Here is a 72,089-nt window from a genome sequence, read left to right as displayed (position 1 = left end):
CTAAATATGACGTCACAGCCATCGCTCGCATGTTGAAACCGAAACCGAAATAGGGGAGAAAAGAAATTAGATTATGATACAACTAGCACAACAAAAAGTCCTTGAATACCAAAAAATTAGTGTCCACAATACTCAAGGGATGTCCGCTTGGTCAGAAATCGGGCTTCGAGAGGGTGGTGGTGGTGCCCGCCTTTGATTTCTGCCTCCATCCCGATCTTGAGCTCCGACCAGCCACCGCTTAATGACTTCGCCGACGAGCGTCACCGATGTTTCGATGAAGGAGCTCTTCACGGAGGCTCTAAAGGAAAAAAAAAAACGATATTGTATTACCCCTTCTTTAATATAGTATTGTTGCAAATAATTTTTCTTCTACAAAGTCGCGCTGTATACTTTAGAAGATTCAAGTCATTACTGAAAGCTTATTTCGAAGACTATCCTGCCGCGGTGGAGCAATGGTTAGGATGCTGGCTACTGTACCGGATTACTCGGATTCGAACTCGACCACCGGCGGCTGCATGCGTTTCAATGGAGGCGAAATGGAGAGGCGTCCGTGTGCTGTGCGATGTCAGTGCTCGTTAAAGATTCCCAGCTGGTCAAAATTACTCCGCAGCCCTCCACTACGTACGGCGCACCTCTTTCCGCTTTCACCCCCTCTTTCTTGCCTAATTCCCTTACGGTGCGGTTCAGGAGCGCACGCAAACACGGTCCTGAGAGTTCGTGCTTAGGCCGAAAGTGGCTTGTCGTGGCCGCCGACGAGGTACATTGAAAATTTTGACATATACTGATCATGTACAGTCGTTAGAAAAAAATGGTATCAACACTCAGCCGGTGACATAGCTCGGGAAAACTGTATTGAAATGCCATCTAGCGACAGCGTAAGGGACAGTGACAGATGCATGTGGATAAAATGCGGCACTGCCACTATTGTCTATAGACGTTAGATATATATGTTGTTAGATAAAGTTGGCATGCAGTTTTCCCGAGCTCCACCACCGGCTGAGCGTTGTACACCACTTTTGTTCCCGACTGTACATCTCACTTGAATGTGCAGTTGAAGTGATGGAAGCGGAGCCGCCATTTTACACAAAGATATTTGCATAGTACGCAAAGAATCTCACCCCAAACAAGAGCCACAATGGAATCTTGCTCCTTAAAGGCATGTTTTCTGCCTTGAGAGCCTCTCCAACTGAACTGCATCGCAGCTTGTTTGGTTAGGAGCTGCATTAGTACAGTCCTCACAGCGGTCTTGGCATCCGTGCCGCCAAATCTGGAGAAGTATTTCACCTGCAAAAATGGACACGAATGCCAAATGATTTAGCTTCACTTGTTGTAAAGTTGAAGACCAATCACAAAATATTTATGCATCAGTATGACATATGCCAAGATATTCATCACCGAATAATAATAGTTGCAGCATTGCATCGTGCAACTGGAGAAATAAAATATAAGCGACAAACATAAGAACGGAATGCATGTTTCAAGCCATAAATGCCACTTACCAAATTGTCCATGTTGGAAGGTGCGGCCAGATACTCTTCCAGTTCAAACACTTGGCTTGCACATGTGGCTGGCAAGGGAGGGCAGTCTTCCGGCAAAGTCGCTATTCCAGCCGCATTCGCTGAATTCAACATTTGTCGGACGGCTCCAATGTCGCTAAGCAGCCTCATTTGGTTTTCAAAAACTTTCCGCTCGAAAGCTGCAAAAAGACAAGACCGGTAGAAAAAGATATATTCACTGTCAGTCTCTTGTTTTGAGCTGTGATCACAGCGGATAAATTATTTTTCCTAAAACTAAAGGGGCTGTTTATAAAATGGAAATTAATGGCACTGGAAGTAAAACCATACCGGAAAATCGAGCAGACAGGTCGTTCAGCTGCTGCTGCAGTGACACCGAAGCTGGTCCTGCAAAAATCATTAAAGAACAATTCCGCATAGATCGTTTTATTATCCTCCTAGTTCTCGTAACTCCTGATCATGTACTTGCATAATTACATTTGGCAATCATATAGCTGGAGCAGTACAACCAGTACAACTGCCTTTTAATAAACATATTATTATTATTATTATTATTATTATTATTATTATTATTATTATTATTATTATTATTATTATTATTATTATTATTATTATTATTATTATTATTTATAGTTAAAGTAAAAACTCCATAATTCGAACTCCGAAATTCGAAACCCTCCACAATTCTATAGCTTTCTACGGTCCCATACAGTTTCAGTGCCGTCTGATTGTACAACCCAATTAATTCAAGAACTGCTATATGAGAGTATGTCAGCTTCAAATTTCGCGGCGACCTTCGAATCCGCGAAGTGACGCCACGTAGCGGGGCTAATCTTTAATATGCGAAGAGCCCCAACCCCAGAATGCTCAACTGGCTCAACTCCTAGCACAAACACCGACACGCAGCCCGGCCGCCTCGAGGCGACCAAAGCACCAAAACGCGCGCCTGCAGAGGAGGACACGTACTTCGCTGCACAGCACAGGATACCGGTTTTTTGTGTCACGTGCTCTCGGCGACTCGCCGCGGTGCCTGCGGCTTATGTCTCTGCCCGGATTGTAAAGGCGGCGTGACGGACCGCTGCAGGGGGGCATGCAACCTGCAACGATTGAGAAACGTTCAGCAAAAAAAATATTATTATTAATAATAATAACAACAATAATAAAACACTTGTTTTCACACGCCTGCCGCTGTGGCTCAGCACGCTATATGTAAGGAGATCGACTGGTAATCCCGAAGACGCGGGACCAAATCCCGGCCGCGGCTGCCCATTTTCGATGCCGGCGAAAAGTAAGGTAGCTGTGTACTGTGTGAAGAGCCTCAGGTGGTTGAAATTTTCGGAGGCACGCTCCACTATGGCATTTTGCATATCCAGAGCAACTTTGAGACCTTAAACTCCATAAACCATAAATCACTTGTTTCCGAGTGTTAAAGCAGCGAACTGAATATTTCGGGACGAATCTAGGGCGCGAAGGCCGACGAAGCGCGGAGAACCACCTTATCGGTGTGTGTGTGTGTGTGTGTGTGTGTGTGTGTGTGTGTGTGTGTGTGTGTGTGTGTGTGTGTGTGTGTGTGTGTGTGTGTGTGTGTGTGTGTGTGTGTGTGTGTGTGTGTGTGTGTGTGTGTGTGTGTGTGTGTGTGTGTGTGTGTGTGTGTGTGTGTGTGTGTGTGTGTGTGTGTGTGTGTGTGTGTGTGTGTGTGTGTGTGTGTGTGTGTGTGTGTGTGTGTGTGTGTGTTTAAGAGGAATCGTTATAGCTAGGTTGTGAAGTTAAGAAGCAATTACTTATCATGCCACATACACATGCAAATAATAAAATACGCTCTCAGAATATCTTCAGAAACTGATTGTGGTGTTACACGATCAAGCCATTTTGACAACTGATTTTTATGTAAAAATATTAGACTTCATATTTTAAATATTGAATGTATCCGTAACTCACTTTTTTGAAAGTATCAAAAGTTGAATCAGAAACGAACATTAACAGAGGCTAAAAAGATGAACACTTCTTAAAATCGATGTTTCCTGCCAAAATGGTCCTAGTCTAACTGCATGTGCCTGCGCTTGCAAGAACGTATAATAAAGCTATAGCAGGCCTAGGCCAACTACATAGTTGTTTTTTAGAAGGTGCGAATTTGTTTTACAAAAGGTAACTGACCTGTGATTTAATTAAGAGCTACATTGGGGGCTATGACGGACACTATGTGAGCGGAGGAATGGTTGAATTAGGCAATTAACCGAATACGTTGCCTAACTGCCCAATTATTTATTTTGGGGGAAGCGGGTCTTATATTTGCAGAGTTGGAGCAAATGGCATACGAGGAAAAAATTTAATGAAAAAATTGCGGCGCGCATTACAAGGTCTACAGATGTCAGGCTGCTTCAGATCGCAACCTCGCAACACTGCGCCAGCGGGCGCTTCCGGCATAGATCGCTTAAAGCCCCTACATAGATTGCTCGTCCAATGCGCGCTTTGAGGCCGGACTTCAAGCGCGACGACTATGCGCATTAGGTAACGGCTATCAGCAAGGCCCCGGTCGAGATGAACGAACCGCCACCGCGCGCACGTCTGGTGATTCCAGCAGAGCGACGAAATCTCTGGGTGGAGCTATCTACCTTATATGTGCGCTGTGCTATTGGGTGAAACTGCCTATCAGGGTAAAATTTGTGGGCATTGTAGCGCTCGCTACAATTTTTTAAGGATTTTTTTCCTACCTGTACAATTAGGAGCCCGAGCTCCAATTCTGAAAATGTAACATGATGAAGATAAAACGTTAACTAACGTGTTTAGTAAATTAGCTATCTATATACTTGAAGTAGCCTACCTCTCATCTGGTGTGTGCTGTAGCCCCCAATATAGCCCTGGGGCTAAAATAAATCTAAAGCTAGTTAAATGTCTTAAAATTTTGGACCTAAAAAAAAGAAAAAAAAAAGAACACGCGATATCAGTTAAATGTTAAATATACTTTGGTACACAGGCGTTCCGCTGACGTGTTCCGGTACTTGAAGATAGCGAAAAGCTGTGTCCTATGTAAAGGGCACGAAAAAAAAAAAAAAATTCCCCATGTCGGCGGTTCGGGCCCGGGAAATAGCAGGGGCAGTCGCCCGACCAACTGAGCTGCGCGGAGCGGCTGCTCCTGGACAGACGAAGCTGAATAGCTCGGCAACGCCAAGTGAAAAAAGGGCTAGTTCAATCTATACAAGAGAATTCCTTAATGAGCGCACCTCTGGTGACTGATTTTTAAGGCAAAAAAAAAAAAAAATGCACATTACACTGCTGTCAAATGTGCGTAAAGGCTCGGCCAAAATAATTTAAACAGCGCTGCGGAGTTTGAACGTTTATAATTCCGTTCCGAAAAAGAAAAAGTATTATTCGCAAGCCCACCAGCGACATTGCCTGTTCTAGTATCAAGTACAATTATTCGCGAGGTAAGACGTAAGAGTCTGATCATCAAAGCATGCGTGCATTATTAGGAATCTGTAGCTGTGCATATTTAAAATTTACAGCTGCTGTCACTCACTGGTTGGTCGAGGCTGCACCGATGGCTGGCTGGATTGAAGTGTCTGACATGTTCTTCGAAGCCCCGAATCTCCGTTTCGCACGGCTGTAAGCATAAAACCAATTGCTATTAACCACCAAAAGAAAAAAAAAAAATGAGAATGTAGATTCGCGCTTCTAAAGCCTCTAGTTTTCTGCGATTCCACAAGAAAAGTGGATATATGGACTATTTTCGCGAATTAGTGTCAGTAAATATATTGTCTATTTTTATGAGGCTATTCATGGAATTCAGCAAGTTGACGCATCAAAGTCTGGAGCTCTGCATCTCGACACGTTCATACCTAGAGAAGAGTCACGATGCTTCCACTTTTGTCGGCGCTCGGCAATGTGCCTATATTCACATCTGGGATTCATAGCCGTGTTTAAAATCTTAATTAGTTGATACCGACTAATTAGTGAAGTAGACAGGATGAGAAAATACCCGCCGATAACTTAATTGAAGTAGGATGGACAGTTGGGCGAGTTGGTACAATTGCATAGTGGGTGGGACAGCGCTAAAAGACGAAACACAAGAAGAGACGCACAACAGCGTCTTTTCGCGCTGTCCCACCCACGATAATTTCAACAAATATTAACACCGATCACTTGATTTCATTTCGAAAGCAAGCGTGAGTTTTTTTTTTTTTTTTTTTTTTTTTTTTTGCCATGGCCTATCTTAGGTGGGGCACGTGATATTGATATTTTTCCTATCAAATAGTAACATTTTTTTTTTTTTTTTTTTTTTTTTGCTGTGAATCGGCTAAAGTTGAAAATTTTTAACGCAGAAAATTACATGTTTAACCATGCGTTGTCCACCCGCTATTCTGCTTAATACAAATGCATAATCATGGAGGAGAGGGGTCTAGAGGAGGCGGTCCGCCCCTCCTTAACGAGCCTTTTCTGAGGCAAACAATAGGAAACACCACTTCTGTGGGAATGACAGCTCGGAAAATTAATTTTGCAAATCACGCGTCCATCACCCCACAGCTCCCTCAGAGAGTCGCCCATAATTTAACTCTGTTTAAGTAAAACATGCAATTATATAATGAGCGCACAGGCTTCATGGGCAATTGATCGCATTTAATTCAGAAAACGAAGCTCACCTTCAGTAGAAAGCACTTCTTCTGATTCGCTGTCGCTCAACACAACCCTTTTTCTTTTTCGTCTTGATTCTTTCTCCACCTCGGAGTCCTCCGTGTCTAGGTGAGAAGTCATCTCCGCGTTTTTCAGGACCTCTTGAGCCCTTTTGATTGACTCTGCAGAAGATATTCCCCCACACCGTTTTATACACTTCCTTCTAAGCAGCCGCTTTCGTTAGAATGTATTAATTCCAAAGCTCGTGTGCGTGATAATAAATTCATGGGCAACAATTTTTGTTGCGACAAGGCATCAAGACGTGAAACATCAAACTCAGAAAAACAAATTAAAGTAAATCCAGCATCAGTGTATAGCTGTGCATAAATCCCCTGAACCTAGTACTGATTTGGGGAATTTTCAAAGTGCATTGCAATATAAATCAGCGTACTTACTTTTAGTACAAAGAATGCGGGCTTCAAATTTTTCCCATCCATCGTCCACCGAAACAGCTCTTTGGATCATTTTTGTAACTTCATATTTAGTGGCAGTGGGTGGCCAGCAGCACCACAAGGCATTGTCATCAACGTGTACCCAGTTGCTGGGTACAACGTATGTACTCCCTTCTTGAATGAATTCTACAACGTGGTACCTGAAGAAAAAGAAATTCCCTGTTGTCAGAATGCCACGGGACTTCAGCATCATATATTTCGACAACAATATTCTAGTTACGCATAGTCACGCACAGTCAGGGTGGGTATATTACTGTATACTTGCACATAAGGATTCCACTATAAAGCACTGACGCCACATTATTTCGACCTTCATGCAGCGGAGATATGCTTTATATATAATCACGTGTTATATGTGTTATATGTCATGAAATATACTTCATTCCTTTAGACCACAAACTAGTTATAACGAATACTGCAAGTAACGCAGATTTAAAAAGCAAGAATAATGTTATGTTCAATAAGAGCTCACAAAACAAAACCACCTCTAGAATGGAAAAAATACAATACCTTTCATGGTATTTCCAGCAGGCGGTAAATGAGGGCGCAGTCCTCCAGAGCTATTGCACTATTTCATATAATATGAGTTCTTGAGTGTTATCCCATAGTTACTTTTCATCTTTCTGTTCAGTGTACTGCTACAGTGAACTTTCAATATGAAATACTAATTCTGACTTAATTCACCAGTACCTCACAGCTATGCTACCCGATCCTCTTCAGTTACCTCAAAATTAAAAGCTCATGTCTGCTTGCACATATTGAGGTTGAACAATTCATGTAGAAAGTCCATATTTGAAGGAATCTAGAGGCTAAGCTCAGCTTAAGGACTATGACAGGTCAAAGTTATCCAACAAGTAGGCTTCCATGCTACTTTCCAGCTAAGAGAAAGAATGTACATGGATATATATACCCTCTAAAAAAGGTGAAATCATGGAATTATTTTATCGCAGGCGCATGGCTGTTAAAAAACCTCAGTAGGTCATTTAACTTGCTAATTTCAGCCTGATAATATGAATTAACCAGTGGCAATTGTATTAGCTCTAATGTTTGCTGTATAAATGGACTGAAAATATTATTTTTATTTTGGATGAATTTATAGGTTGTCAGTGCTTAATATTTCACTGACGTTTTCTTGCTATGGAGAGATGATTTGTTGCTGAGACAGATGTTTATATTTCGGTTGAAAAAATATTTGATTCGCGTCTGAGTTAATTTGTGTCACTGCATAACTTTTTCAAGATTTTACATGCTTTGAAGGATAGATATAATTTGAACTTATGCTTTCCAATATTTATACAAAATCATTGCGGCAACGAGGAAGGCACGGGTTCAAAGTGATTAAACACCATGTTGGTAACTAAAGGGGAAGAAAACAGTATGTTACAAACAGTGAAAACACTGTTGGCGCACGCCTCTAAGGGTAGATCCGAGAGAATTTACGGCTCCCGTCCGCGGCTCCACTTGCAGATCCTCATTCGCGCCCTCGCGCTTTGTTATTCGCCTAATGACCCCTTAATTTGCCCCTCTGTTATCTCGAACATACCAATTAGCATACAGACGTGAGCAACAATACCAAGCGAATTTCCATCTGAGATAGATATAAAGTCCCTCTTCAACCAAGACTTACGAACATATGCCTGCCTGGCAAATGTTCGTATCGCATATGGCAGTTCCGCTCTGATTCGGGACCCAAAGGGTCCTGGTTTCGATTCGCGTCTTCTGCCAATTCGACCATATTTTCTCGTGACTACCCACCAAAAGTCAATCAATGCCCGGTCATATCACTTGCGTACACCTTCCTCTAGAGCCATGCATAACGTGATATTTAGCTATGACGTCAACTTCTACAACGCCGACGCAGTTTCCCGCTGGACAGGAACATTGAAGGAGTGTAGTTCATGTATCGTCCTTTTTAATGATACTTAAGACACTGCAGTACACGGATCATCACGTCACATTATTCGCCTAAGACTGCTGAATAATTTATGATCGAATTTCTTTTTGCACCTGCTTCGGTTTCAACAGCCTAGCGGTGGCTGTGAAGTCAGTCAAGCCTAGGTCACGCGAGGGACGCATTTGTCGTTGGAATTCGCTACAGTGATAAAGGCAGCCTGCCTCAATAGCAGTAATCACAAGAATCAACAATTTTTTCATGCGACACGTCAAGATTTGACTGTGACATCACAGCCACCTCTCAGCTGCTGAAATCGAAACTGGTGAGAAAAAATTTCAATTATAAATTGTTTAGCGGTCCCAGGCGAAAAGTGCGTGCGGATGGATATGCAGGAGTGACTTACGCATCATTAACCAGAAAAAAAAAATGCCATCAAAATTGCCAGCAAAAAAAATAAAATAATAATAATAGTAATCTACCCAACAATTTGAGAGCTGGAAGCCTACCTCTGGACTTTTATCACAGGAGGTGAAAAAGTGGAAAGAAGACCAAATTTGTTTTGTATGGGAAAAGCTGTCCTTTGCAGAGGATGTCACAGAAGTCAAACACATCGAGGCTCGCACTGCGAATTGAAACTTGAAGTATAGAGAGCAGCGATGAACGGCACGGTCTGACGTACAGATCACCAAGAACTTTGCACTGTTTCCCAACAATCAATATTCTTGACTCACTAGCTAGGAAGTTGCTTATCATCACAACTCTATCTCCAGTTAGCAGAACGCAGTTATCTGGCCGCTTTGTGCTCAAAGAGCTGTCGTTCCATGCGGCCCTCAGAAACTGCTTGTGCTGTACATATGAAAGTGCAGGGCCCTTGCTGTGACAGGACTCAGGAACGATGCCAAAGCTCTGACATGATTTTCTTGAGTACAGAGAAGAGGGGGGGCATGCTGCTTCTTCAAAAATCCTATTGTAGAGTTGCTCAAGGGGTTTGTTTCCAGATTTAACTAATGATTTTAGGGTTTTTAAATAGTTTTCAAATGGAAAGCAGCTGAAGCTGTCCAGGCAACCAAACCTTCGGCAATCGCTAGCAATGTGTATCAGACTGTGCACATTATACACTAATGATTCCTTTCCGTAGAAAACCTGGCATTTTTGCACAAAAGTCCTAAGCAGCTGCTCTGCACGATCAATGTGTCCTTCCATCGCTGGACAACAAAGAATAGCAATACCGACATGCAGGTAGAGAAAATGCTCATACATGTCTGAGGAAAGTACTTTCTTCATTGCTACTGGGCCTATGTAAAGCAAAAACAGACGAAATTCTGTTGCTTTCCACCGCTCATAAAGCTCAAGTGGACGAGATTTCCGCGGGAAATCTTTTGGCAAAAATTTCTTGAATAGAACAAGGAGGTCTGAAACTTGCTTAACAGCATTATACGAAAGTCTCACTGAACGCGGGCCTTTAACCCAGTAGGTTATCAGTTTCCGAACAACTCCTAGGCAAACCACATGCATGTAGTCGAGAGGAAAGCAGGACACCATAGGCAAGTCAATTGCCGTAAATGGAGAAGTGCCCTTATGGTGCTCACTATTGTCTTGGAATCTGAACGACTCGTCTGTTCGTAGAGGGCTGTCCATATCTTGAAATGTCATTCGCCCAAGGTATTTTCCTCTAGCACAACATTTGTCACAGCCGTAGTAACCAGAAAAAGACTTTGTAGCTTTGACAAAAGCCTTGGCTGGCGCGTCACACAGCACAGCTTTAATCGTTACGCTGTAGTGCCTGTTATGGTAAGTGAATCCATCCTTGAGCAAGGACATGGTTTCTCGAAGGAATGGCTCAAGATACTCATCTAAAGAATGTGGCTTAGATGTGCCGCGGTATATTCCTACAGAGAATACCCTGTCTAACTTTTTGTCGCCGGGATGATGAGCTTGGGCAAGAACTGGCCAAACTTGTTGGAGGCTACTCTTGAACAGAGGGAGGCCATCGATATTCAAGGATATGGACAGCGTTCCAGCTTCACCATCGATATTCTGCCATGCATCTAGTGCCCGAAGCAAACCACTCTGTAATCCAAAATGCACATATTCCCCGCCGTTCATTGAAACTATTGGAGCTTTATCTGGAGTTTGAAGCAACGTTTGATGGCTTCTTGGGAGCTCTGGGAAATAAGGCTTTAGGATCTCAAGCAGACTATCAAGAGCAGATTTGTTTATGTTGTTCCGAACTGCCCAAGCCTGCAAGAAGTGCCTGATAGAATGCTCATTGGTAAATACTGAAGATTGGGAATGCTCATAACTGATGTTTTCCTGGTTGGGGCGGATGGCTGTATGCATAGGGTTCGTGCTTTCTTGACAAGCAATAGAAACTTCAGCATCCTCGCTGACCACTGGTGAACTAGTACCCGCAGATGGCACGTAAACAGTCCTAGCAAGATACGTTTGTGTCTCTCTCCTGGAATTTTCTGCAACCTCCAAAGAGCACTGGCGTGTAGCACTTTTCAGAAGCCTAAGCTCACGACGGCGTTTGAACTTCAGGAATTTCTCCATGGCACTTTACCTGGGTGTGTCTGGGGATGGGGACACTGCCATTCTGCAAACAAAGTGATTGTGGGTCAGTTTATGCAAGCATGCTACAGAAATCAACTTAGATACTTTGTTTTAATAAATTTTATGTAATATTAATCTGGAATAAGAAGTGGTTCAATCTGCACCGTTGTGCCCAGTTTGGATCAAATATACCAATTTTAATGAGGCGTCTACGAAATCGCATTCGTGATTGACTATAGTATGAGAGTTTAAGGAAGCTATAGAGAAGGCATCAACATTCATTATGGGCAAAAGGTTTACAGAGTGTCCAAGCTATAGCTTTAGGCAATGATTCAAAAAACTGAACATGTGAATTGAGCTAAGAAAACCGCTTGCATACAACTGCCAGCCATCTTACGCACTAAATATATTTTCTTGTTTTGCGATTAATGAATCAGTAATTAAGATAATTTTTTTTCTACATTACGAAGTATCGATATATATATATATATATATATATATATATATATATATATATATATATATATATATATATATATATATATATATATAATCACGTGACTTGCGCATTGGCGTGCGATGATTGTGCTACTCGTAATCGTGTTTTGAGCTAACGAAATCAGCTGCAGCCGTGACTCGACGGCACAGTTCCAGCGGTACGCAGATATGTTGGTGATGGTTGCAGCGAGCTGGCCGCGCTCGCTGCAGCTTGCACCGCCACGTGCGCCGACTGCCTGAAGCAAACGAATTAAGAAGCCACCGCAGACATATCGGCCTGCCGCTGCAACGGGGTCGTGGAGCCAAGGCCGCAGCTGATTTCGTTCACTGAAACCCAGGCTGAGAGCAGCACAATGGTGGCGTGGTATTTTATTTTTGTATTTCGCGGGCTTTCTTTAGAGCTTGCCGAAACAATACACGTAAGGCTGTCTTTATTGAAAATAAACGGAATGGCGGTTTTGGAAGGTGCTCTCCAACTCTGCAAACCACATTCATTATGTAAAGTGAACGTTGAGTAATTTAGAAAAAAACATATCTTGATTATATTCATTAACTGTACAACAAAAACTTGACTGAGGCGGTCAAAACTTCTAGGAACTCTTGCAAGTGCATAGTTTATCTGGTCTACCAGAAATGTTTTATTTTTTAACCGTGGCTAAAATTACCTAGGACACCTTGTATATACCTGCTTTGCATACCTAACTTGAGAGTGAAAACCATGCGACATTTAGTGCAAAGCGCAGCCTATAGAAATGCTCCACCTAATCTCCATGGAATCTGCTTATATTTCGCGGTCTAGATCTGAAAGTATAATTGCAGTTGGGTTATAAAAAAAGTTCAACCTCAGAAAAAGAATTGCTCTGCTGGTTGTACAACCGGCGGCAAAACAAGTCGATGCACGCGACAGCTAGGCGGCAAAGATCTAATAAAACTGCCCCGACGTGCCGTCTGACGTTGTACTTCTGGTGTCAAGACATAACAGTGCGCATGCGTCTCCTTTCGTTTTCTCAGCCTTCTCTTTTTCCTGACCTGCAGCATACGAGCTTATTACTAGCAGTGCTTTGTGCCAAGGGTCGATCGCGTTCTTTTTTCACTACATGCCGCGCGCGAAGTTTGGCGGGGCACAGAGAGGGTGAAGCCAGTGAGGCCTTCGCTGCTCGCTTGGTCCTGATAAGACAGCTAACATATTGTCTCGGTGACAAGCAAGCGCTGCGCGCAGAATTTCTTCCCTTCTTTGCATTTAGTTATCCCCATTTACGAATTGCTACATTTTGTTGAGTTCTGTTTTCTTTTTTTTTTTCTTTTTTTACAGGCAATAACAACGGCACGTTGGTTACAGAAAATAACAATGCCCCGTGCCAGAGGCGAGCAAGAATAGCATATTCAAAAAACAAGCAGCGAAACATCGCAGAAATGTGCACTCTCTCTTATCAGGGCCAGCGAGCAGGGCACGCTTCGCCCTCCTAGTGCCTGCGCCGAAATGCCTGCATGGCATAGTGAACAAAACAAAGCGACCCTGGCGTCAACGCTGTACGTAATCAGCTCGCGAAAACACTCGGCTGCGAGCACGAAAAGGTGCGCATGAGCACTGCTGTATGTCTTGACACCAGAAGTGCAACGTCAGACGACGCGGCGATACAGATATATTTGCCTCCTGTTGCGTGCCCCGACTTATTTTATCGCCGGTTGTACATGCAAAGTATTCGAGCTAATGTGAGCAGAGAGCTTAAATTTGGAAAGGATGCGGAAGTGAGACCACATTATTAGAACGAATTTTATACCCAGTATAAGTATTTTTATATACGCTGGCGTAACTAATAACCAGAAATATTTATATTTCAACAAGTTAAATGATACCAGAGAATTCTTAGCAGACAAGCAGCAACGAAAAATATCTTTCGAGGTCTTGCTGCTCACTGCCAGCAGGAAAGCGTTAGTGCTGCCTCCCAGCAGGGCTGAAAATGAACTGTGCCGGTAGAATCGGACCCGTGAAAAAGACAGAAAAACTGTGCACACGTACGGCACCCTAAATGTCATCAGAGACCAAGGCCGGGAGAATTTCAGCCAATAATCAAGTTCCCGGCTTACGGTAGAATATACACGCTCCGAACTTTTTAATGAATTCCACATGTTCGAGTTAGATGCGAGTTAATTAATATGCAGCTTGGATGCTTGAGAAAACACGGTAGGGAAATGACGCTTAGGTCTTCAAACACCTATGGTAGCATCCTCGCGCTGTAAGCACTGCGCTACAAAATAACTGGCGCACCTTTTGCTCTGTGTCGCATGCCTGTATTTTTTTTTTAGGCGCGAACATTTCGCGCCAAAAAAAAAGGGGGGGGGGGGAGGAGTCTAAGCTTCCCAGCTTCTCCAGTACTCGTGGCACGTGCCGTTAAAACTGCCATAGACATTAAATGGGCTGCTTTTTTTTCTTTTTTTGAGTTCCTTTAGGGCAAGTCTGGAATTGTAATAATATACTTCATATGAACATATTGACATATCTAAGCTTCCGATGCGCTCCTCAATTTTGCTTCTGAAGTCTATCGACCTTGCGCTAGGAACAAATGTCCTATTTCCATAGAAAACGAATGTGGCAAGTTTTTTTGAAAATTAATAGCGAAATCATGCCGATGGAAGATTTGCAGATGTATTGAGTGCTATCATGGTGCTAACAATACGCGAAAAAAAAAAAACCTGCGTTCAAATTTTTTTCGCAGAAAATGTCTAAAACATCTGCGCAATGACGCATTCAAAGCGATTTCGATCTAAGCAACCAAAGAACACGGAGGGATGAAACGCGGTCACTTCTTTTCAACACGCCTCAAACAGTTACATTCAAAAACATCCTAATCGTGAAAAGACGTTTAGGGAGACTTACCTACTCGTTGCCGCTTCCTGTATGGGAGGCCTCGAGACCGTCGACAAAGGAGTATGGTCTCAAGAGAGTACGAGGATCGAACTGATCACAAGTGACGGGCAAAAAGAGCGCGAAAACGGCGACACACACTCTCTCACTAGTGTTTTATTTCGGTCGCCGCTAAACATATGAGAAGAAAAAGAAAGAAAGAAAGAAAGAAAGAAAGAAAGAAAGAAAGAAAGAAAGAAAGAAAGAAAGAAAGACCTCATTCAAGGTCGAATAAGGAAGCCATGGCTCAGCAATGCGACGCAAGGGGAAAGGCGGGAGAAGCGGTGGGGAAGATGGGTGGAAGATGAGCATGAACAAAAAAAAAAAAGGAAAACAGATACGCACATCTCATTTCCCTCCCGTGCCTTGTGCCGAGCGCCATAGATCAAGGCGCTTGTTAGTGTGTGCGTTTCTTCTGCTCTGGCGAAGAACGGGAGGGGTGGGATAGCCTACTGAACGCCACATCTCGTGTTTCAGCGCTCAGCCAAAACCTCCTTCTCTCCCCCAGCACCACCACCTCAGCCTCCGCAACCCGCGGATGCCGTCCACTGCGGCCAATAGTTTTCCCAGCAACGCTGCAGCCCTAGTTTTCGGGACACGCTGCGCCATGCTTCGTACTGGCTTTCCTGGAAACAGTTACCCCGCTTCTCCCGCCATCGGGCGCCAGGCAGTCGTCGAAGGGGCGGCTTGAATGCTTGCAAGACACAAGCCACGGTCAGCATAGAAAGCAAGTTCCACGACGGGCGACAGTAACTGCCTCGCCCCTCGGTGACGGCGTTCGGCTGGTGATCCCGAGGAAACGGGTTCAATCACGACCGCAAACGCAAATGCGTCCTTGTGCTGTTACAAATCAATGCAGTCGGAGTGAACCTCGTGCTGTGGTTCTGTCTTTTGCGCTCTGTGCCTTTGGAATTGTAGGTTACGAATAACCAAGAACACGCTTAGCTTCGTTGCTTGAGTTCTTAACATGGGTGGTTCAAGATTCCAAGGTGGGAGTAGGATGTGCTTTCGACAATAAAAGTTTTTATTAGCGTTGAAATACATTCGCCACCCAATTTTCCACAAGATCTAAGGCACACTGAAAATGTTTCGAGTCCGCATTATTGTGATACTGAAGCAGATGACGCAGTCGTCACAGAGTAAAATAACGGTAAAAATATGATATACAGGTGATCGTTAAATCAGATTAAACAGCGTCCCTAAAATAATATCTTGCACAACGCCTGAAGTCATTCGTACATACAAAATGCTTGTGGTTAGACAAATTTGCGTTCAATCAAATAGAAAGTGATTTCAGATTTGGGCGCGAATTAAAGTTTCAGAAAGTTATCGTTTCAGATAAGCGCAAATTTGACTACATCGTTTTCAAAGTACGCAGAATAGCGTTTACAAGTGCGTTGTAGCTATACTTATACCTATCCATATTGTGTATTGTTAGCATTAGAACGAGAAAAAAAAGATGCGAAAGAAAAGACTGGGCACACAAATAAAATACGAAAAAATACAATGGGTATATTAACAATTAACAACTGGATTACAAATACACTTTTTCGATTCGCACACGCACGTTCGCACACAGTTTTCAAACGTCCGCTCACGGTGCTGACGCACCGCTCACTCCTTCGCAAATTCTTCACGCGTTACCTTTGTTTTTGTCTTAATACAATAAAGTTTATTCACTCACTCACGCGCCCTCTCTCATTGTCGACGCACCGCGCACTGCTGGTCGGTGTCGGGAATTCCCGGCGCAATAAGTCAGCCGCTAATATATGTGCTGTAGATATCGTACATCCATTATCTAGTGCATGCATACACAGACACGGGTGTCTGAATTAGGATAAACCAAGGTTTATAAAAACTTAGCGTTCTTCCGAATTGAGATCAAGTGATTGTGGTTAAGAGTCATGCAAAATACTTGTTGGTATAAATTCTGCTTGAATAAATAGTCTGCATTAAATAAACTTTTCAATTATTGCTCTAAATGATCAGGCGCGATAACGAAAGTTGCAGGCCTTAACCTAAAAAGAGCGGCACAAAAATAGCAGAAGTATCCAGGAAACCAGTTAAGTATTACCACCAAGGTTTAAAAGTAGTCGAAAATAGCCAAACCAGCACAAACATATCCCCTGAAGCAGAAATTTAGCTTAGGAATTCATGACCCTTCGACATAGGGTAAAAATTGCTTTATAACAGTCTGAGAGCATCGCTATTGAAAGGAAAAGTCAGACCACAGGATATTTTGGGCACATGGAAAAGCCTGTGCTTTGCGAAAGCCCACTGATATGTTTCCATGGAAAGGGAAATGAGCAACTTCAAATGTCTTGAACATCTCATTTAAGTGCTTGTGGTACACTGGATGACGCTTTTACGAAGATGTGGCCTATAACCTCATGATGCGTAGCAAAATCTTTTAATTTTTTTTTTTTTTTTCATTTATGTACCCGCACCGTCCAGGAGGCCACAAAACCAACGTGGAACGTTTTTGAAAACAAATTGCGTACGAGCGTACTAAAGGAGGATCTGCATATACGGGTGTTACGATAAACGCTTGAAAAAAAAAAAAATTAAAAATGAGGCAGTCTCGTGGAAGCTCACGGAACCTACGGAAGCAGCCCCCGGACTGCAGAACCCAGTTTGAAAACCCCTGGCCTAGAAGTAACTTTTCTGACTTGTGTCACATGTTCAGTTCCCATCTTTCTCAAGCTTTCTTTTCAGCGTTATCAATTTACTCTCTTACATGTTATAATGACGTGTAAGTCGTGTTGCTACCTTGTAATCACACTTTATTTAGTGTTTTAATCGATGTTCTATTAGCGTCACATGACGTGGCGCTCACGAACCTCTCGACAAATAACTTTTCCGACAACGCCGATTGTCACAACAATACTGTTTTTTTTTTTTTGTTCTTTGTTGTTTTTTTTTTTTTCGCGGAGCGAAACCCTTAAGACCATCGCATTAATACCCTATAGATTACGGACATGCAGAAAACTGAAATACAGTCAAACCCACTTACTACAGTATCAGTTAGAATAATATATCAGAGATAGCAATAGACTTCCGCGGCATCGTCAGCTTTGTATTGTTTTCTATACCGCTTGTAACAATGCTGTCATAGAGCATTATCGGTTATAACAATTAAATCTGGTAACTGCAGCAATCTTACTCCCCCTGTCCTTTCTTGCCATCGTTCATCTCTACTTCTACTCGCTATCCCCTTCCTGTCCCTTCCCGACGGCCGGAGCTCGCGTGCTTAATATATTATATAGCAATTGCTGCGGCCGGCAGCATTTTTTTTTTTGCTTCATTTGTTATCATTTTTAATAAGCCGTTATCACCAATGAAAACACGGACACATTACGACCACACCTGGCAAACTTGGTTCGCAATTTGCAAACTGGCGTATGAGGAGAGCCCACCGACAAATCAACCCGATGAGAAGTGAAAAGCGCACGCCACCACGCATGCACACGCCTTGTGCACCACGGGCGCCTACATGCCGTGGCGGCGTAGGGGTGGGTAAAAGACACTTTTCTAGTCGCCTTAGGTTGAGCAGTTCATTGTTTAATGTTTCTGAGGGTGTGTCTCGCGTCGAAACTGCGCCGTAGTGTCGGAAGCGGTGCATACGCCACGTGCACCATCCGTAGCCGCCAGTCTCTGAAGTGTAAAAGTGCCTTGCTAGCAGAGTTGTATTTTCTTTTGCCGTCACATTTCCTCCAGCTCATTAAATTTTTTTTCTGCTCGAAAGCGGCCTTTGTTAAGAATGCCGGTGACATGAAGGCTCGCGAAGCTCCCGCCGATAATGATAACGATAGTTGGTTCACAGGAAAGGAAAGGCACGCTGTTTGTCACACTTGTTCTATGGACGCCTGACCTGCGCCAAAAGGGGATGGGAGGAAAGTGGGAGTGAAGGTGAGAAGAGAGAAAAAGCCGCGAGTTCAGAAGCACCCAACCTGATTCGCCGATGTCGTTTGCATCACCACACACCGCTGTAATAGAGGGGCACGGTCCTGCTCATTCGCATCTACAATGGCCCGCCCCAAAATTAGCACAAATGGATATCGCTGACATAATATGTAGCATTACCGCGCTAAAAATTGCATGGTCTCTCAAAATTAGCTCAAGTTGACGATCTATTTCTGCTGCTTATTTCTAGGTGCTTGGTTATGTTTTCCATTATTACATTTCTGGCCTGTTTAAGCGCATGCCTAACGTTTAATTGAAAGCTCCAATGGCCACAGTTAACCTGCCGTTTCATTTTTACCGTCTATCCAAGCTAGCCAAGGTATCGGTTTCAAATTTGACGGCCGAAAATATCCTTTATTACCTCTCGCCTTTATACTGAAATATATATATATATATATATATATATATATATATATATATATATATATATATATATATACTATTACCGCATACATTGGCCGACAGAACTCGGTGGAAAAGGATGGCGGGTTAGCAGATGGTACCGAAGGCCGAAATGCTTGCTGGAGCTCTTCTCGGACAATACTAGCGACAAAGCCGACCGTCGGCTGGGGAGCACCGAAAAACGTCTGAAGCTATTCTCGCAAAATGGAACGGATGATGTCGCGGAGAAGATCCGGAGTAGCCCCGAAGGCCGAAAGCGGCTCTGTGAACGAAGCGGCGAGTACCGCCTGATGTGGTCGTATAGACCGCTTCTGGAGCACCCTTTCCATTGTGATTGCCTCCGTAAGAAACGCGGCAACCGTGGTCGGCGGATTGTGCACGAGGCCAGCGAACAGTTGCTCCCTAACGCCGCGCATGAGATGGTGCACTTTTTTCTCTTCGGGCATGGCCGGGTCAGATCGTCGGAACAGTCTGGCCATGTTCTCCACGTACATAGTTATAGTCTCGTTGGGTATCTGCATGCGAGAGTGCAAAGCCTTTTCCGCTCGTTCTCGGCGATCCGGGCTGGCGTAGGTGTGCAGGATGCAGCGGCAGAACTCGAGCCACGATGTTAGGGCGCGCCTTCGTGATTCTCGTACCAAGTACGAGCGCCATCTTCCAAGCTGAAGAAGGCGTTCCTGAGCTTCGCGACGTCGTCCCACTGATTAAACGAGGCGACCCAGCCAGTCTTCCTATTACCAGGCCGCGTGCATCGTTTACAGAGACCGTTGATGCGCATCGCGAGCTATTTTGCCGTCCCAGTTTACACCCGCATCTAGACCGTCCTCTCCACTGTGGATCCTGCATCAACCACACGTGCTTCTTTCAATACCCGGCATCAGGAAGAAGGTCGAGCTATCGCCGACAGAACTAAAACAAGTAACTCTCGAATACTTCCATGAGCACCATGCAAACCGTTTGCACGTCTACACCGATGATTCAGTGAATGCCGTGAGTTCTTCAAGCTCCATGGTCATACCATCAATTAATGCAGAAATAAAAGGACAATTCACCAGTCTTCTTCAACAGCTGCAGAGCTAACCGCTCTTCGTGTCGCAATTAGGCATATCAGTCAGCAGAGCCCCCAGCGGTGGTCTATTTTCGCAGATTCAAAAGCAGCCCTCTGCAAGCCTTAAAAGCGGCTCTTCGCCGTGGAGACCATGAACAACTTGTTGCAGAAATACGACAAATTCATCACTGTGCAATTAATGGAGGACATAACATTATCTTCCAATGGCTTTCAGGACACAGCGGCATAACGGGCAATCTTCGGACGGACGAGGTTACACGAACAGCCCACCACGACAGCGATTGTGTGTTGATTCCCTTTTCCAGGGCAGACGCAGCAGGCAGGCTTTGCGCACTTGCACGGGAACACACGCTCTCCTTGTGGAATTCTGGCCAGTTTGCGAACTGCGGCTTAAAATAGATTTTATGTCCCGGGCCACGGCGATCTTTTGCGGTGAAGGCCTCCCATGGCACTACTTCGCTTCATGAAAAGCACAGACCTAATCAAAAGACTGAATTTGATGTTATGTTCCGTGATATGACTGTGAAGTGTGACTGCACTAACTTCACCCATCCCTCTCTTACAACTTTTATATCCACTAACCCCTTTCGCGCAGTGCAGGGTAGCAAACCGGTTTGTTTTACCGGTTAACCTCTCTGCCTTTCCTCCTCATCTTCCTCCTCCTCCGTTCAAACTTAACGAGCCAGTCTTCGAAGTCTTCATTCTGACTGCCGTGGAAATGCTTAGGCAGTCGTGGGTTCTGTAGCGTGTAATAAATTGGAGCTTGCAAGACAGGTCGAGGGGCGTATGCGTTGGTGAATTCCAACGGCCGTGCTCCGGTGGTAGGCCTAGGTTCCTCCGGCTAGCGCGATGCACAGGAGTGTCGACTAGCACAGGACCTGAATCCTGGGCGTGCGGAGGAGTACGGGACATATACTGGGATCGAGACCCAGCACCCCCACCAAAATATGTCGCGGACAAAGGGCAAGACGTGAACAACAGGGCTAAGCTGTAGGAGCTGGCAGCATTCCGAACACTTCAGTGTCCTCTTCTTCCAGGCACAGCAAGACCACAGGGGCACCAGGTGGCAATATATATATATATACTATTACCATTACTATCGCTATCAGATGAAACGCAAAGAGCATAACTTCAACGAAGTGAAAATAAAATGTATTTGCCTCAATTTCGCATTCCTTGCTCCAGTTCATTTTATTTATAGTATAATAAAAGATGGCTTGCTCGCAATTGTCCCTACTGCAGGTTTTCTAAGCGTATGCATCTTAATATCAAAAAGAGTGAGGCTACCAGCTCCAATAGGTACTGCGAGCTAGGAAACAGCTAGGCGCATTTCACCATTTTACCGAACACGCTGCATTGAAGGCGAATTTACCGGTGGCAGCCCGCATCAACTCTTCAGTGCTTCCTCTACAAGAATTCAAGGTTTACAGATGTTCGTTGTTGGTCGTTATAAACTGCGATAGTGCGCGGAAAATTTTGGCAGGTACCGTCTTTTCAAAAAGGTACGTCTAAGTGTCTCGTGTTGTAGTCCTCTTTTGACCATGTAGTAGAAGAGGAATAGGTCGGTTGCTGCGAAAAATGTGCAGCCCTTAGCATACGCCTGGCAAGCGGTGTCAGCCGATTCATCCGTGATGGCGGCCTGACACAGCCGTGGTACTGTGGATGGGATCAGCTGGGAGCGCGCACTCTCGTCTTCGTAACGATCGCGTATATCCAGGAGCCAACCATTGCTTTTATCACGCGCAAAAGAATTTAAAAGTGGCGCATAAGTTGCCGTGAACATGCATGTGGATCCATGGATCCGCATGCAGCTGAGGACGGTGGGAAATGAAGCCTCCAGAAAACGCACTGTGGTTGGATCCTAACAACGGAAGAATAAAGACATGCGTCGGCTTTGCACGTTATCTTATTGGCAACGCTCTTTCATACAGGTATTATCTACTGTGGTCCCTCTCCATCTTTCACGCACACTCTTTGCTCCACATTCCGGGAATACACGCGTGATTGCAATATAGCTGCTCCTTCGCTCCCCAAGTTCTACCTAGCATCACCATTCTTCAGACTCTTGTGCAACACGTCTGTAACGTGCTGTACTAATTCCGGTAGACGATCACAGGACTGAAAGGTCCGTACATGGAATAGATCTACTCAATAAACTTTATTTTCAATTCAACGTTACGTTGTTCAATTGTAAATTAGCGTACTTAAATTCTATATTTTGCAGTTACAATCTCCTGCGTAATCAGAAGGAAAAGAGAGCCAGAAGTTCCAAATAATGATCTCATGTGCCTGCGATATCAAATAAAAACGTTAAATAGAATTGTGGGCTCAGGTATTGTCGTGTTTGCGCGTCGTCGATGTAGAAAAGACGTACGCGCGACTGTTTAACTGTTAACTTCGTTTATTCACCAGATAAGAGGGTGCGACCAGCGTCGGCCGAGGCGTAGGCCGAACTGCCGGGCGGAGAACGGAGGGAACGGAGGCCCGGGATGGGGCTTGCTTCCCAGAACCAGAGGAGGGCGAGGGAGCCCGCCGTGGGGGGCCTCCCGCTGAGCGCAGGCAGGCGGCGAGTCCTCCCGGCGAAGCGCGAAGAGGGCTGCGGGCCTGTTCATTAGCGCGCACTGCTCCAGTCACAACAGAACGGACGAGCACAGCACTTCGAACACAACAGGTATAAAAAGCATATACCAGAGCACACAAAAAATTAAAGGAACGCGAAGAAGAAAGCTTCTAGCTGCACAGTATTTCTCTTCTCTCTGAGAATTAACTGGGTGTTTCTTTTCATACTAGAGCTCACGTAACAATATTTATTGCCCCAGGACATCAGAGCTAGGGGTATGCCATGAAGGATGAACAAATGAATAATGAATAAGGCTCGCTGATACGTGCTAGCACTCGAGGTAAATGCGCATCAGTATCCGGCGGGTTTCTCTCCCTCTTGACATTTTTCAGCGTTTTTCCAGGGGTTATGAACATCACTGCGCAGTGTAATGCAACAGGAACAAGGCAAAATTAACATGAAATACGTCGCCTTTAAAATAGTTATACCAGCCGTTGTCACAAAACTTTGCGATATTCGCTTCCCCGGGCCCGCGTCTGCTCTGCGGTAAACGGGCTAGCTGGCGCCTCCGGCAAAAGATTTGTTTTATTTATTTATTTTTTTTTTTTCAAATAGCTCGACTTCCTTTTCCTATGCACAAACACGACCGGACCACCGCCGCCGTTGCCAGAGTTCGGCCATTGTACAAACCTGCCTTTCTCCCTCAGTGAGTCAGTGCACAGAAAGCGGCGGCAGCTGAGAAATTGCGCCTTTTTCAACTCAGCACCCCCCCCCCCCCCCCCCTCAACTGCCAGACTCAGCGCGTGCGTGCGTGTACTGCCAACACCCCCTAGTAGTCTAGGCGGTGTTGGTACTGCGCGGAAGGCTCAGCAAGCCTGCATGAAAGAAAGCGATCGAGAGGGAAGAAGCGACCGGAGTGCGGGAGGAATGCGGGGGAAAAATAAAATAAGAAAGCAAGAACCAGCAGTACGTGGCACATGCGTAAATACACGTGTCTTGTGGAGCTTCTTTCTTCTTTTTTTTTTTTCTTTTTTTCCTTAGAGAGGCGCGCTGCTCATCCAAAGGTGCGATGCGCGGGAATGTAGAGTAAGCGCCGATTCTGCGTTCGCAAATTTTTGCTTCCGGTCTTTTTCTTCCAGTGTGCTTCTTCGCAGCGTACAGGCACTGTAGCGCAGGGTTTGTGCGTTTGCTTTCTTCATTGTAATGAAAACGTACGTGGAGGCGTACTGACCGCGTGAGTTATTTGCACACACGCGCGTCCACATACGTATGCAGTTTCGTAATGGCGGAAAAAAAAATAATTAACTGTCAAAGACTGACAGCATCTTTTAAACGGCGCGTGAACGTTGACACTTGGAATTAAGCAGCGTACGTGCTGCTTTGCTCGAAAGAACGGCAAGAACCTTCCACAATTACACGAGTGCCGAGGGCAGCTCCAAGCTAGCCTTCACTCGTTTGAACCAGGAACCGCGCCATCTGCGTTGGCTAGCCAGCCCACCTCTCGGACTTGAGAGAGGACTTGTGTTGCATCCCCCCTCTCACCCCCTCCAACGGTGGAGAAAAAAAAAAAAAAGTACCGGCAGAATCAGGCAGTATGCGTAGAAGTGACGTAGACGCGTAACTCAACGTCCACCCTCTCTTGCTTGACAACGCACCCGCCGGCTTCCTTTCTGCGACCCGTCCTCCCGCCCTGCCTTTCTCCACGGTCACTCACGCACTGCGATGCTCTCCGTGTTTTTCTTTTAACCCTCCTTTCCCCCTCCACCATTGCGCAGTAGACTGTTACATGAGGCAAATGTTCGTTTCTTCCAGAACCCCTTTCTCTTTTCCTTCCATCACTGCTTCCCTCGCCACGATAGCCGCGCCCGGGCTTGGGATCCTCCTTTTCCTTCCTCGTGACCCGAGAAAGCAGGAAAAAAAAACAACAAAAAACTAAACAGTGCGTCGGCACCACTGCATTCCGAGAGCATTGCTTCGCTCATGCTAGTGCACTAACGTACGTTATGGTTTTCTGTTTTCCACAGTGTTTTGCCCAGATCAGAATATCTCTGTCATGTGCTTATATCACCCATTTCGAAAGTGGAGTATCCCGGATGGGCGGGAACAAAAAAGCACGGCCTATCAAAGCATACTAATATATGTGCGTGTGTGTTCAGGAAGGCAGCCTCTGAAAAAAGAAAGCTATTGAACAGGTGAAGTGCAAGGGACTTTCATTGACTGCTCGCAGCTTTCTTGTACTCTGCAGCCGCGGCACGCTGTTCTTCCCGTTTGACTGCGACGCTCCACCCCCCCCCCCCCCCAAAAAAAAAAAATAAATAAATAAATAATAAAAACCCTGAAAATGCGGATTCAACGAAGGACGCATGATACAACCTGTATTCTGAGTCACTTGCTGTTTGAGGTCAGTCACGTTAAAGAACCCTAGGTAGTCTAAATTTGACCGGCATCTCTGAGATCCTGAGCGAGTCGCATGTCCATAACCCATTATTAAAATTGATGCATTTTGTTATAAAACGGCTACTGTCGTTGCCACTTTCATCCACAGCAGAAAGCAGCTCAGTAAAGTATATTTGGCTACAAACTATGGCTTAATGTAATAATAATATTGCCACTTCGCGAAAGGTATCTGTTTCAATAAACCTAGCTCATGCGCAACTAAGCGCAGTAGAAAAATGAGAAAACAGTAGTAGCTAGTAAAAACATTTATTGGAACAAAGTAGTTTGGGTCAAGCATGCCCCTGGGCCCCCGCACGGCTCCACTGCACACAAACTTTCATGTTCCTACGGTTCATCACGTTGGCAGCCCGGTTTGTGGCGATCATCTGCCAGACCGGGTCCTCATCAGAGTGTACTAAGGTCTCCCAGTCCTCCCGGCTATGTAGTGATGGAGGTGTTCTAGACAGCGCTGGGAAGGACGCTCCAGACATTGGAACTGGTTTAAAAAGCTGCAGGAGGGATCGGTGAGGGTTTGATGGTAGCGGAGGGTGCGCTTCTGAGGCGTCACCACAGCGTCTGGTAATAGTTATAATTGAGATGCGTAGGGATGAGGGGTAGAGCAGTCGCGCGGCCCCAAAGATCTCATTCGCTGAGGGGTGCTGGTACAGGATTTCTTCAAGAGCCGAATGGTATACATCACCCAATACCCGAGATTTCAACGTGTGAAAAGGATAATTAAGATGGAAGGTCTCCTGCAAAAAACCTACAAAAGAGGGCTATAGACTTTCGTACGACAAATAAACTGCTCGTGCCTACAGTACGCATCACACTAGAAGATACCCCAGAGGCGCACTCGATAGCGCAATACAAAAGAAAAAAAAAAAAAAAACACGGGCAGCCCCACCGAAAGATACACACTAAAACCTAAAACAACTTCTACGAAAGTGTAGTGAACTAGCAAAAATTCTACTGCTACGGCGCTGCTTGCCATTATGGCGAGATGGACTCGTTGAACATATGGTTCGATACGAGCAAAGAGGCATGCGCACCGCGCCAATAAGTGCCGCGAAATACGCTTGTCCGCTCGACGGCACCTACGGTACTCGAGGGCAGAGCAAATGCAGCCGTACCTTTATCCTTACTATCCAGGCATCGTGATCACATTTCTACCGCCGGAAACGACAAAGATGGAGACGGAAAGAGACTCGAAGGCTTCCTTACGACCGGTCTCAAGATAAGAGTGCACAGAAGCGCGCTCATAGGCGCGCTCTCCCTCGAGACCGGCCGCGGCTCAGTAGAGGAGTCGCCATCTGGTAGCGAAGTGGCGAACCCTGCGTCTGTTGACCTCGTCGCGTCGTCGTACTCGTACACGCGGCCGTTTCGGTACTTCTAGGGACTCTAGTTTCGGCAACACAGCCGCGGGCGTACGTACGCAGGAAACATATTGCATCGGCTCGGGAAACTTTTTTTTTTTTATCTCAGAAAGCATGTGTGAATATACAAAAACATCTATTAGCCCACAGACTATAAATGAAGAAACCTTTTAATTATATTGTGTATATAATACATTGAACTATAATTTATTTTTTATATAATATGAGCACCGCATCAGAGCAAAATAGAGAACGTAATTCAGAATCACTGTTTAGGGCATACTGGTATACCGAGCGGCCGCAGTGGTAGGGCCGACTCATTGCCGTGCTTTCATGCCGGTCCGTCCGGCACTTGGTCAGACTGCAGATTCGGGCCGGAGCCCACTCCCGCCCACTTGCCGACAAGGTAAACAGCCGACGCCGGGCCTACCATTTGCCTCGCTTTGCTTGCCGACTTAGTCAGCTGCCGACCATTTTCCGGACGTCGGCCACTCGTAACACGTCGGCCAAGGATGCGTGGGCATCCGTTTGAGGACATTCTCATTCCGGTTACATGGATGCGGATACCTTCCGTGGATGACAGCCTAGCTTATGCTTAAGACCCAATAACTTTGAAAAGATGAAGGTTGACCTTGCATTCCAACTTTTTGGAGATGAGGTTATTAAAGGACTTTTTTTTGCACCGGCGGCATGTGGAGACTATATACACTCGGGTGCAACCAATAGAAGACTTCGTCAAGCTAATCAATCGCCTGATACGAGTAATGACCTCCAGGATAACCAAGCGTGCACTTAAGCCGGGTAGCCCAGACATGCGTTTCTTGGATGACATTTTAGGATATCTGGAAAAGTGGGAAGAACATGCCAGCATTGCCTTCCACTCGCATTGTCACCTTTGATTAAACATGCTGCCTTCGTTCTATTAAACCGAATCTGTGTTTCGTGACTTGTATTCTTTGAGTTTGAATTCCTCCAAACGCGAAAGCTTTCATGTGCGTTCACCGGGTTAGCGTGTGGCTCACGTACAGATTGAGCTTTCAACTTCGAGCAATCTGCACAAAGCAATTCGATATTAACATTAGCATGTTAAAACGTTATATCAATCCTAAGCTCCTGAAAGAGCTGTAAAACAAAGTATTAAACGTGAGCCAAAGGAACGCGCAGCTCCCTTTCCAACTCTCAGCAGCGCGGCGCAATGTGCGCGAGAAACCGGCTCGCACCCTCTCGCACCATAGCGCCGCTATGCGGCCGCCGGCGGCTTTCATTGCTATGCGAGCCATCCCAGCCGGCGCGCTCGACACACTAGTCAGTATATTCTAGGCACTATAGTCGTGGTCGAAACACATGGGAGACCTGCCGGTCGCCACCGCGCGATCTTAGTATGCTGCGCATGCGTGAGCAAAAATTTGGCGGATGTGACGTAATAAACTGTTCATTTTTGCGTTTTGCTTGCGCATACTCTCGGACCCAGGAGCTTTGCTTTCACCGACTCCGAAACTATAGTGCCTAGAATATACTGACTAGTGTGTTGAGCGCGCCGGCTGGGATGGCTCGCATAGCAGTGAAAGCCGCCGGCGTCCGCATAGCGGCGCTGTAGTGCGAGCCGGTTTCTCGCGCATATTGCGCCGCGCTGCTGAGAGTTGGAAAGGGAGCTGCGCGTTCCTTTGGCTCACGTTTAATACTTTGTTTTACAGCTCTTTCAGGAGCTTAAGATTGATATAACGTTTGACATGCTAATGTTAATATCGAATTGCTTTGTGCAGATTGCTCGAACTTGAAAGCACGCTAACGGTAAACGCACATGAGAGCTTTCGCGTTTGGAGGAATTCAAACTCAAAGAATACAACTCACGAAACACAGATTCGGTTTAATAGAACGAAGGCAGCATGTTTAATCAAAGGTGACAATGCAAGTTGAAGGCAATGCTGGCATGTTCGAATTCCCACTTGTCCAGATATCCTAAAAAGTCTTCCAAGAAACGCATGTCTGGGCTACCCGGCTTAAGTGCACGCTTGGTTATCCTGGAGGTCATTACTCGTATCAGGCGATTGATTAGCTTGACGAAGTCTTCTATTGGTTGCACCCGAGTGTATATAGTCTCCACATGCCGCCGGTGCAAAAAAAGTCCTTTAATAACCTCATCTCCAAAAAGTTGGAATGCTAGGTCAACCTTATTCGTCTTTTCAAAGTTATTGGGCCTTAAGCATAAGCTAGGCTGTCATCCACGGAAGGTATCCGCATCCATGTAACCGGAATGAGAATGTCCTCAAACGGATGACGGCCTCCGTGGTGGTTAGGTGTGTGCAGTGTAGCCTGGCTGCCACTCTGTTCACCCACAATGCCCGCTTCACTGGAGCCGGAGGAGTCGTTGCAGTCTTGAAAGCCAGCTTCGAGAAAACAGGAGCCCTCGTTGATTTCCGAGCCCGAATCGCCGGGTCCAGTCCCTGCGTCCCGCTTATGGCGTTTACGAGCTGGTTGCTGCTCGCATATGTTTCTTTCCTTCCTTTTTGGTGCCGTCGTAGGCACAAGGTGTGGAGGGTAAATGTTAACGTTTTGAAAATAACGATGTTAAAATAACCATCTTCTACATGCTTCTGTTTCGCACCCCAGTTATGTAACCCCCCTCACATAATACTCCAATCGGAGCCCGTGAGGTATTTGAATTAAAAAAAAAATAAACAAAAAATCAGCAGAGCACAAACGAGGAACCTTTACTTACAGCGGCTAAGGTACATCGCTGCCTGTTGCACAAGGTTTTGCCGAAGTCACCATCTTTTGGAATAAAGAAGCTGACGAAGTTTTTTTTTTTTTTTTTTTTTTTCTCAGATACACAATATGCACGAGACGCGGCCGGTTCATCGCGATGAAGCTCGTTGGTATTGCCGCGCTTACGGTGAAACATGCGCCTAATATATAACTGCATCCATATGACATATGTGTAGCGCAAAAGGACAATCGAGGGACACAGAAAAGGTACACAACACAGGTGCTGTCTGTAGCGCCTGATTGTATAAACTCTGTGCTACACACTGTCATGGAGCACCGTTACCGACTCGCCCAAGTTTCCATCCTTGTGAATATAACTGCATGCTCTAAAAATGTTTCTCGCCAATTGAAAGCAGCTGCCGTTTACCTTCCGTCATTTCTATCGATGCTTAGTTCCCATTGTACAGAATGCGTACTTACGTAGCATCAGATAGCGCAGTAATAAGTACGCTCCTTGTTCTAGCGGTAGCCCCGTTTGCCAAAAAATCAAGTCTTCTCTGTGCACCACCGCTTTCTCTTTAGCATTTTTCTCTGCAGTCTAGTGAGAGGCACTGGGGAAACAACAATCGGGAACCGCGCTTCACCACTGGCGACACAGTAAAAAAAGAAGGGAGACAGGCGAGCACAGAACGCGCGCACAAAACGAGAAAAAAATAAACGATGCAATCGTCGCCGAGCAGGTAGAAGTGCGGAACGACTCGCATGAGCAAACACCTACACCGTAAATAAACTACTGCAGCTTCGTGAAAGCAAAAGAGGCGCAGAAGCAGGTTTAACACGCACGCACAACACCAACAGATTGCCGTATTCTGAAGAGAGATAACTGCGTCGTCTGCTCAAGTGGCACCCTCTCGACAAGCAGCGCCCTCTGCCGCTAACGATTGGCTTTCATTGCAAATAGCGCCATCCTCGCCCATAGGGAAGCGCGGGCGCTCGTCACACTAGCCAGTATATTCTAGGCACTATACCGAAACCGCAGGTGCTTTTTTTTTTTTTTTTTTTTTTTTTTTTTTTTTTTTCTTCAACTTTGGCGCGCAGAGGCGATGGCGGAAGGTTCGTTTGCATCGCATTGTTTCAGATCGACCGGACTAAAATGGATTCGCAAAATAGATTGGGTGGCACGCATCCCTGCAGCTTTCTCCAAACTTTCGTGAGTACTGCGAAATACAGCGCAAAGCACGTGTTGCATTCCGTACTTGCCTCGCCTACTCATTGCACCGCTGCCCCCTCGTTACAGATTGTTTGGAATTTTTTTTCTGCATCGACGCGCTATTGCTCAGCGATCTCAATTATTTTTTCGTAATCTTGCTGTGAGTCTATTTGTCAGTGACTGCAAGTGAAGTGTAGAGGAACTAGGGAGCCCTTTTTCGCGCGCTTAAAAGCAGTCCCGGCGGCTCGCACGAAAGGGCTTTCCTTTTGTAGTTCATTTTCGAATACGCCTCCGTTTGGCCCCGGTTAGCCCTGTCCCAGCAAGAGCAACCATTTCTGTTTCCTTTCAGTGTGTACCGAAATAATCTTGATGCACGGCGATTGTGAGATCTTGGCTTCGTCGCAGCTTCTGCTCATGGCCTCTCCCGATGGTATGCCTTGTGCCTCATGGAAAGGTGAGGAGCACTTACTTGAGTGCACCCGCTTGTAAAAATATGTGCTGGTAAAAACCGGTTGCTCCACAAGGGTGCTGATATATGGAATCAAACTGACTTTATTTATGAAGATAGTCCACAGCATGACTTTGATGTGGCCAGGGCATGAATTTCGATCAGCACCGCCACAGCCAAAGCAATTAAAAGCGGGGGAGAATCGAAATTAATGGTGGCCCAACAGCGCGAAACATACACAGACCAAGAAAGAAACGAAACGAGACACACGAACAGCGGTGAACTTACAGCTGATTTTTTTATTGGGAAGAATCACATCATATATATGCACACGAAGAAACAGCGCACATGCGCAATGTCAACGACCTCAAGTTTTGATAAAAAGGAAAAAAAGCATTTAAAAGCACGAGTGCATCGGCAGAACTGCTGCCCACTGTGCAGCATATTCATTTCCCGAGGAGATATTGTGACAAAAGGCGTACTCACGCACCCTTTACTTTTTCTGATGTGAAAAGCTTTGGCTACTTCTCTAGTGCACTGGTAAGAATGAACGACCAAAACATCACTGTCATCAAAAAATGACGTGCACTCGCACGTGGATCAATGCTTCGCTAGGTTAGTTTTTTTTTCAGCGAATTTGCGTGCTCCATGAGCCGCACTATTATGCATTGCACAGTCTGGCCTATGTAGGTAAGGCCACAGGACAGAGTGATTTGATATACTATGCCAGTCTTACAAGGAACATATCTATTTTCATGATTTATGTTGCACATATTTCTTCTGCGCCCCTCGTGCATTCTTTGAACCGCGGCTCCCACTCTTTCTAGTTTGTTAAGAGAAGGAAACAGAACTTTTACCCTATGCTTGCTTCCTACTCTTTTAATTCGGTGCAACAGCGTGTGTACATATGGCATGACTACTACCTTTCTTCTTCCTTCCTCCGAACCCCTTTCCCGCCCTCACATGCTTGAAGACGATTTTAGCGCGTGGAGGACTTTGTCTGCACTCGAGACGAGAACTGAGTTCAGGAAACCAGCTTCCCTGCATTTGTCCGCCTGAGTTAAGAGACTGGACATCATTTTATGATGACAAGATTTCTTCACTGCCATGCCTAAGCATCCCGTAACAATACTACTTTTTACGAGCTTTGAATGAAAGGACCTGTAATTCAGAAGGGGCTTTTCACTCCTAGGTGAATACTGCCAACAGACGTGGGGGGGTTGGAAAGACAACTTTAAATCGAGAAATTGTAAGGCTGTTTCTTGGGGGACTTCATGCGTGAGCCTTAGTCCCGACCCATTACGTGCAAAAACATCAAGAACATTTGACACAAATTCAGGATTCACAGAGCTAGCTAGCACCAGAAAATCTTCCACGGAACGGAAAATGTGCATGCAACAACTGGCTAAATCATTCTCAACTTTCATATCAACCCTGCTTAGATAAATGTCGCTGAGGATGGGAGCTACCTTGGCACCTATGCACACACCAGATTTTTGCGTATAAATTCAACCATCTCACTCAACAAACGTGTCACTCAGGTATTAAGATAACATTTCCAAAAAGGATCCGGTTAAGGTTCCACACTCATTTTGGAACCAGCATTCATCATAGTCCTCCGTAATACATTGCTGAACATACTGAATGAGTTGAGAGTGTGGAAGAGATTATACAAATCAACCACATCTACGCTAAAACCAGCACTGTATACCAAGCTCTCATTTTGGAGCAAATCAGCAACTGCCTCAGAATTAGGAATGAGAAATGGATCCTTTATGCGAAGTGACGACAAATGTTTGCAAAGATAGTAGACACAACCAACTGCCATGAATTGCGGAATTCATATTTTTATTCATTATACTTTGTGTTGTAACAAAATCCTTCACGTCTTACCTTTCCCAGGAGTGGACATTTATTGCATTGTTCTGATTTCCAGGTCCTTCCCTGTCTTTGGTGCGTGTGCTGAAACAGGGATCCTTTGGAGGCAACCTGCAGCTTTCTTCTGTGCTTTTGATTCTGCCTTAGTTTCCATCGGATAGCTGTGACTGGTACGTGTGGGCAAAGGCGTTTCCTATTTGCAGACCAGCATATATATGGTCCAGTGCTTGTCAAGCCAACAATATTTTTCAGTACAAAGTATGATGCTGCTGCAGTTCCACAAAAAAAAATGTTTTTACAATTTTTAGACAGCTTATCTTCAAGTTCTTCGATTTTGTGATCGTGTATATATGTTATGCTACCACTGTTTGTTTTTTTTCCTGTCATGCTGATGCATCAAGGATAATGCTAGGCTGTTATGGCTAGCATGATCTGCTAAGGTAAAGGTACCAGTTTCATTCTACACCAACTGATACAGGTTGTGGGCTCGACCATCCTCAATTTCTTTTTTAAAAAATCATAGCAAATTATATTGCTATGAAGAATATTATCCCAGCTTGTTTTTGGTGAAAAAGTATTTTCCGCCCGTGACCACCATCTTAAAGGAGTATAGACACCAAATTTTGGTGGCATTTTTGTAAGACATTCCTGTATACGGATCGCCACGTGGTTTTCGCCTACGACCGCTAAATAATTCTCAGTTCAATTTTTTTTTTTTTGCCATTTTCGGTTTCAGCAGCTGAGAGATGGCTGTGACATCACAATCAAGTCCAAGCCATGCACGGCATGAAAAAGCCGCAGTATAATCGCCAGCTCTTCACTTGTGATTCCGGTTAATGAGGCAGGCTGGCTTCAGCGTTGTAGTGAATTTAAACATCACAGGATATCACAATTTTTTTGCACCCGACGTGACCTAGACTTAACTTTGGCGTCACAGCCATCACACGGCTTTTAAAATTGAAACGGGTGAGGAAAGAAATTCAATGATAAATTGTTTAGCGGTCATAGGTGGATATCACCTGGTGCTTTCTGTACAGTAATACCTTGCGCATCATTACAGCTAATAAAACACGAACCCAAAAATTAGGTGTCTATAGGTCTCCGCCATGTTTAAAACAAACAGCAATCAAGGTGGCGCGGCAGTCGTCTATGGCCCCAGAGCAGGCGGGAAGCACGGGAGCGGCACTGTGGTGCCACCCCACTGCTGTGGCCATGCTTGCCAAGAGCGTGTTATTGTGATATGCAGGCACCTTTTTGGCAGATAAAATACCCACGCGCTGTGTGAGTACTCCGTGAACCTCAGTAGTGAGTACAAAAGCAATACTTGGAAAAACTTCACGTACACAGCATGCATCGCCTTGTCCTGCACACCGTACCAGACCAAGAGCGGGTTCAAAGCGCACGAGCGAAGTTGTTGCTGCCTTGAAAATGAGCAGGGTTGATTGATATCTATTTGCTATTTGCCCAGCACATTAGCCGCGGAATGCGTTGAGGATTGCAAAGCTTTGGGTGGGTGCAACAACTTTCAGTCGGGTAAGTGAAATGTGATTTTTCTCGCTCGTAAACAGCGCACGCAAACCAGGTAGGAAGTACTCCGCTCAAAGCATCATTGCATTCTCGGACGATTCTTCATACCGAGCACCAAATGAGCGTTGTTGGTAAGCATGGCAACAGTAGCAAGGGCATTGTGCCTTGGCACCGTACAGGTTTGCTTATCCTTGCATTATTTCTTTAAATCACCACGCTGCACGCCTATCTGTTGTGTTCGTGGGAGGTTATTGGTGTCAGCATTTATAATTTCGTCATGGGTATTCAAGCTTTTAGCTTGCATTACAAGCTGCAGCGTCCACATGCTGGTTCCGTAGTTAGGGCTACCAAGTTCAGTCCCGGCCGCCGTGACCACGTTTCTATGTAGGATAAACTCTGAATGCGACAGTGTGCCATGCAGTACATAGTTGATGTAAAGATCCTCAAAATCTGAAACAGCTAGGGGCCCATATGTCGCTCGGGACGCTGAACCCCACAACTCACATTCAAAATTAGCTGCAGTGAATACCACTCAAACCCCTCGGCATAATAAAATTCAGCTCCAATTGAGCAAATCAGTGGCTGTCAGCGCACGCACATTTCATCACAAAATTTAAAATAATTTTAGGTGAACAAAGCTAATGTTAGCCATACAACTTAACCACGGAGGAGTGCAACGCAGATCGCTTGCGCAGCAGCTCACTATGCACATAATACGTACAATTAGAAAGTGAAAAACAAAAAATTGCTTGAGGAATTGTTTACATTATAAACAGGTCTACGCATTAATATCCTGGCTGCCTCGTCAACATTTTACGTGCACTCACAAAATACCATTACGCGTCATAAAGAAGGCCAAACTCGAGTAATTCATGACCTTTGAGCTTGTAACCGCTGTGGCGTAAAGGTGTCGCTATCCAGCCTTCACGCCTAACTGCGATGGCCCACTGTTTACGGCGACCTTCGTCCGTAAGAAACCTGTGCAAGCTTACTAAACTTTACGTTCTTTACCTTCCAGTACATGCCACGGTGATGCAACTAGTCAGCATGGTGCTTTGTTTTTTATTTTTTCGGCTGCAGCAAACCATCGCACAATCACAGTAGGCGAAAGCAACTGAAGCATTGTTTTTCCTACCACGCGAAAGTCTGTAATTACGACAGCGCCACCACATCTTCATGACGTAGCCAGAGTGAAGGTGGTCTATACTCTTTTAAGTTTGCAAGTGATAGCAAAACCTAGTTACACAGATAAATTTGTAAAAAAAATTAACTTTTTGATGCATCACTATAAACAAAAATTTTCATATTAATAAAATGCATTGTTCTTTTGATGTGCAGGAAATAAACAAACCCTGCCTTATTTTTGTTCAAATAAAAATCATAAAATATTGTCACGGACAATAGGGCTAGACGTGCCTAAAAGACAGGGAGAAGCTGTACCAGCAGCCAGCGTTCCTCACAGAGCACGCGAGCAGACTTCAGCGTCTTTTTCTCCCAGGCACCACCTAAGAATCTCGGGAACACCAGGTGGCATTACCCCCCTCCTAAAAAAAAACGAAAGCAGAGGCTGATCGGGAGCGATCGGCCTTATATTTGTTCAAATATAAATTGTAAAATATGGTACAAAAAGCTGAAATTTTGAAATGTTTATCAAATTTTATATTCTTATGGTACTAGGTGCTAGACTAGAGTTCCAGAGTGCCTGGGTTCAAATCCGACTGCCGGCAGCTGCGTTTCGATGGATGCAAAGCGGAGAGGCATCTGTGTGCTGATGTCAATGCATGTTAAAGATCCCCAGGTGGTCAAAATTACTCCGTAGCCCTCCACTATGGGGCCTCTCTCCTTCCGCTTTCGCTCCCATCTTCCTTCCCTCGCAGCGTGATTCAGGTGTCCACGGAAAAACTTTTCCTTTCCTGTAAGCCAATTATTACTATTATAGTACTCAATCTATTTCTCCAACTTTTTTAGAAGACAAAAAGCCTATAAAAGAGATCAAACAACTTAAGGTGCACCTGCAAAAACATTATAAAAGAGATCAAACAATGTAAGGTGCACCTGCAAAAATATTCTAAATCCGAGAAAATTACCTTATTGAGGTTTATTCCTCCGTCAGTTATGTAATGAAGTGGCCCTATTAAAAATATGAAAAATACTAGTTTGCACAGAGCCATTCATTGCCATTTAATTCTGAAAGTTTATTCAAGGTGCTTTTAAGTGAGAAAATAATTTCTCAAGTTGAGCCTTTGCAGGCAACCACGGTGTTGCTCTGTGCCTGCTCATCGCAGCAGCCCACTTTCTGCTGGCTGCGAACTAGCAGTCCACTGCTTGATTGCAATGGTGCTTTAGGCCTGGGCACTGTCAGCTTTAAATGTGCAAATTTTTTGCAGATATATATATATATTACATGACTCAGTACCATTCAATGGCATTTATTTTTTAGAGCTTAATCTAATTTGTGCTTTAGATGAAAAAAAAGAAACATTTCCATTCAGCGATCGCTTTGAACCCTGGCGTTGCTCTGTGCTTGCTCTTCACTGCAATGGATGCCGGAGCTGACGTCAAGGAGACATGTACCAACACCTTGTGGGGGTTCTCACGGGGCTCGGGCTCTGTGCTCAGAACCGAACGCCCTGCCGCTAACTCTGACCACATTCATGGCAGGGAAGAACGAAACACTGAGGCAGAGCCACCGGGCTGGGCTGTTTATTGGGAGTGCCCAATTTTTATCCTTGGTCATAGCAGCATCCGTGCGCTCTGGTGTCGCGGTGTCGTGTCCCCCGGATGAGATATGAGAGGGTAGGGGGAAGGAGGGGCCGCCCGGCACGCTACGCCAGTTCTCTCGCCCCTGCCCTCTCCGCCACTGCTTCAGGGGAAGGAGAGAGCTGAGGTATCCCCGTGAGGGAGACAGAGGGGGTGCTCTCCGTGTCGTGCGGGCGGGGGGGATCTAAAATTCCAACACCCTCCTCCCTTAATCGTGACCTCCACCTGGGTGCCATTTTCCCCTTTGGAGTCGCACGACTGGTCCTTCAGCAGGCCCATGTAATACAGGAATCAGGGCAGGGGTCGGGACTTGGGTTGTTGGACTCTGCTCCTGGTGCCGCTGCCAAAGCGAGGAAGGCCACCCCCTATGCCAAGCGGGCCCCGCATGCAGGCCGTACATCCGACTCGTTCTGCTGAAATCCCTGTCGCCGCAGTCGCGAGCAAACACAAGGGGGCGAATTATCATGGCTCGCCTACCGGTCATGGGCTGCCAGTACGCCCGTGGTACGCTGCTCGCCCACGGCTGCGCCGACTTCCCGCAGGTCGTAAATCGGCATCAGACTCTATCCCGATAGGAGCTCCATACTGTTTTTGTTGAATGCCAGTCTCTGTGCTCGACCTCAAACCGAATACGGCACCTGCATTTGATAGCCCTCCTCGCAGCTGCGGGCAAAGAACAGTCTTCTCTACAGCTTTTTGATCTGCATCTCAAATTACTTTGTGGGGAATTCTGATCCTTGTGCCATGCTACAGCTTCATTTAAATTTTTTTTTGTGTCCGTGGCCTTCAGCAGATTCCTTTATTGTCGAAGCTGGCAGTGCCCAGGCCTAAAGCAGCATTTTATTGAAGCAGTGGAGTGCTGGTTCTGTGTATATTTGCAGCCGGCAGAAAGTGTCCTGCAGTGAAGAGCATGTAAGGAATTTACGGCTTTGTAGCGGAGCACCAGAACAAGAGGACCAGCGTGGCAGGCTTCTCGAACCGAACAGCCCATGCCGTGCTTGCTCACTGAGCACGCGTCGTTCAACCTTATTTTCTTTTTTTGCTGGCTGTGAACGCCGATCTTGGCGCCTCCGCTTTACAGCGGCGCTGTGCGCTACAGGGCCCCCCGACCAAACGGAGCGGCGAAATGTACGTGCCAACGAGGCAGGGATGGCCTCAGCAGCAGGCACGTCGACAGATAAGACAGCAACATCTGAGGAGAGCTCCTAGGGAGGTGTCTCCATGTATTTGGGTTTAAGGCGATTCAGGGAGACTACCTCTTCACGACCATCCAGCAGGATAGTCGCCGACTTTGTGGTCTTGTTGAGGACGCAGTACGGGCCATCATAGGGGGGGCTAAGAGGCGCCTTTAGAGTGTCTAGCCTTAGAAAAACATGTGTCGAGGACGCAAGGTCTGGGTGCACGAAGATCTGACGGTCAGATGGTCAGATGATCGAGGTGGGACTGGGTTTAGGTGTTGAATGCAGTCCCAAAGGCGTTAAAGTACTGCAGGGGCTGGGACGAGGAAGCCGAAGGAATTAACAAGTCTCCGAGATGACTTCGGCCACCGAACAGCCTAGGTCGCTACGAAAAACGGTTCGTAGGCTAAGAAACACCATAGGAAGGTGACCAGCCCAGTGCTCGTGATCTAGGCGAGCAATGAGGGCAGTCTTGAGCTGACGATGGAGCCGCTCAACCATGCCATTGGCACAAGGATGGTATGCTGTGGTGGGGCAGTGTTTAGTGCCGAGCAGACGGGTAAGGGAAGCGAAGAGGATGCATTCAAACTGGCGGCCACGATCCGTGGTAACAGCCAGAGTGGGAAATCTATGCTGAAACGAAGGCTTTGGCAACTGTTTTTGCAGTAATGTCCAGAATGGGCACTGCTTCGAGCCAACGAGTGAAGCGGTCAATCATCATCAGAATGTGCCGGCAGCCATTAGATGGAGGTGGTGGTCCAACCAAATCAAGGTGAACGTGGTCAAAGCAACAACCAGGTGGCAGGAAAGACTGGGGCGGAGTCCTTGTATAGTGAGTCATTTTGACGGACTGGCAAGCAAGACACGTGCGGGCCCACTGGCGAACGTCTAATGTTTGGCCAGACGTACCGCTGGGTAATGAGGCACTATGTGGCTCTGATGCTGGGATGGCAGATGTCGTGAAGGGTGGAAAATGGCAGGATGAAAGACCCCCGGGATGGATGGACGCGGTAGAGCCGATGACAAGTCGCACCAGAGCAATCCAGTCACAAGCGGATGAGGCACGAGCTGCAGACGGAGGGCATGGGGGTGGTCACGCAGGGCCTGAAGCTCAGGGTCTTTGTTATGTTGTTAAAAATTTAGAAATTTCATCTTTTTGTACCTTTCTTCTGTGACTTACACCTAAAAAAACGCTAAGTTGGTTTAATTTGCTGCATTCAAAAGTGCAAGTCGTGCACCGCGATAACCTTTGCACATGCGCAGTTCAGCTGCCCCTACACGCGCAGAGAGAAAAGAGCGTGTGCAGTTTAATTAAAAGGCGTTGGAGCCTAAATGTTTTATGAATTTGTGAAGCCTCTTCGTAGACAATACGACATGTCAGCAATATTTCTTTTTGCACGAGCAGTATCTAGAGTGGTAGGGAGTACTCAGGAGGAGAGATGAAATGCTGGTGTCACCTTTGGCGACCGATTTCTCAAGTGAAATGTACATGTCAGTATTGATTTTGTGAGTGCAGATCCCAAAAGTTATGCTGCATGGCCATTAATTTCAGAGTGGTGGCAAATTGGCTATTTTAATGAGTTTGGTTCAACTGATGGGAAGATTTTTTTTTTAATCCAGTTTTTTCTGTGATAAAGGAGCCCTTTGTTGCCATACGGTTTTTCTTTGTCCATAGCTCATCATCATTAACATCATTAGCTGGACTATACCTACTGCAGAACGAAGGCTTCTCTCATAATCCTTCAGTTAACCCGGTCTTGTGCTAGCTGCACCCACTTGACCCCTGAAAACTTACTAACCTCGTCCACCCACCTGACTTTCTGCCGCCCCCTGCCACGCTTGCCTTCACTTGGAATTCAATTTGTTACTCTTAGCAAATCGGTTATCCTCTCTTTGCAATATATGTCCTGCTTGTGGCCATTTGTTCTTGATTTCGACTAGAATGTCATTATGTAGAGTTGATTTCTTGGACCCACTCTGCATGCTTCCTGTCTTTAGACTACACTTACCATCTTCCATTCCGTAGCTCTATGCATCTACTTCAACTTAAGTATAACCCCTTTAATTGGCCTTCACATTTGAGCCCCATAGATGAGTACTCGTAAGATGCAACTGTTATTTACTTTTCTCCTGAATTATACCGGTAAGCCATGACCTGCAAGAACTTGCCAAATTCGCTCCATCCTAGACTTGTTCTACAGGTTTTCCTTCTGAATTTAATCCTAGTGCCAGCGAAAATAATCTGAGCGCCAACTGATACAATCTGCGCACCGTGTAATTTAATTTGAGTGCCAAGCATTTAATAAAAGCGGCAGTGTTTTTAATCCGAACGCCAACTCGAATAATGACAGCGCCAAACAATTTAATCAGAGTGCCAATGCAATTAATACAAGCGCCAGCGGATTTAATTCATATGTGGAAAATGAATGCGGTAGAGGGCTCTAAAGCACAAAGCATGAATTCCAGAATAAATCGAAATTGAGATCACTTCGCAGACCATGCGACGCTTAGGCGTCACATCTGCATGCACTATTTCGCTTTGTTCTTGTATCTTGCAAAAAACCAAGAACCACACGCAGCTGAAAAACTGCAGTTTATGACACGCCTCTCGCAGCTTTTACTTTAGACGTATGACAAGTGAATAAATATGACTGTCATCTTCTAATTGGCTGGTTAAGCACTGCTTATTATGGGTTGTCATATGCACTGAATCTGCATGCCGATGGCATTTCGGCCTTCACACAACAGCCTGCTGTTTTTACGAAATGGCAACCGGTGCAGAAATGTATTTGTGTTTCTAATAATGATTCAATGCCACTAACAGAAAAGAAGGATTAGTGTAAAACAGAGTTGGTTCAGGCAAGAAGATATGGAGCCAGAGAAACATATCTTATTTTACCGCTTTCTCAATTTTACACGGCCATTACCACGGAAAGAGAGCGTGCGCCGTTGCATTCAGTCTGGCTGTGACATGGCAAAGTGGCTGAAACTATGTACAGCAGAGCTTACAACCCAAACAGCAGTGCTTAATTTGCCTGGGCGGCAATCGTAGCGGCATAGGTGGATAACAAACTACAGGCTTGTAAAAGCACAGAAGCGGCCGTCTTTAAAATGCAATTTTATTTTCTGGGAGACATTCGGTTTAAAACACTTGCATCAAGGCAATATTTGTCATAATACTGATGAAGGCTATCCTATAAGTTGACGCTTCGCTGATTCGGCGCATGGTCTGGAAGATGATCTCAATTTCGATTTATTTCTGGAATTCATGTTTCGTGCTTTGGAGCCCTCTATTGCATTCATTTTCCACATATGGATTAAGTTGGTTGGCACACGGATTAAATTTGCCGGTGCTTGTATTAATTGCTTTGGCACTAAGATTAAATTAGTTGGAGCTGGTATTATTTGAGCTCGCGCTCAAAATAGATATGCTGGCGCTTTAATTAAATGCTTGGCACTCAAATTCAATTACATGGCACGCAGATTATATCAGTCAGCGCTCAGATTATTTGCACTAGCACTAGGATTAAATTCGGGGGAAAACCTGTAGTTATTGCCCTTTCATGGTCTGGATCTGCGGTTGTTACCTGTCCTAAGCAGACACATTCGCCAACAACATCTAGTGCTTTGTTACCTGCAGGGTGGAAGTACTGCTCCATTCACTCTGTTTGCTTTATTCTGCTCCAAACTGCTTCATTCTGCTGCATCCTGCCCCAAAACGCAATATTGTTCCAAAACTCCAAAACTTGATGTTTTGCCATGATGTTTTGATGCCTTGTTATTTTGCCATAAAATTTAGCGAAACATGATTTTTGCTTAACATTAACTGTATTGGGCCATTAATTGTGCCAGGTACAAGAAATGCGGTTCGATGCAATTTGATTAGGTGACTGTGAGAAGTGCAGCAGGGCAGTGGCATGTTGTGCTATAGACCTTTTCACGAGCCTCGGCGAAACTGGTTTGACTGGGCAGTGGGGCGAGTTTGGAAGAGATAATTCTCAACTTTTCCTGTGCTAGCAGCACAGCCCAGTATTCAATATGGCAGCTCCCACGACCACTTTTCGAAAAGGTCTATAGACCAGAGCAAGGAGGGTAAATTGAACACTGCCATTTTGAGAGCGTTCTAGCACCATCTATAGGTGCCGCAGTAAAACTATGGCTCTGGATTGTCAAACGAGGCAGCCGTGGGTGTCTAGCTCTTGCGCTTCTATGTTTCTTTGAAGTTTTCAGAACTGGCTGCTGATAAAATTGTCAAAAGTTAATTTCCGCCTCACAGCAAGGCTATTCTTTACATCTTGCGAGGGCAGAGGCAAGTACAGTGTCCACAAGTGAAGCGAGTGGTTCCTATAAGCGCATGGTACCGTTGCATGCAGGCTTGCTATGGCTGTGACTTTTCTTATTTGATTTGCACCCCCAAGTAATGTCCCATGTAGAAGCAAAACCTTTGCAGTCCGCAATATGTTTTACCTTTGCGTGGTGACTGCAAAAAAATCTGCCGCAGCCCACACCTCACAAAACAGACCGCATGCCGCTACTGCGAGTGAATACTTCTCATTGCCGATAATTGCCCGGTGTCTCTCTTCTTTTTTTTTTTTTTTTTTTTTTTCCTTTCCAACAGGGTTGAAGAAGGAATCAGCAGCACATCAACCAAGCAGGAGATATCAAGAAGTCTTATTTTTGTGACTGGTTGGAGTTGCTTATCATGGCTGTTAAAAAACAAAAAAGGCACTTCCTTGCTGAAATGACAACGGAGACATCAGGGAATCAGAGCAAATGAGACATGTTTACTCGCACTTGCGGCATGCCACCTGTTTGTGCGGTGCGGACTGCAACACATTTTTGCAGACACCACGCGAGGGTAAGATATATTGTGTACTCCAAGGGTCTTGGTAATATGTGGCATATCATTGGGCGTGCAAATCAAAGTGGAAAAGTCACAACCGTAGTATTTTTCGCATAGAAAGGTATTATGCACTTAACCGAACCACTTGCTCCACTTGTGGAAGCTGTGCTTTCCTCTGCCATTGCGAGATGTGCAGAACAGCCTTGCCATGAGGCAGAAATGCACTTTTGACGATTTTGTGGGCAGCAAATTGTGAAAACTTCAAAGAAACGTAAAAGCGTAAGCACTATGAATACCCATGGCCACCTCGTTTGGTAGTGCAGAGCCGTCATTTCGCTGCAGCACCTCTAGATAGCCTTACAGCGCCCTCAATATGGCGGCGATCAATTTACCCTCCGTATTCTGGTCTATAGGGGCCGTCATAGTCTAAACGAAGGCAGCGCACTGGTGGTGGAGGTACAATGCACCTTGGCTGGGCCTAGCTAACATATATAAAATTTTAATAAACTAGAAAAGCGAGCATAAGAAATCTTTTGATCTCAAGTTATTCTAAAACGAGTCACAAATGACTGGGAGGAATTGCAAAAAAAAATGTTTTGTGCACATGACGGCAACTTCTCCCAGCCTTTTGAATCGCCGGTGGTGAGAGAAGTGAGGGCAAGGAGCGAAGCAATCGCCACAGGCTACCATGAGCTGTTGAGGAAACTTTTCTGGTTACAAAGAACTACACGAGTTGTTCCAACAGTTCTGCTGTGAAAATGAGTGTGTACTTCACTATAGAATTGTTGTTAACAACAAACCTGTCAGGTCTATACCAGACAAAAGCATACTTGAAGCATTATGGGGGTGATGCCATGACGGTGTCAATTGCAAGAAATGCTTTCAAGAGTGTTGGCCATAGATAGCCTGTTGCCGACATGTAGCCCCAGTATTACTTAAACGAAAACATGAGTCACTAGGAGACAACCATGAAGTAAAGAAGCTTAAGGGAAAAAAGGCTACCCTTCAGTGCCATCTATCCTTCCTGAAAGTACTACTGAGCAGTGCCCAGGAATTTATCAGCACAGCTGCGGGATCAAAAAGGATATGAAGAAGATAGCGAGTGGCGATGTGCAGCTCGTTTATTTCAATTCCAAGGTAGTGGTGGTGCTTGAGCGTGGACATGTCTAAAGCTGTCAAGTCAGAATAGGCAAAAGCTTTTAGTCAGCTGTGTTACTTTAAACATCTTTACATGTTGAGATATGCGTGCATAGGTAGTACAGCATTGAATATTGAATAAAAAGTAATCAAATTGGATTTTTTTGTATATCAGGAAAAAAATTGCAATTATTAAAAGTGCTTGACCCTAGAAACATGTTCTAAAGCATAGTTTGAGTGCTCCAAAGTGGCATTACCACTGCTCCCTGAGCTGTTCCAAAATGCTCGAGCCTGCTTCCACCCCTGTACCTATTAAGGCGAAAGCCTTCAATGGCTCATACTGTTGCTGTTTGTTCGTTCGGTCACACATAGCTGTCAATCCAATGACGTCATCACCAAAACCGAAAGTAACGTCATCAGGAAAATGAACTTCAGTAGAGTAAGTTGTTGGGCTAGCTGGTATTCTAGATTTAAGGACATAGTTTTCAGCGCAAAGGCATAGTCCCTATAGTCTTTCTTCTTCTTTCCTTTGGCTGCGTGCCTTTGCGCTGAAAACTTTGTCCTTAAATCTAGAAAAATGAAAATCCTATCTCCACCGGGAATCGAACCTCCATCTCTCGGATCCCCTGCCGAGCGCTTTAACCTACTGCGCCATGCCCGGAATCGTGAAACACATCATAATTCTTGTCTACAGTGAGGATGATAGTAGCGATAACAATAATGCTGCAATTAGTGATAATGACAATGATGGAATTAGCAATGGCAATGCAATTAGTTGGTAATGATAATGAGAGCAAATGTGATTCACCTTGTGCACCAACAACATTCAGGCTGTCGCATTTCTGCAGTGTATATTCTACAGTGCCCTCGGAATTTTTGTAAACTGCTGTTCTTATCCGAGGCTATTGACCATTACCTTAGGGTTCCATATATGAATTTTTAGGTCTATGTTTTTGCTTTGCTTGCCTAGGCCATTAAGCATTCTTTGTAATTTGTCCGCTGAGTTAATTAACAAGGCAATGTATTAAATCACTCCTTATCCATAATTGTTCCCACTCCAGGTCTCTGAATACTTCCTCTAAGCAAGTGGCAAATAGTACTGGGGAGATCATGTCTGCTTGCCTAGTGCCTTTCCTTATGGGAATTTTATTACTTTCTTTATGGAGGACTATGGTTGCAATGCAGCCACTATTGATATCTTCCAATACTTTCACATACGGTTCATATACACCCTGATTAGGCAATGACTGCTGACGTTTCGACTGAGTCAAATGCTTATTCTAATCAACGAATGCTATTTATAGAGGCTGGTTATATCCCGAACATCCTTCTATCACCTCGTTGATAGCACGAATGTGATCAATGGTAGAGTACTCTCTCCGAAAACCTGCCTGATCATTTGGTTGATTAAAGTCTAAGGTTGCCCTGATTCTATATTTGATCCCGGATATATCAAATGCACATATATCATATTCCTATACCGAACTCTCAAAATATCCCCCTGAAAATCCTACATTAAAGTTTAGCAGCGTTGTTCATGTCCATCGAATTGCGCGTCGTGCTCTGCAAAGGATTGTTTTAACAGCTCACCGCGATCATTTTTCATGCATGGAGCCGGGTTGTACAGTCTTGGCAGCTGCTGCCTGCCAAGATTTCCGGCGCCTGCGAAGCGGCATTTGGAAGTGTGCCCAATGTACTCTCCTTTTCAGCACTAGGTGGCAGGTGACATTCAATGCGTGTGTACGCCTTGCGGGTCATCGCCGCGCCCTTGGTGAGCAGTGTGTTGCCGACAGGCAACGCACCGCTGCCATACATGTACCATATTCATGCTTCTGGGTTATAGAGAGCCTCATCTGTTGGTATGCCTTATATATGAAATTGCCTATGTATCTAACTATTTCGGGATCCCCTTCGAGTTCAATATATATAACTGTAGGAGCAATGACCTTAGTAAATTTCGTATACGCAGCAGGTAGTATGTTGATTGGTCTGTAATTTTTCAAGTCCTTAGCATCCCCTTTCTTAAAGATCAAGATAACGTCAGCATTCTTCCAAAACTCCGGTGACAATGTCCAGACATTGCATATGCAGGGTGGCCATTTTTCAAGCACTATATCCCCACCGTCCTTCAACAAATCTGCAGTTACCTGAGCCTCTCCAGCTGCTTTCCCCCTTTTCATAGCTTCTAAAGCTTTCTTAACCTCTTCCTTTGTCACTGAACGGAACGTCTGATTGCTCTTAACTATTGCTAATCTCATTATCAGCCTGGTTACTAGGCTACTGCGCAAATCAGTGTAGAACTCCTCGGCTACCTTGGCATGCATACATCGGATTTTCACCTACTTAATTTCCCCTTCACCTCTTTCAGGCTAGCACTGTTTTTTTAGAGCATGCTCGATTCTCTCCGTAATATACTTCCTTGCGTCGAACAAATTACGTTCACTGAGTACCTTTAACATCTCCGCCAGTTCTATCCTGACCGCTGTAATGGAGGTTTTCGCGCCTTGCCATTTCATAATCAGATATTTCATCTGCTTAGGTAGTTTACTGGTAGCCTGTCTAATTATCCTATTGCCTACCTCTGCCATGCACTCATTATCAATGGCTCTGAAATTATCGCTCATTGCTTCTAGACTAAGATCGCCTTGTTCGCTTAAAACTGAATATCTATTCTGTTCAGAGATTCTGAATTCGTACACCTTCCCTCGTGTGGCAAACCTTATCCGTTCCCTCCCAAGTGTTGCGTGCTGCCGGGCTAGTTGATGATTCATGGAGTCGAGAATTTAGCGCAAAAATAACGAACAGACGAAGAAGGACATATAAAATGATTGACTAGCACGAGTCAATCGCCTTATGTGTCCTTCTTCGTCCATTGTTCTTTATTTTTGCGCTACATTCTTGTCTTCGTGTAGCAAGGGGCAGCAGAAAATGAAGTGTGCGAATGAGATGAAGTTTTCAAGGATTAAGTCGCCACAGCTGGCTAAACATTAAGATAGGCATGTAGGGACCTTGATGTCGATATTGGGACCTTGCCATTTTCAATGGGTTCAATGACCAAGATACATAGGATTGGCTTCCCTCTTACAAGCGGTTAAGCGTCCACAACCAGGGAGGCGGCGCCGGGAAGCTGAACAACATAGTGTTTTACGTGACAGGCGTTGCCAGTTTGTAGAGCAGAAACCACAAAGCAAACTTCACCACCTAGTCTGCTTTTAAACACGCCTTTTCTTAGATCTTTGGCCGCCCTTGCATACAAAAGCTGTGTTCCAAACAGTACTTGTGAGCCTAAACCCAGCTGCAAGGGTCTTTCACCAGTTATACTGAAGACATTGTGAACCTGTGTACACATCTAGAAGTCTCCAGCCAGAGATGGATCGGATAAAGCGCATTCTCAAAAACCAAAAAATACGCTTGTGATGAGAATGGCGGATAGCCCTAACTGTGAAAGATGCGGCTGCGAGGAGACCACACAGCATCTCCTTTGCGAGTGCCCTGCTTTATCAAGCGAAAGATATGCGCTGCGTTCGGCTCTGGACCATCTTGAGAGCCGTCCTTTCACAGAGGAGAAAATCCTCGGCCCATGGCCACAGAAGGCGTCTAACGGCAAAGCCTTCAAAGCACTTATGTGTTTTATGAGAGACACAAACTTAATTGAGAAACTGTGACTGTGCTCCTCGCCGCCTTACCCTTCCTATCATTCTCTTCTATCTTTCTCCTTTAAACTCCTCCTTCCCCTTCCCCAGTGCAGGGTAGCAAACCGGAAGCTTTCCTGGTTAATCTCTCTGCCTTCTCTCTCTTTCTCTCAAAAACATCGAGGCTGACGCAGTCCAGATGTTGTTGTCCGAAACCCTATCACTGTTGCCAATATATTCATGCTTTGCCAGGAGCAAAGCAGCGCATTCTGGTTCAGCCACCTTCTGTGCACTTTGAATCACTTTCCAGCTTGGTTCCGTCAGCAGCTTGCTGCTGGACCAGTTTAAAGACTGCGATTGGGGAGGTGACATGACAGCTACTCCTAATTAAGGACATTTGAGGATCTCCATCTAGCCTGGCCATGACCCTTCAGGCTGATTTGCGAGCAAGTGTCTGAAGTGCTGCCATTCATTTATCTGCAGGTTCCTGCTGCGGTTACGCTCATGTATGGCAACGTCAGATCTGGTCAGGCATGTTTATCCCGTTCCGCCTTCCACTGTAGCCTGCCACCTTCATTCCTACGTAACCGTCCCCTCTTTGTGTGGACTCCTGGTGCATATATGACAACCTTCTTATTTGTTATGTGTGCAGAGCTTCTGGTCACATTGTGCGTCATTGTCGCCACCTGCAGATGTGCCTGACTTTATGCGCCTCCTGTGCCCTGGCCACGTCTGTCCTGCAGACAACTTTGACACCTCCACTCACCACCTGCCTACTCGCCTCCATCCTCATAATGCCACTCGGTTTCTTTGCTGCATCTTTGCCCCAGGAAAACTAGTTGCTGCCTGAGGCAAGAACTGCGATTATGTCAACAAATGCAGGGCCACGTTTTGTTCCTACAAATGCACTTGAAGCGGTGAAGGGCCGTTCCTTGTTGATACTGGTGCTACTGTATCTGTGATGTGTAGGAAACTGCACAAGCTAATAAAAGTGAAGACATCATTATCTGATCTTTCGCTTCTCACACCATAATGCGCAGTGTCTTTTGCCTTTACCGCCTGCACGGCCAGGGTCGCCATTCACAGCTCATTATGTACCATAGAATTTGTTCTCTTGTTGTGCTCCTGTGACACCATTTCAGGTTTTGACTTTCTCTCTGACCATGGCACCATCATCATCATCATCTGCGTTAATGCCTAATTAGAACTTCTCCCATGCAGTTTGATGATTTGTCTCCCACTTTGAGAAAACTGGCTGTGGCTGCCGACATTGAGCTTCCTGCATGCTCATCTTCCTCCTTACAAGAGAATTAAAGGAGACTTTTATCCTGCAGTGGGTGTAGTCAGGCTGGTTAGGATGATGATGAGGAACCTGTTCGGCTATGCTCTTGCCATTTTTTTTTTCTTTGCTGTTGCACACTATTGCATCCTCTTCACCTAAAAAAAAGTGCAAGACACCCCTACATAAAAACGTACACAATATCCATGGAAAACTACTTGTTGTGAGATGCTAGTCATTGTTGCATGGCTAGTGTTTTGTACTTTCCTATGTGCAGAAAGTGCCGAGCATTGTTTTCATCGAGTCACACTAGCTTCATTTTTTATTTATCGATTTAATTATACATACTATCGATCCAACCTGGACGAAGATAGGAGTGGACACAATGTCAAACTTGGAATAGCGCAGCCATTTCGTATCCAAAAAAGAAAAACAACTTTACCAAAAAAATAAAAGTGGACACTGCTCAGTTCTATGGCGCAGCTAGGAAGTGTTGTATGGTGCTTCATTTCTTTCTTTTCTGACATGATGGGAAGTTTTACTGAAGAGCCAAGATTTTGTTGGGGAAGCAGTTTCAGATAACAGAAATAAGCAATTGGTCATATATGTGCTTGGTAGAAGAACATCACTGCTATTCTGCGAGCATGAAACTGTGCGGCTTGTCTGAGTTCCTAACATTTTTTAGTTGCCCCAGTTTTTGTAAAATAGGGGTTTGTTTCTAACTAGACATGCAAGTATTTAGACATTTCTTGACAGATGAACATAACGCATGCCTGCAAGACCTGAAAGGCACTGTGTTTTGTTGTGCCCGAGTGCATATGTAGCAAATATGGTAAGTGCAGCACATGCCCTCTCATTTTGGAGATGTAAATTCAGGGGCTAACCGGATGGGTAGTAAGGACCTTGTAATGCTTGTAAACGTGGTGAGTACACTGAATTCTCATTTGAGGTGGAAAAAGATTGCTAGATCAAAGCAGTGCATCTTACTGTTGCATTTCATATTGCTTCCCCACAGTGGTGGCAAGTTTTAGATGCATAGCCGCAGATGTCCTGCTGATGACAGGAAAGTTGCTTGCATTACAGACCATATTTTGCGAACATATGTTATAAGCATTGTGTTCATCCAGAAGAAAAGAAGGATTGTAGTATAAGATTATTTCAATTTGAGAGTTTCTATAGGCTCTCCAAGAGCATTATGTGCCTTTATTTGGACAAATGCTGCATCATTTGTCATTCCTCGTTCATATCCATACAGGTGCATAACCTGCAGGATTTTCATCCTCCTAGTGTGTGGGTGCTCATGCATGAAGGATAAATTAAGAGTGCGAGACAAAACAATCTATCGCTTGTTTTTATGCTTGGGCCGCTTTGTTTAGTGCATTTATAAAAGGTCTATATAGCATGAGTCACTGTAAAAAGTAAAAAAAAAAAAAAAAAACAATCAAGTGCTCTAGTTGATGCCTGTAGTTAGGCTGCTTGCAGTCAGTTGAACACATCAACAAAACTGCCAGGATCAAATCTGCCGCTTGTTTTCCAACATGTCAATCCAGTTGGATTCGTAATGTAACTGTTCAGCGTCAGTGTATTCTTCCTTTCGGGCTCTGCGAAGTATTTTCATAGTCACTTCTATTTGTGCTTGGAATATTGCTTGCGAGAAGAAAAAAGAGCAAGGGAATATCTTCACATTTCCACTGGTTCCTCACAGGTCTGCGCGGATGTGCCTTGCGATCACTGCTACATGTCGTGCGTCAAATGTCTCGATAGAGCAAAGCAGCTCTTGCGAGGTCTATCTGCGCAAACATGCGCTCGTTTAAAATAAGTATTTCAAATAGGGCGCCAAAACTGCATTTGCGAGCGGTGCAGATGGCGGCACTAACCAAATTTTAACGAATCATTTTTTCTTTAGGATGCAACAAACTAAGCTTTCTCATCAGGAGTACAGTTCTAAATGCTGAAGTCATGATGTTAGATGTCATTCAGAAGGGAACTTTTTTTTGTAACTGATATTTTCCATGAAGTTGTAATTGTTGTAATTTCCAGTAGTGGCGCTGCATTCGCTTTTGGATTTTCTTCATGGCGCCGTGCTTGAAGCATTTAACGTTCGGCAAGTGGTTCGGCGTTAGAGGCAGAAATATGTGCTGTTATTATGCTGTTACATTTCCTCTTTACCGCTGTGGTTGTCATATGCTTTGTCAGTTTTTGTAAGTCGGCAACCAGCCCCTTAAACGCTGTGCTAAAACATTGTTGTCGTACACTTGCAACCTCGACGAACCGAGACCACCGATACGCGCAATTCACCTCATCTTGGTAAGTTCGCTCCTGTTTAAAATGTCCATGCATCGGAAACGAGCTTAGGAGAGTACAATGATTTTAGCGGCTTCTGCGAGGTTAAAATGGTTCAGTGCCATTTATAATGTCAATGCGTGGGGGCAAGTACAAAAATTGGGCGAGCGCACTAAAAGCATGTTCGGAATGTACCGGCAGGAAGAAAGTAATTTATTGTTTCCGATGTAAAAAGTGCCAGTTATTCTCTGAAAAACGACAGGACTGTACAGAAACGTGCACGCAAAATTTGAAGTAATCGATGGTGTGATCAGCTTTAACAGCGCTTAGTTTTCTTTAGTTTGCGTTCTTTTTTGACACGTCGCTCTTTGCGTCTGTGCCCAATCTGAAGCACGGATTTTTTTTTTTTTGTGGGTTGCATGTTTTTAATTCGTATTTTTAGCTCTAGATTTTCGCCTATGTACTTCGAAAAACTGCAAAAAAAAAAAAAAAAAATCTTCGGTAGTCATGGTGTCCATGCCACACACGAACAATTTTTCTTTGCACTGTTCAGCTGATTTGAGGGGGAACTGCGCACCAGGTTGCTTGAGGCGAATTTTTATTTCGGTTTTGCGGGTTCAAAAAGTTTGTTCCATAAAAATCCAAACTACTGCAAACTGTAGTACTACTGTACGCATGCCTGTTCTGAGACCCACACATATTACTGCCGCCAAAGCCGGTCGCAATTGCTTTCTCATATAACTACATTGCCGGAGTGAAATAGATTGTTTACTAGGTGGAGGGTTTTTGCTGTGGCAGAAGCCTATTTTATTTACTTCACATACTTTACCACAAGAATCAATCTATTTACTAGGTGGAGGGTTTTTGCTGTGGCAGAAGCCTATTTTATTTACTTCACATACTTTACCACAAGAATCAATCTATTTTGCAGCCCTTATCTTTCCTGTACTGCTTCAGCCTTTAAAAGAACGAAGTACACACACACAAAATAAAAAAAAAAAAAGTGCCGTTGGCAGATAAAGGTATGTATTCTGTGGCACGTTCATGAACGAAAACAAAATGGTAATACACCTCAAGAAACTGAAGCTCCTTCTTGGCTAGAAGCAGCTGTGTCTGCAAAACCTTTCAATGAACTGCCTATCAACATTACTAGAATAAACTCTTTTGTTCTAGAAATGCCTTGATACAAGACTTCATGTAGAGATTAGAGAGATTTAGCTTACCGGAGACGTATTACGTCTCCCGGAGACGTACAGACGTAGACGTATCGGACGCTTACTGCGCATGCGTGAAAACTACCGATACGTACAGGCGCTGGAGACGTACTCCGGAGACGTATGCCGCGTGACGTCCAGCTTGCCGTAATCTCGCGAGATCTCACGAGATTTCAGCAGCCAAGCCAAGCGCCGATGGGGTGGTGCTACGAGTGCTTGTAGAGTGCTGCTGTGCGCAACGGGCCACATAGTTCTCCCGTTTTCACATTGGCGTCATCAAATGCTGTAATACCCTTGCCCCGGCCGTGCCAAGAAAACATCATGCGCAAGCGTTTCAGTGCGGCGGACGACCAGCAAGTAGCTCGAGATCGCCACCATCCTGTACACTGTACAGCGCAGGGAGAAGGCGCCGTCGAAAGAAGTTGCAACGATTTCTAGGGATCCGCCGACGGCGAACGAGCGCTCGCTCCGCTGCGCAATAAGGGCGTTCGCAAAGGCCTTTGCAAGCCATCCAGCGTCAGAAAAAAAAAAAAAAAAAAAAAGATTCTGGTAAGTCACTACTCACTACCTTCTCTGTTCAGACGATCGGACTGGACAGCGGACTGTCCGAGCGGAACAATTAGTTATCATATGTGACGAAAACGGCACTTTCGAGTAGCTCGGAATGGCAGTAACTCGGCGCCTGCCGATCGCGTGCGCTCCGAGTAGGAGTGATGGTGGATGATGCTTTCCCACGATACATACGGCCCGCCCGTCTGAACACCGCCTAGTCGATTGCTGGGGAATAGCAGCGCAAAGTAAAAAGCCACTTAGGTTGTGCGAATTAGATACATGATATTTCAGCATTTTTGCTAAGCATGGCTCGAGTTGCATAATATAATACACGTCGTGTAGCTGCTTTTGTTTACATGTGCATGTAAATGTGCACAGCCACCAGGAGCCACAATAAATGAAAATTGTTTGCAAGATGATTTAATTTATCTTCTCAGACAATTGTCTGGCACCATTAACTAACAGCACATGCTGAATGCAGTGCCAAAGCCAAATACTGCAAGAGGTCATTTATTTTATTATTTTTTTTTTTTGCCCCAAGCTTATGAACTTGTGTCCCTGTGTCAGCACGTGAAATGAAGTGCGCCAATATTTTATGCTGTTGGACAAAACATTCAGGCACTGGAAGTCCTATTAGCATTTACAAGTCGCAGAGGCTGAACTGGTTTGCTCATTGTGTTATAAAAACACCTGAAACTTAAAAAACGATCCTTGTTAAGGACCATTGCATTGAATGAAGGCAACAGTGTCTGCGTCGTGGCACTTTTCTAGTGTCCTGGCGCAACTTTCAGCTGCACAATTACATCCTGTATTATGTTGGCAAGTTAATTACCAATCATCTGTGTCTCATATGGTTATTCCCTTTCAGATGAAAATGAGCCTGCAAGTGCCTGAATGACATGGTGCCCAGAGAGACTCATGATGATGAAAGCAATCATTACAACTCCCAGAATAGTAAGCGACAACACTTCTTATATTACTTTCTTCAATGTTCTTGTTGAACATGTTACAGCTATTTACAAAGCACTGCAATGCTCAGTCTTGATTCTCTTACTGCTGTGTACAAGGTCTAGCCAGAGTGCTAAAGTAAGTTCGTGCATGTTGTTATGCACCGGAAAACAGCCCAAGATCTCATGGCTGCAGAAATAATTATTTCTTTCATTTGTTTGCTTGCTTCCATGGCACAGCCACAAGTCTGCACAGTGTGGAGCCGCTGCTGTCAACACCAAGCCTGCAGTCAGTGCCCCTGAGGGGTGAGGACATATTTACGTTATTTTGAACAGCACCAATTTGTAAAAAGTTTTATTTATCTCAATGCCTTAGCAACTTACTGTAGTTTAAAACTCAAAACTGCTTAGTACAACTGCACTAGAACCTAGTTGTTAGCTTTTGCATTCATGCCAAATCTATGCACGGACCAGCAGCAGCAACAGTGCATTATACAAAATGCAATGGTCTATGAAAGCAGCGATAAATGAAATAAATGAGTAGGAAAACAAATTATTCACAAATTTTCATGTTCATGGTGCACACTCACGAGACCATCGCAATGCTTTGTGTATTGTTATGCTTGTCTCAGACTGTTTTGAACCTACACTCCATTTGGTGGCATGACTGAGTCTTCGGTTTGAGAGAAGAATGACATTTCGAAGATGAGAGAACAAAAACAATGAAATTTGATTGCACTTCTGCAGACTTATGTACATACTTCAAAGGTCTTAACAGCAAAAGGTCAAAAGCAAGTTCATAGCAATGATAGACTATTGAGCCTCTTGCCTAGGGCCAGTATTTTTTTACTCCACAAGAAGCCTTTAAACAATCAATCCAGCCCTCTCACAGAACTTTGGCCAATAAAACACGGCACATCTCTCTGGGTCAATCAGCCAGTCAATCAAACAGTATTGGTAAGCAATGTTCTTGCAGTCATACCTTGGGAACAGGCGAGGAGACATAGAAACTTCCTTTTTCACTTCGATAGCATTGCAATAGTCGAACAAGGAGTCTGTCTGCCAGAAAAACACAGGGCATGTCTGATGTCACATACAGCGGATCAAAACAGCATCTGTAGAACTCAACTAATGGATCAGTGTAATGGTTTTATGGCCATGTCCCTTCTCCCAAACAGCCACCGTATCTTCCTGTGTGGTGTGCCCTCAGGCACCCCTCTCCAGAATGTATTCATCATCGGGCAAAGCGTGGGAAGTTCCCACATGCTTTTTCTTTTTGCGGCTTCACACTTTTGTGTGATGTTTGCCTGGACGTGTGATGCATTTCCAGCTCTTAGGTCATTGCACCATGACCTAAGAGCATAATGTGCATAATCAATGCAAAAGCTCAGAAGTAATATTTTATAGAGACATTTCTACTGCAATTACCCATTTGGTGAATTTTATTTATCCTCAAGAAAAGGATGGCAAAATTATATTGTTTACTCCACCCTCCACTGTGGTCTTAATGCATTGGTTGATGTGAAAAAATGATTCAATTTGTTTTCAATGTGCATCAGAAGGAGCGTTCACTGACATAAAATAACATCAAATACCATGGAAAATCTTTTGCATATGCCAGCAACAGGCAAGTCCTAGTACAGATTGCTGTTTAACGTGACACTTAGTATTCTCTGCGAGCCTACAATTGTAATGTTCCGGCTCTCATTGCTGACAGCACGATTAAAAAGAAAATTTCTTTCTGGGAAAATAACTAGCGTTGTCTTTGAACAATTTATATTAAGTTTGTTTGATTGAAGCCACAACAATAATGTTAACAGGAAGGCTTTGCTTTGCTTTGTCAACGTGTCTGCATCTGTGCCGGTCATAATAGAACAGTTATCTGCATGTGGTGGTGGCAAAACTAATAAATATCCAACAGGCGCAAGATAGGTGTCAACTTATCCGCAAAGATGACGGCCTGGAGTCCTTGGACATGGGCGACGTCAGCTAGTCGGATTAGACCTAGCAGAGTTTCAGGGCGTGAGCTCGACAGTAGTTTCCCAAAATTATTTTTTGTCTCGATTTATATTTTAGATTTCTGGACACGCCCATATCATATGTACCAGATCCACCCTATATATGTACGACAAATTTAATGGATATGTTGATGTGGGCAATGTCTTTGATGAACACTTTCAACAACAGTGGCCAAAGCAGGCATCCTTGTGAAACACTGTTAGTGACTGTTAGATCGTTCAAATGGTGATTACTCAGGCATGCTATTTGTGTTTATTCTCCTCTCCTTCGGGGCAAGTGCCAAGGGATATACCCTACAACCTGTGTGCAATTCTGTTCACAACTATATAATCACACCAGGTAGATTGCTACAATGAGAATTCACTGCCTTTTCTTTTCCTTTCTTTTTTTTTTTCATGAAATTCTAGTTTAAGATTCGTAATTATCAAAATACTCAATTGCTTGTCCATGAACCTTTTGTACTTGCTATATACCATGGCCTTTTTACCCGCCGTGGGTATGTGCCATTACCACTAAAGACAGTCATCAATGGGTCTGATACATAGGTCAGGGGCGGAAGCAGGCTCAAGCATTTTGAAGCAGCTTTAGGAGCAGCGAGACAAGAGTTTTGGAGCAGCTTTGGAGCAATGAGACAAGAGTTTTGGAGCATTTGAATTATGTTTTGAAGCAGGTTCCTAAGGTCAAATGCCTCTGATAATTGTAGTAATTGTTTTTTTCTTTCTGACAGAAAAAGATGAGCTCTTCCTTTTTATGCAAGTTCAATGCCTCTCCAACTTCACACTCATTTCTGACAAGACAACGGCCAACAACTTGGAACAGACTAGCAGCAAACAAAATGCTTGCTGGTGTGCTTTATAACTAAACACCTAGTGTGACCTTGTGACCTAACGCAGTTGCCTATTCTGACCTGACAGATTCAAATGTCGAGTTTACCACTTCAATGCACTCAAGCAATGCCACTAATATGGAGCTCAGATTAATGGACATGACATTTCTGCTCTCTATCTTGTGCATATCCCTTTTTGATCCTATGCCTGTGCTGATAAATTCCTGAGCAGTGGTCAGTAGTGCCTTCAGGAAATGTAGATAGCACTGAAGGGTAGCCTTAGCATTTTTACTTCACTACCTCCTTCCAATAGTTTTATCATTTGCTTGAGCAATGCTGGGGCTCATTTTTTAAATCTTGGCAATAGGCCCTGTATGGCTTTCCAACACTCTTGAGACGCTTCCTAGTGAGTGACATCTTTGGTGTACCAACCCATAACGATTCAAGTATGATTTTGTCTGCCGTAGGTCCGACAAGCTTGTTACTGAAAAAGAGGCTCGATAAGTGCCTGCTTGTTCTTAGACCACAACCATTAGAATAACTCATGTGGTTTTTCCAGTCGGACAAGTTTCCTTCCGAACGACTCACAGTAGTTTGCGCCTATCTGCTTCGCTTGCTGCTCTTGCTTCTCCCTCCACCGGCGATTCAAAAAGCTGAGAGGAGGTGCTACGGCACATGCACAGTGCATTTTTTTTGCAATTATCTCCAATCGCCAGTGACTCATATTAAATTTACTTGCAAACAAATATTTATTATGCCACATGCTTCCTTCCCTTACAAAAATTTTGTATTAAGGCCAGTGCTAGATGCGTTATATCTTTGCCACTGGTGCAAAGACATTGTTTGCGTGTTGCACTAAATTTGATGGTAGAACATTAAAACAGCCAGTTTGGAGCAGTTTTGGAGCAATATTGCATTTTGGAGCAGGATAGAGCAGGAAAAGCAGTTTGGGAGCAGAATGGAGCAAATGGAGCGGCAATTCCACCCCCGATAGGTGCATTCACAAGAGGAGACTGCTGCACTTCTGTGCCATGATATAGGGGTATGCCATATGCCCAGACATTTCATGAATAATCATGTGCGTAGTTATTCACTGCAATACCAGCTGGAGAGCAATATTAAACAACCTCCAGCTTTCTCATAACAGCTTTAATTTTACAGTAATTTCTGTGAACACTGCACCTTTTCATTCCAGGAAGGCAGAAGAATACAACACGGATTTTTTTATGCAGCACATGGTGAAGAACACTGCCCCGTGTGAAGATGGACATGTGAAGATCAGCTGGTGAAATCTTGGCAATCAGTTGACAAGATGCTGATTGCGCTGATGAAAGAATGAAAGTTATTTATGTTGGCGCTATATCACATTGCAGATAGCACCAGTTTATTTTGTCCAAAACTCTCTCGACCATGTTCACTTTGCCAAATAAATCCCAAATACATTTTTGCAACACAAATGCTGTCGGTGTGTTTCTGTTCTTGCATTTTATGGTGCATAAGTAGCTAAGGCTACAGTTTTGCAAATACAGGTCCAAAATTATCTGCAAAGGGCATTACACTAATTTTAAATTGCATATTTTAAGAAATATTTGCACTGTTAGAATTGTAAACATATGCAATGACTCGAAAAAAAAAAATATATGTGCTCTCTCAAGTGAGCCTCAGCTACAACGTTGAAAACACTGTTAGTGGCCTGTGGTCACCACTTCACCAAAAGAAATTCAAAATGTCCCGTCACATAGTGGTAATTGCTAAAAGCATATCATAGGTCAGTGTTTCTCAAATAAGGGCTCACGAAGTGATTTTCAGGGTCCACGAAACCCACAGCTGCAAAAAAAAGAAAAGAAGAATATGCGTGATAGCTTTGGCCTGACTAGACACAGTTTTGCAGGGTTAAAATCTAGGAGATTCAAAGGTGACTTTAGTTTATGAAAAAAAAAAAAAGAGTGCAGAAACAGAGGGAGAGGGCATCTGCAGCATTCGTTGATGCCAACGTTGGTAAAACTCGAGCTCTGGCTACACTACTGGATGGGGCTGCAATGCAAAGCGTCTCGGGCATGACGACAACATGACAGCTCAATGAGAGTACAATTAACTCAGTAGTGTACAGAAAACTCTGAATAATGACTCTACCAGCACATGCGATCAATGAATATATGAGCTGTAAATTAGCGGCATGAAGTGAAAAACCATAAAATGGCATCATCACTTTTTGCATCTGGTAGCACAGGTTCTCGCTGAAGCCGTCAGACGGCCTGACAAAGACAAGCTGTGGTGGTTCGCCAAAGCAGATGGCACTTCACACATACAGACACTTTTATAACTCAGATGCCACCTTTCCTTAATCTAGACAATACACAAATGCACACACAACCGTTTGGGTGAAACACTAGAGACGGCCCACGCAGCACAACTCAAGTACAGCGTTCAGACTGGTGGTCTAGTGCATATTTGCAGTCACAAGCATCTCGTGCCACTAACAATTTGAAGTTAGCGTTGGGAACAAGTGAAGCCGTTGGTACGGAGCGCAGCTGTCGGGTGTTCACCGGTAGACGGTCACGCAGTCAAAGGAGCATGGGAGACAACGCCGAACCAAAGTCATCGCGTCCTTTCAGTTCGCCAAGTAGCGAGATGGCAAACCGAAGCTGTCATATCGCTGCACACTCAGGCAAAAACCCCTGCATTTGAACACGAACACTATCACACGCCACCCTAAACGCCACCACGCACACACCATGTCATGTTGAACACTGTGAGACGAGAACAACGAGAAAGTAGTCATGCACTGCTGCAATCAATCGAGATAAATATTGCAGCATCTCGCATAAAAAAAAAAATTCATAAAGCTGCATCTCGGCATAACAGCATCAACAAATGAACAGCATAAATCTTTGGGTAGCATTGTTGCATGCAGTGATGCTCATCTCGGAAATGGAGTAACTGTTCTAGAAAACACGGACAACAGAAACAGAAGTGGACATGGACGCACATAGGCTCACAACTGTATTTTACTAACCGAAAGAGGACATATATACAGCAAGCAAAAGTATAGCGTTGAGCATGCGGTTTTGTGCACTTTATATGTGTCATCTTTACTTAGTAAATCCAGTTGTGAGTCTGCAAGCCTCCTGTCCACTTGTTTCTGATGTCCAAGTTTCCTAGTGCATTTACCCTATTTACAAGATATGCACCACTGCATGCTGCAATTATTGCTGTAAGGAATACAGAGATGAATTCTGTGACTGTTGACAAATGCCTCAACTATGAAGGTCACTGCTTGCCATGCTTGTCTATATTTTACTGAGAAAGTAAGCCTAAAAAAAAAAAAAATGTTCCAAATTTTTTGACCGCAGGACGTAGGCTGACACTTATGTCTGAAAAGGCACAAGGTACTGACTAACTGAGGCAGACACAAGACAAAGTACATAGGCACATGACAACTGTACAAAGATGTTCGGCAGTTCATTGCGCAACTTTATACATGCGCCCTACCTGTTACCATCTCAAAGTTTGGTTCTTGAAATAGTCAATAAAAGCAAAATCCCGTGCTATGCTGCCAAACCCTTCCTCTACAGCTTTCCTAACACTGCTCATTGCCTTGTTGAAGGCAACATGATGAGGCTGCAGTACGGCACCTCCAAACAGCTTGTAGAGTAGAGGCCATCGGGGGTAGGCTGCATCACTATAGATCACATATTTATGACCCATGGTGATCTTCTGCAGGTTCTCAAAGTGCACCGTCTCCTTGAGGATCCCTAAAAGATAGCAAGAATTAAAAACATAACCAATGCGGGTCTACACAGGTGCCTCTGTTCTTTTTGTATAATGAGATGTAATTACAGTTGCCAGTTTTTAGATACAATTTTTTCCTACAAATTTATAAAATGCCACATGCTAACACAATCTTGCATCACATACTTAAGTGCCAAGTTTCTTTACAGATGAAAAGCTGTTTTTCATGAGGTGGGTCATTGAGTACCCTTTCCCAAAAACCAACTAAAAAAATATAAAAGTACTTGTGGAATTTTCGCAGCAGAGATGTTAGGCTTTAATTTGGAAATGGACTCCCCTGAATATGAAAAACATATTACAGCTAGTTACTGCAATGAAGACATGACTGAACAGGCTTACCTGCATCGTGACGCCTGCCTTTAAATGGCCCACTGGCAGACTATGGCATTGGTACACATTAGTGCCTGATATTTCTGCACAGGCTCCACTTGTGCCCAGAGAAGTCCTCCTTCTGAGCCACAGAGGGTCGACAAATTTGCCTTGCTGTGCCATGATGAAACCCCAGCAGTTGAGCACGGGGGCCTTCCTTTGCATGCACCGCCTGAGGAGGAAAAATTGAAGCGGCTGCAAGCAACGATCGCTTATAGAGTCCCTATAAAGTGGTCATGAGAAAATAATCTTTCAGTGTGCACCTTCTTTACTGTGCCGTAGCATAATACTTATTGCATTGCTTTTGGAAGAGTTCACTAGCGTTACCTCGTACAGGCCCATCAATTTTGAGGTGAAAATCTTTAATGGCTCATACTGTCGGCATTGGTTTGTTTGGTCACACTATAGCTGTCAATCAAATGACGTCATGATGATGCCATCAGAAAAAATTTAAATCCTGTTTCCGCTGGGAGCCGAACCTCTATCCCTCGCATCCCCATCCGAGCGCTTTAGGCAACTGTGCAACGCTCGGGATCGTGAAACACACATCAAAATTCTCCTTGTCTACAGTAGCGATGACAATGAAGTTGGAATTAGCAGTGATGACATTAGCAATGATAATGACTGTGCATTTAATTCAAAATGATGAGAGCAAACGTGATGCATTGTGTGCACCAGCAACGCTTAGATTTTCACATTTCTGCAGTGTAGATTCCGCAGTGCTCCCGGATTTTTTCAACACTATCATCGACACTTGATTTTTTTTTTTTTTTTCAAAGCAAGCGAAATTCAGAAACCTACACTAGTTATTTTCTTCTTCTTCTTTTTTTTTTTTTTTTGTAATTGAAAGACCATATATACATCTCACTTTTGCAAACGGTTTGACACAGTAAGGATATAAATAAAGACCAGGAATTTCACAGAAATCATGTGCCAAATCAAAAATGAGCCAGATTCTACTGATGTGCAGATGGAAATGAGCCAAATCTATTTTATTCTTGACAGCTTTCTTTCTCAGCTTTAGCATGATAGGGTGGACTACTGCAAGTGTAAATTTAATTATTGCTTCTCCATAGCTACTTCCTTATCACTGTCTAGGATGTGAAGAGATCACAGGAAAATCTGAAGCCAGAAGATAAAAACACTGGGAACATAGGCCTGCAGCAGACGAAGCAGTTTGTGCATAAAGCTCGCAAAATAACTTATAAAAGACTACATTTAGTTTAGCCTGTTGGCAGCGGCTTTCTGCATTTAGCAACATAAGCAAATAGCCGAAACTGGCAAGAAACGACAATATTTGCCGCTGTCTTGTCGCTTTGCATCCTATGTGCATCTACCATTCCCCGGCAATACAATGGTGCACCGAATTAAAATAGCTCTTCATTAAACACATTCCAACTAATTTCTACCAATAGAAAATAGCCTCACATCTTTGCTTGAAGCAGAAGCCCACTAAGCAGTTATTTGCTCACTTTAGAGCAAATCAGTGCTGCTGATTGTGTGACAATGAATATTACAACTCTTCATCAGCTGTATTCACAATATGATCATTTACAGGTATTATTTTCACAAAGAGACTAGAAACGACTCTGAAACAAATTTCATTCAAAGTAGGGTCAAATATAGATTTTCATATCGATAAGGGCCAAATCCAAAATTGCTTACATTGTTTAAATTATTGCATAAAATTTTATGAAATTTCTGTGTTGAGTATTTCTAATACATGAAGCAAATTAAAAAATAACTTGTGCTGGTAACAACCTTTTGCGTATTTCTCAGTTTTTGTTTCCGTGGACTTCCCTAATTTAATCAAAAAAAAATATTGACTTGTAAGTGTGCTAGTGTTTATGTTGATGACCTTATGCTGTGCTAGTAGGCAAGATAGAAAAGCAGCATAGCACTGGTTGCATTCGGGACGTTAAACAGTTTCACTAAATTTGATGTCGACAAGAGAGCACCTTCCCGAAGCTCTACAACCGAGTTGGAGAGCAGGGGTATATATATATATATATATATGCCTTTGCACAAGTGTGCCTAAGTTAATTGACGTAAAAAAAAAAAAAAAATGAATGATTACAGCAGACGTTCGGTGACTGATGTTTTACAGTAGCCAAAACTGCTCGCCTGCTAGAAACGACACAACGCCGTTACGCGCCAGAGAGCATTGGCCCCATGCAATCATCCCTAGGAGCATGAGCGCTGGTGCCTTTCGACTACAAAATGATAGGGTTTTGACGTAGTTATATCGAGTAGAAGGCTCGGTAGCGTTCATGCACACATGGAAGCTGATGGGGATGATGTGCAATGAGTAGCGCGAGAGTGCGTAGCAGTGTGCACGCGGGATGATACGACATCCCGCCCCGCTTCTCACAAGGAATTTATCTCTTTAATACCGCTTGAAAGCGGTCGCACAAGTGTTAGACTGTTTTGATAAGCTCTGAACCTCAGGATTAGCGCTAATTCGCATTCAAAGATGACTACTGAAACGCCACAGCCAGTCAGCTTTGCTTTACATGTTTCGGCGGGCATATTTATTTGACACAGAAAGCACTGCTATCAATAATTTGGCTTGTAACCGTCAAGCCACCACAGCCACCACACCATGCGCTACTTACCTCGGAGAATCGCTGAAGAGCTTGCAGATCAAGCCACTTGTCATACCGTAGAGTAGATGACCGAAGTAAAAGTCGAGCTGTGCCAAAGTGCCTCGGAGCCAGAGACTCTCTTTCTAGAATCTAAAAATCCCGTTGAACACTGTGTTGTTGTTGGCGCCGATGTTGAAGGGTACCACGCTCACGTAAGTTCCTTCGAGGCTTTGGAATATCGCGCTCCCGTTGAAATCTATGCATGTCTTCAATTTCATCCCATGATAGGGTGCTTAAAAGCTGCCTGTCGTGAAGGGTGAAGGATGCTGTCGGCATGATGTAACGTAACGTGGGCAGGTTGCACCAATAGCAGGAGCAAATTCTAGCACACGACCGAACACCAGCAAACACGAGCAGTTGTTTCCTTCCTTCATGTGAGCACCAAAACAAACGGATTTAATGCAACTAGGCTTGGATTGTTCAGGCTTGCTGCAGGTGGCAAAGTGGTTAAAAGTGAGCTCAAATTAATAATTATTCAAAACACAGCTAACACGTCAACATGATGACTTCGGGGGATCTGCATGTGACATTTTTGTGACATTATTTGAAGTATTTATTACAAATAACTTCTATCTTTTTTTTATTGGATAGCCATCATCATCATCTGCATGTACGTCTAGCGATACGTCTTACGTATGGGCGATACGTACAGCTAAAACGTGTTTTGCCCGGTGTCAGCCGAATACGTCTACATCAATTTTCACGCATGCGCAGTAGGCGTCCGATACGTCTACGTCTGTACGTCTCCGGGAGACGTAATACGTCTCCGGTAAGCTAAATCTCTCTATTGTGGCCCATGCAGCTTTCACTTCCGGAGCCTTGCTCTTTGCAGATCACAAGAACACTGGTGGAAGGATGGCTGCCATTCACTTGTAGCTGTTATCAGTTCGAACCGTTTCAACTCATCTTGTGAGTATACAGTTCAAAATCTACAAAATGTTTCATGCATGGTAACCAAATGATAGTAGCTTACTGATTGAAACAATAAAGATAATTTTGTTTCAAAGTGTGTTGTCGACTAATTTTTTTTATTGCTGAAATGCTCAGACCAGAAAACGGTTGGCTTGCTCAACTGAGAAAATTCTGGCTGAGCTACATGCGTTACAGCAATACGATTAGCAGCAGGTGCTCATCTCGGCAGAGTGCTGAATTATGCGACGTGTATCAAAGAAAGCAGTACCACGCATTAGCTGCTGGATCAGTCAAATGTATACTTAGTGAAAACACTTAAGATAAAGTAGACTTCAAATAGAGGCTAATTACTCATTAGCACCCACATAAGTGCAGCCATACAGGTAAAAAGAAAAGCTATGCAAGTTTTCCAGAAGCTTCAGTAGTGAAAAATTTGACTTGGTCTAAGGAGTGAATCCTGGACTGTTACTCATGTGGGGCAGTTTGTCTGCCAACTCATCTAACCAGGACAACCAGTGGATGGTGGGGCTAGGCTGAATTTATCAACAATACACAGGACTATAACTTATGCTTCGATCCAAGAACTGGCCCTTTATGTCTGACAGTGCACAGCTACACAGCACTAGTGCTGCACTATTGTTACTAAGAACCTTGCACTTTAATGTGCCTGTCAGACCTGTAAAGGGACAAAACATGGACCAAAATGTAACAATATGTACTAAATTAGATTATGGTGTAAATGAAAAAAATGTCTTTAGTATAGATCGAGCACTATAATATCCAAGAATCAAGGATTTATTTTAATTTGGCACTGAAATTGCATAAAAACAACTGAAGGGATCTCTTGCGATGAAACACTGTCATCATCTCTGTAACCACGTAACCACGTCTCGAGAAAATGTCAATGATTTTTTTAATTGCACGTGCTCTCTGTTATTTGACAAGCGCTCACCTTGTTTAGTTGTATTGTTACATCCATGATATTGCGTCTCTCATAGCCTGAGCCGCTTTGGGACGTTAAACCCCACAAACCAACATCCATGATATCATTAGCGACATAGCAATATTTTGAGTGCTGTCCAGTGTGCCTGTCAATAAACTGAACCCAGCTTCAGTAGAGAGTGCCCTGGACTAAATTTGGAAGTCACCATCATGCTTGACATAGCTGAATTAGCCTGAACATCTGTTTTGGTCCAAATCAGACCACGGCCGGTCTCGAGGGAGAGAGCGTTTCTCTTCTCTTGCGGCCTCTCCAATGGGGTCTGTTTCCACCGCCCGCCGCGCCTCGGTGGGGTCGCCACCGCCCCACTGCTGCTCCTCCGCTACAGCCGTTCACTCACAAGGGAAACGCGCGCTCGTTTTTAGCTTCGCCCGCATCAGTTGCAACCGGCAGGTCCTGACATTTCGCCCCTTATGGTTTATACAAAGTCGTCATCAACATCGAACATTTATCGTGTACGAGGAATAAAATACAGTCAACAATCCGCTCACGTGTGCACTCCTTCGTCAGTGCGGCCGTGCACGGTCGAATGAAGCTTCGGGTACACTTCAACATTTTTTACCCCTAAGTTTTGTACAAAAATAAATTTACCAGGCTATGCAATCTGCCTTTGAATGTTTTAAGCAGGTGTAGAGCGACCTGACGTGAGTGCATGGTGAACTGTTGGGTGGAGATTCTGTCAACCGCTACCGTTTTCGTTTAGATCAGAAGAGGCACCGGCAAAAATTCATGGCGCGTCTCAGATTCAGAGTAAATAACAACAATTTACTCATATAGTAAAAATTTCATTTGTCTAGTGGATTGGGCTGTTCTAGCTTCGTTCAAAACATATCAGTCGTTTGAAAGACCGAAGATGTATATGTAAGACGTGATGTTGGGCTAGCCGGTTCATGGTTATAACCATGTTTATGTAGTCTCGCGACTACTTTTAATCAAGGAAATGGGCATAAACAGTTAAGCAGAATCGAAAAATTCTCCTTCAAAGTTACACATTGCACTCTATATTCATCAAAATGCGACTTGCGTCTAGAAAATTCAGGCTAAAAATCTTCCTGCACGGCTTGTGCACATAAGGAGTTGGCCTCTCGGTCGTCTCTGTCACTTTCCTGGTATAATTAATTGAAAAGAAGAATTCTGAGAAATTTTTCAAATATCAAAGAAGCGGAACTAATAACATAGCTGTTGTCAATTCCTTTCGGGCAACTCAGTGTTGAGTTCTGAAATGCTGACTGAATCAGGATCTTAAGTACTTCGAGAACATTTGTGTGTAGTAGGTGCACGGCAGCTTTTTTGAAAAAAAAAAATTTGTACAATAGGGCAACAAGCTCTGGTTTCGGATAATGCAGTCCACTAGAACATTGTCCTCGTAGAAGAGCGTACTACATGGGGCTGCTTCTTTCGCTAGTTTCAAGAATAGCGCATGCGTCACACCCGATGCGTCCAGCTATGTAAGGTGAACCGGAATATGTGACAGTGGGAAATAGGATGGTAGGAGATGCTATCACTTCCTTCAGTGCCTTGAGTTTGCTTACATTAACCTTACTCTCCCGAAGACAGCCTCAATGAGTCGCTATATAGGGCTTGAAATTAGTCTTCAGTGAGAGTGTCCTTCTTCAACACTTTAGAAGTTTCTTGCATACTTTAAATATAGCAGGTGAACTCATTTGTAAGTCACTGCATCGAGTATCACCTTCATCATTTATTGGCCTTTTTTTACCACTTCGAGCACAAGTGGTGTCATGAATATCAAACCATTTTTTGGTTTCATAATAAGCATATATCATGCAAAAATTTAATTAAAACAATGTTTATTTGCAAAACTAAAATAATGTTTATAATACCACACATTGCCTAGTATATGAATTTCAATAACATTTAAAACTCAACCCTACAACGCGTACTTTGACTGTTACACTAATACTTTATATCATGCAAGCATTTTGCAATTTACATTACATTTTTATGAAATTATTTTCATCTTCGGTGCTACATGAATGGTTTCGCATCTAGCGCTGAAAGACGGTTTTGCTGTTGCTGACGAGTTGCTGTCATGTTAGCCTTGAAGAAGCTTCGATGTGATCACTGCTAATTCAGTTTTCTTTTTGTTCCTTTTCTTGTACAGGCTTGGGGAAAATTCGGATTAAAATGGACAAAAATAGCTACCGTGCCGCAATATATGCCATGCTTGTCGAACGTTTGCTGAACGACAGTGTTTTTTATATCCGTTCACGTGTGGTACGTTGACGACATGCCGCTGCAGCATCTAACTTCTGTGCTCTTTAATTTCGGGGCTGAACTCACCCCGAAACTCGCGAGCGACAGCGCGAAACCAGGCGAAAGCCACCCGCCGCCGCTGAAGGAGACGCGGAGCGAACAGTGAGCAGGTCGCGCCCCTTGCGGTGGCGGATAGCGTAACTCAAGGAGAAAAGTTCCTATTGTTCCCGCGGCGATTGAGAAGGCCGTAAGAAAGAGCGCGCGCTCTCTCCCTCGAGATCGGCCGTGATCAGACGAAGTCAAATTTTGAGGGTAGTTTCGACCAAATTTGGGGATCATCATCGTGTTTGCCATAGCCAAATTTTGTCAGTGGGACAGCTCAATAAAATCTTTGTCAGAGTTGGCTGACAGTGGCGTTGGCTGCTCACTTTGAAACGGCGGGCGTGTATGCTTCATTGATTTGAAATAAAAAGAAAAAAAGACAGGCTTTCCGGATTTTCAGCGTGGGCAGAAGCCGCATACTCATGAAGAGGACTCTGTCATTTTTCATGCAAGATAAAACCTGAATTCGGATAATTCAAACTTTAGCAGAGCAAGACCGCAGTCATTTGGTATTTTCTTTTCCTTTCATATTTGCGCACTTTGTTTAAATGCTGGAAAAAACAATCATGCAGGAAGTACGTTAGTAGAAAAAAGTGGGTCATTTGTACTTGAACACCCTCTAGAACTTAATGAAGGGTACTTGGGCCTAAACTGAATATTAAAAAAATTAGAATAATTAATCTCAGCTAATTAACCAATCACATAAAATATAAGGAATACTCCAAACAGAACCACACCAAGACGAATAATATGTCGTCGGTTTCAGTCAGCTGCAGTGCTTCGCTTTTTTTTTTTTTAATCCTTGGTTCACATTACATAAAACTGTGCGCACGAGTGTTTGGTCTATTCACCAACATGACAGTGGCCACCATTTTGCTGTTCATGGAGCGTTGCAAAAAACTGCTATGCATGTCTCATCGGCTCATCACAATTTACTCCGGATTTCTACGCAAAAGCCATCTTCGGGGCAATAAAACGGCACGTGTGAGGTCATGTAAATACCCCTCTGTAAGCTTGCCATGAATAGCCAACAAAATAATAAACAGACAAATTATGAATAACCAAATTTATTTCTATGCACAACAGCACTTGCAGTCTTAAAATTTGAAAGTGCTAAGAAAGATAAGGACGAGAGAGATGGACAGGACAAACGCTTTTGTCTCGTCCACTTCTCGTCCTTGTCTTTCCAAGCACTTTCAAATTTTAGGATGCTATACTAGTTAACCCAGCAAACAACTTTGTTAAGCACATGCAATGTAGCTCTGCTATAGACCTTTTTCCAGTCGCGCCTCTTCTTGCAGACGTCAGGCAAGGTGTTTGGCAGGGCAGGTTACCGAGGCTCCCTCACATATTTTGTGCAGAAATTCTTTCACAATAGTAGGGTGAGTTTATTTTCCAAGCGGCACATGATCTCTTAGAAGGCAAACCTGGCAGCGTCTTTTCGTTTGTTGCAATAGCAGGCAGGGACAATGTATGTGGTCCTGAGGGCCGAGTACATGCTAGCAATGCACGTAATTATTGCGCAACAGTTTGTCGCGTCAATGACCCAGAAGACGTCTTTCATGGTTTTCGCACACGCAGTGAACTTCTGCCCCACTATGTAGAAATAGAGAAGGAGGCTTCACACATGTGCAGTAGCATTACTGAAAATAAGTCCACTGGACCTTTTTCCATTTTATCCTGTCTCCAGCAGCCACCACTTCTGCAGCAATGTACTAATACCGGTTTCCATTGGACGAACAGGAGCACTTCTAGCTGCACTAAAAGTGCTCTCGCGAGTTTTGGCGCCTACCAGTGGTCAAACAGGAGCAGTAGCGTTGTCTTCTGTTGGCAGAGGAGGCGCGCTTTTGGGGTCCCGAGAGCAGCCGGGAGCAGTCCTCGGTGCTCCGTCGCCAGCGGCGGAGTGCAGGGAGAACGGAGGAAGTCACGTGACCTTTTTGTCGTCACTTCTGGTTATTCGCCCGGAGCCCAGGCACATCCCAGGCAGGAGGGACGAGAAAAATGGCGGACGACGGCAGCGGTGGCGTTCGGCCGGCGGATACGGGCAACGCAAGCGCGGGAAAACTTTGATCACATGACGCCTGATGTCACGCTCCCCCTCGCTATGCTGCTCTCCGAGCAGCGTGAATGTTCCGTTGGGCAGACGAGAACGCGCGTCCCCAGTGCTCTTGTGCACTGCTCTGGCTGCTCGTTGCTCTTACTCCTGTTCGCCCAATGGAAACCGGTATAAGGTCACTCAGGATTGGAGTGCCTACTGAAGAGATCAGAAGTGAATGGCCCACATACTAGGGGCAATGCCTGACAACCCTGAGTGCTGGGAACAGTTCATGAAGAGCATTTTCATAGGAAGTTTTGTTGTAGGAAAAACAAATTTAAGGATTTAAGGACGGTTAGTTCGACTGACTGCAGAAGAAATTCACTCACCAATGTATTACTATTCTCATTGTGCACTGTGGTGGCTTGGTCATTGGGTGCTTGACTACAGAGCCTGGAAACCCAGATTTGATCCTTGCCATGTTACAATGGAGACAAAATGCAAGGTGCCCACGTGCTGTGCGATTTCAGAGTGCATACATTCAAGAACCTCACTTAGTCATAATTATCTGCAGCCCTCCACTACAGCGTCCCTCATAGCCCGAGTCACTTTGGAACATTTCAACCAATCCAATTTTAATTCCATCGGTTTTTTTTCACTCTCCAATTATTCCGATCCTGATTATATTCTATTTCTATTCGTCGTGGCTTTTGGTTCAACTTTGCTGCATCTTTCTAGTCCAAATATCTCCCTCCTCTCCCATAAATGGAAGGCGGGAAATACCTCTTAACACCACCTGACACAGTTACAAGGCGAAGGCTTCGCATGGACACTGACGCTGAATGCCTGACATTCTTCACGGTCAGCAAATGCTGTCGCATCAGTACTCGTATAGTTCATTGCATTAGGCGGATGGGAGCAGAGATGTAAAGTAGTGAGGAGCAGTGCAGTAGCATGCCAAGAGAGGGTGTGCATGTTCTGCCCCTTGAACGATCACCACCGCTAGCCAGACCGCAGTATTGTGACTGGCATGATTGTAAATGAAATGCTAACCTCCATTTCCTCGGCTTATCACAGCTAAGACATTGAAGTTTAGCCCATGTCCTCTGTGGCAACAGAGGCACCATGTGTCAAATAGGTAGGACTGCACAGGGCAGTAATGCCTTGTCACTACCATTTTAATGCGTCAGCATTATGTAGGTATGTCGGCAGTTTCATGTCACCAGAATTGTCATCACAATTACATGTGAACGAAATAAGTTATAAGAAAAAGAATGGTTGCATTAGATAGAGGACCAAGAAATCTTGCTGGGGAAATAATTTGATGCATGTGGGTTAACTAGGTAATTATTTAGAGGGGTAATGGCGACATCCAAACGGGTCACGTGGTACTGACTTCCAGTGGCGGCAAATTTGAAATGTTTTAAACGTGAACGAGCGGGAAAGGGCGTGATTTGTGTGCACAAATGGTAGGAATGGTTAGAAAGTGTGTAAATAGAGGTAATCAGCCAACTTCAATCTGAAAAATTCCGAGTGCTGCAGAATCTGCAGTGGAGAAATCCGAACGCCTGAGCATTGCTGCTGCACATGGTACATCGTAAGCCCCTTATTGAACACAACCAGTGTTCCATTGAACGCATCACAGTTCACCACCCTTCTATAATTGGTTTACAGGAAAGGAAAGGCGCAGTGTCTGTTACTCGTGAAATCCCGCTGACACATCTTGCGGACAACACAGCAATGAGCATGCTTACGCATTTCTCCAGTGCAGATTCTGCAGTGTTCTCGAAAATGTTCTGCTAAAAGGAGTGCAACAGTAATTATGCAGTGTTTTTGATGTCAGGCGACGTCCTTCAAAGTTGTGTTTGAAGTGCAGCCTGGACTGCTCTCGACTGTTCTTGGTGCTAAGAAACTGCACTAGTTCTATCGCTGGATGAAAGTGTTCCAACCCTAATTCTCCCATTGGAAGCAGCATCTCTTGTGAGAGAACTTTTGGGAGTGCTCCTGCTCATCCACTGGAATACATCATTAATCTGTCCTCTCCCTCTTCTCCTATACAAGTGGAGAGGGGGGATGCCCAGTGAAGGCACCTGATTGCTCAAATGTAGCGACAGGATATTAAACTCTTAAACACCTTATTTTAATTCAGCACCATTAAAGTCTTCATCCCCCAGAAAACCCTTGTCCGCATTGTGAGCAAAAATTCATGGGCATGGCTCTGGCAAGTGGTAGCTGGCAGACGACATGGTCATGCATGACTAGTCACTGAGTTGTGTGATGGCATGAGACGTGGC

The 72,089-nt window shown here is 44.4% G+C and overlaps 2 protein-coding genes and 1 long non-coding RNA gene across 6 annotated transcripts in view; 1 reads left to right on the top strand and 2 right to left on the bottom strand.

The window, feature by feature from the left end:
• The window catches only part of LOC146206817 (uncharacterized), a 2,242-nt gene extending 345 nt beyond the window's left edge, over positions 1-1,897 (bottom strand). The window contains exons 1-4 of the mRNA XM_084587066.1: positions 1,845-1,897; positions 1,500-1,696; positions 1,119-1,284; positions 1-296 (exon numbers count right to left, since the gene is read on the bottom strand). The exon at positions 1-296 is cut by the window's left edge and continues 345 nt beyond it. Coding sequence (XP_084443192.1) covers positions 133-296; positions 1,119-1,284; positions 1,500-1,667 — 498 coding nt within the window. The 5' untranslated portion in view covers positions 1,668-1,696; positions 1,845-1,897 and the 3' untranslated portion in view covers positions 1-132. The remainder of the gene's footprint in view (positions 297-1,118; positions 1,285-1,499; positions 1,697-1,844) is intronic.
• A 28,187-nt stretch (positions 1,898-30,084) lies between these two features.
• Positions 30,085-48,626, top strand: LOC146206816 (uncharacterized). Of its 3 annotated transcripts, XR_014703289.1 has the most exons (5): positions 30,085-30,203; positions 30,553-30,657; positions 32,588-32,699; positions 42,613-42,852; positions 48,299-48,626. It is a non-coding gene; the product is annotated as an uncharacterized LOC146206816 (long non-coding RNA). The 3 variants fall into 3 exon arrangements; XR_014703288.1 differs by lacking the exon at positions 42,613-42,852; XR_014703290.1 differs by lacking the exon at positions 42,613-42,852 and having other exon boundaries at positions 48,259-48,626.
• Positions 48,627-58,088: 9,462 nt separating this feature from the next.
• LOC146206815 (uncharacterized) lies at positions 58,089-63,890 on the bottom strand. Of its 2 annotated transcripts, XR_014704523.1 has the most exons (4): positions 63,503-63,890; positions 60,858-61,059; positions 60,362-60,481; positions 58,089-59,404 (listed from the first exon to the last, which is right to left on the bottom strand). XR_014704523.1 is itself a non-coding variant. In XM_084591579.1 (3 exons), exons 1-3 carry the CDS (start codon positions 63,544-63,546, stop codon positions 60,416-60,418), a joined length of 312 nt encoding a protein of 103 aa, XP_084447705.1. In that variant the 5' UTR covers positions 63,547-63,888; the 3' UTR covers positions 58,089-60,415. The 2 variants fall into 2 exon arrangements, 1 of the variants encoding a protein (XP_084447705.1); XM_084591579.1 differs by having other exon boundaries at positions 58,089-60,481; positions 63,503-63,888.
• Between the last annotated feature and the right edge of the window lie 8,199 nt (positions 63,891-72,089).

The sequence above is a fragment of the Amblyomma maculatum genome, chromosome 1 (assembly GCF_055883805.1).
Source record: "Amblyomma maculatum isolate TAMU_Amacu chromosome 1, ASM5588380v1, whole genome shotgun sequence".
In the NCBI taxonomy this organism is placed as follows: domain Eukaryota; kingdom Metazoa; phylum Arthropoda; class Arachnida; order Ixodida; family Ixodidae; genus Amblyomma; species Amblyomma maculatum.
This window is presented reverse-complemented; position numbering and strand designations above follow the sequence as displayed.

Excerpts from the sequence above, each read along its gene's own strand:
- LOC146206815 (XM_084591579.1), bottom strand. The coding sequence starts at position 63,546 with ATGACAAGTGGCTTGATCTGCAAGCTCTTCAGCGATTCTCCGAG. Across the intron at positions 61,060-63,502 it reads CTCTTCAGCGATTCTCCGAG|GCGGTGCATGCAAAGGAAGG; the intron begins GTAAGTAGCGCA and ends TTTCCTCCTCAG. Across the intron at positions 60,482-60,857 it reads AGGCAGGCGTCACGATGCAG|GGATCCTCAAGGAGACGGTG; the intron begins GTAAGCCTGTTC and ends GCTATCTTTTAG.